The 59078-nt window shown below is 39.9% G+C and overlaps 2 protein-coding genes across 10 annotated transcripts in view; both read left to right on the forward strand.

Annotated features, from left to right (window-relative positions):
• Nucleotides 1-19333: 19333 nt before the first annotated feature.
• On the forward strand, nt 19334-40889 carry LOC134211917 (zinc finger protein 813-like). Of its 3 annotated transcripts, none has more exons than XM_062689302.1 (4): nt 19334-19625; nt 19689-20837; nt 35891-36714; nt 39867-40089. In XM_062689302.1, the coding sequence occupies exons 1-4, from the start codon at nt 19497-19499 to the stop codon at nt 40072-40074; spliced, it is 2310 nt and encodes a 769-aa protein (XP_062545286.1). In that variant the 5' UTR covers nt 19334-19496; the 3' UTR covers nt 40075-40089. The 3 variants fall into 3 exon arrangements, with proteins under 3 accessions (XP_062545286.1, XP_062545288.1, XP_062545289.1); XM_062689304.1 differs by lacking the exon at nt 39867-40089 and adding an exon at nt 40195-40889 and having other exon boundaries at nt 19336-19625; XM_062689305.1 differs by lacking the exon at nt 39867-40089 and having other exon boundaries at nt 19337-19625; nt 35891-36718.
• A 6305-nt stretch (nt 40890-47194) lies between these two features.
• Nucleotides 47195-59078, forward strand: part of LOC134211923 (choline/ethanolamine kinase) — a 73445-nt gene continuing 61561 nt past the window's right edge. For 3 of the 7 annotated variants that reach the window (XR_009979151.1, XM_062689325.1, XM_062689326.1), the window contains exon 1: nt 47195-47765. Coding sequence is in view for 6 of the 7 variants with exons in the window: in XM_062689325.1 (XP_062545309.1) it covers nt 47745-47765 (21 nt within the window). In the remaining variant the exon portion in view is untranslated. The remainder of the gene's footprint in view (nt 47766-59078) is intronic. The other 4 variants (XM_062689320.1, XM_062689322.1, XM_062689319.1 and 1 more) reach the window with 3 other exon arrangements.

A 59078-nucleotide genomic window follows, 5' to 3' on the forward strand; every position in this document is an offset into this window, starting at 1 on the left:
AAGTGCCGAGAGATTTAATGCACTTGAGGGTTAACTTGAAGCCTATGCTTGAGTGTGTGGTGGATGCCGAGGTGATTCTGTCGGGCAGTTTTTCACAATTGGTGGATATTGAGGGTTAATGCATTTTTCATATGTTCATGAAGAACAAAAACGAGGTAGGTAGGCCGCAATTTTAAAGTGCCGAGAGATTTAATGCACTTGAGAGTTAACTTGAAGCCTATGCTTGAGTGTGTGGTGGATGCCGAGGTGATTCTGTCTGGCAGTTTTTCACAATTGGTGGATATTGGAGGTTAATGCATTTTTCATATGTTCATGAAGAACAAAAACGAGGTAGGTAGGCCGCAATTTTAAAGTGCCGAGAGATTTAATGCACTTGAGGGTTAACTTGAAGCCTATGCTCGAGTGTGTGGTGGATGCGGAGGTGATTCTGTCGGGCAGTTTTTCACAATTGGTGGATATTGGAGGGTTAATGCATTTTTTCATATGTACATGATGATCAAAAACGAGGTAGGTAGGCCACAATTTTAAAGTGCTGAGAGATTTAATGCACTTGAGGGTTAACTTGAAGCCTATGCTCGAGTGTGTGGTGGATGCGGAGGTGATTCTGTCGGGCAGTTTTTCACAATTGGTAGATATTGGAGGGTTAATGCATTTTTTCATATGTACATGATGACCAAAAACGAGGTAGGTAGGCCGCAATTTTAAAGGGCCGAGAGATGTAATGCACTTGAGGGTTAACTTGAAGCCTATGCTTGAGTGTGTGGTGGATGCCGAGGTGATTCTGTCGGGCAGTTTTTCACAATTGGTGGATATTGAGGGTTAATGCATTTTTCCATATGTTCATGAAGAACAAAACGAGGTAGGTATGCCGCAATTTTAAAGTGCCGAGAGATTTAATGCACTTGAGGGTTAACTTGAAGCCTATGCTTGAGTGTGTGGTGGATGCCGAGGTGATTCTGTCGGGCAGTTTTTCACAATTGGTGGATATTGGAGGGCTGATGAACGTTTCCATGGGTACATGAAGAACAAAAACGAGGTAGGTAGGCCGCAATTTTAAAGTGCCGAGAGATTTAATGCACTTGAGGGTTAACTTGAAGCCTATGCTTGAGTGTGTGGTGGATGCCGAGGTGATTCTGTCGGGCAGTTTTTCACAATTGGTGGATATTGGAGGGTTAATGAAATTTTCCATATATACATGAAGAACAAAACAAGGTAGGTAGGCCGCAATTTTAAAGTGCCGAGAGATTTAATGCACTTGAGGGTTAACTTGAAGCCTATGCTTGAGTGTGTGGTGGATGCCGAGGTGATTCTGTCGGGCAGTTTTTCACAATTGGTGGATATTGGAGGGTTAATGAAATTTTCCATATATACATGAAGAACAAAAACGAGGTAGGTAGGCAGCAATTTTAAAGTGCCGAGAGATTTAATGCACTTGAGGGTTAACTTGAAGCCTATGCTTGAGTGTGTGGTGGATGCCGAGGTGATTCTGTCGGGCAGTTTTTCACAATTGGTGGATATTGGAGGGTTAATGCATTTTTTCATATGTTCATGAAGAACAAAAACGAGGTAGGTAGGCCGCAATTTTAAAGTGCCGAGAGATTTAATGCACTTGAGGGTTAACTTGAAGTCTATGCTTGAGTGTGTGGTGGATGCCGAGGTGATTCTGTCGGGCAGTTTTTCACAATTGGTGGATATTGGAGGGTTAATGCATTTTTTCATATGTTCATGAAGAACAAAAACGAGGTAGGTAGGCCGCAATTTTAAAGTGCCGAGAGATTTAATGCACTTGAGGGTTAACTTGAAGCCTATGCTTGAGTGTGTGGTGGATGCCGAGGTGATTCTGTCGGGCAGTTTTTCACAATTGGTGGATATTGGAGGGTTAATGCATTTTTTCATATGTTCATGAAGAACAAAAACGAGGTAGGTAGGCCGCAATTTTAAAGTGCCGAGAGATTTAATGCACTTGAGGGTTAACTTGAAGCCTATGCTTGAGTGTGTGGTGGATGCCGAGGTGATTCTGTCGGGCAGGTTTTCGCAATTGGTGGATATTGGAGGTTAATGCATTTTTCCATATGTTCATGAAGAACAAAAACGAGGTAGGTAGGCCGCAATTTTAAAGTGCCGAGAGATTTAATGCACTTGAGGGTTAACTTGAAGCCTATGCTTGAGTGTGTGGTGGATGCCGAGGTGATTCTGTCGGGCAGTTTTTCACAATTGGTGGATATTGGAGGATTAATGAAATTTTCCATATATACATGAAGAACAAAAACGAGGTAGGTAGGCCGCATTTTCAACGTGCCGAGAGATTTAATGCACTTGAGGGTTAACTTGAAGCCTATGCTTGAGTGTGTGGTGGATGCCGAGGTGATTCTGTCGGGCAGTTTTTCACAATTGGTGGATATTGGAGGGTTAATGCATTTTTTTATATGTTCATGATGAACAAAAACGAGGTAGGTAGGCCGCAATTTTAAAGTGCCGAGAGATTTAATGCACTTGAGGGTTAACTTGAAGCCTATGCTTGAGTGTGTGGTGGATGCCGAGGTGATTCTGTCGGGCAGTTTTTCACAATTGGTGGATATTGGAGGGTTAATGCATTTTTCATATGTTCATGAAGAACAAAACGAGGTAGGTAGGCCGCAATTTTAAAGTGCCGAGAGATTTAATGCACTTGAGGGTTTACTTGAAGCCTTTGCGTGAGGGTGTGCGGGGTGCCGGGGTGGTTCGGTCGGGCAGTTTGTCGCCGTTGGTGGATATTGAGGGTTAATGCATTTTTTCATATGTTCATGATGAACAAAAACGAGGTAGGTAGGCCGCAATTTTAAAGTGCCGAGAGATTTAATGCACTTGAGGGTTAACTTGAAGCCTATGCTTGAGTGTGTGGTGGATGCCGAGGTGATTCTGTCGGGCAGTTTTTCACAATTGGTGGATATTGGAGGGTTAATGAAATTTTCCATATATACATGAAGAACAAAACGAGGTAGGTTGGCCGCTCTTTTAAAGTGCCGAGAGATTTAATGCACTTGAGGGTTAACTTGAAGCCTATGCTTGAGTGTGTGGTGGATGCCGAGGTGATTCTGTTGGGCAGTTTTTCACAATTGGTGGATATTGGAGGGTTAATGCATTTTTTCATATGATCATGAAGAACAAAACGAGGTATGTAGGCCGCAATTTTAAAGTGCTGAGAGATTTAATGCAGTTGAGGGTTAACTTGAAGCCTATGCTTGAGTGTGTGGTGGATGCCGAGGTGATTCTGACGGGCAGTTTTTCACAATTGGTGGATATTGGAGGGTTAATGAAATATTTCATATGTTCATGATGAACAAAAACGAGGTAGGTGGGTCGCAATTTTAAAGTTCCGAGAGATTTAATGCACTTGAGGGTTAACTTGAAGCCTATGCTTGAGTGTGTGGTGGATGCCGAGGTGATTCTGTCGGGCAGTTTTTCACAATTGGTGGATATTGGAGGGTTAATGAAATATTTCATATGTTCATGATGAACAAAAACGAGGTAGGTAGGCCGCAATTTTAAAGTGCCGAGAGATTTAATGCACTTGAGGGTTAACTTGAAGCCTATGCTTGAGTGTGTGGTGGATGCCGAGGTGATTCTGTCGGGCAGTTTTTCACAATTGGTGGATATTGGAGGGATAAAGCATTTTTTCATATGTTCATGATGATCAAAAACGAGGTAGGTGGGCCGCAATTTCAAAGTGCCGAGAGATTTAATGCACTTGAGGGTTAACTTGAAGCCTATGCTTGAGTGTGTGGTGGATGCCGAGGTGATTCTGTCGGGCAGTTTTTCGCAATTGGTGGATATTGGAGGGTTAATGAAATTTTCCTTACATACATGAAGAACAAAAACGAGGTAGGTTGGCCGCAATTTTAAAGTGCCGAGAGATTTAATGCACTTGAGGGTTAACTTGAAGCCTATGCTTGAGTGTGTGGTGGATGCCGAGGTGATTCTGTCGGGCAGTTTTTCACAATTGGTGGATATTGGAGGGTTAATGCATTTGTTCATATGTTCATGATGAAAAAAAAACGAGGTAGGTAGGCCGCAATTTTAAAGTGCCGAGAGATTTAATGCACTTGAGGGTTAACTTGAAGCCTATGCTTGAGTGTGTGGTGGATGCCGAGGTGATTCTGTCGGGCAGTTTTTCACAATTGGTGGATATTGGAGGGTTAATGAAATTTTCCATATATACATGAAGAACAAAAACGAGGTAGGTTGGCCGCAATTTTAAAGTGCCGAGAGATTTAATGCACTTGAGGGTTAACTTGAAGCCTATGCTTGAGTGTGTGGTGGATGCCGAGGTGATTCTGTCGGGCAGTTTTTCACAATTGGTGGATATTGGAGGGTTAATGAAATATTTCATATGTTCATGATGAACAAAAACGAGGTAGGTAGGCCGCAATTTTAAAGTGCCGAGAGATTTAATGCACTTGAGGGTTAACTTGAAGCCTATGCTTGAGTGTGTGGTGGATGCCGAGGTGATTCTGTCGGGCAGTTTTTCACAATTGGTGGATATTGGAGGGTTAATGAAATTTTCCATATATACATGAAGAACAAAAACGAGGTAGGTATGCCGCAATTTTAAAGTGCCGAGAGATTTAATGCACTTGAGGGTTAACTTGAAGCCTATGCTTGAGTGTGTGGTGGATGCCGAGGTGATTCTGTCGGGCAGTTTTTCACAATTGGTGGATATTGGATGGTTAATGCATTTTTTCATATATTCATGATGAACAAAAACGAGGTAGGTAGGCCGCAATTCTAAAGTGCCGAGAGATTTAATGCACTTGAGGGTTAACTTGAAGCCTATGCTTGAGTGTGTGGTGGATGCCGAGGTGATTCTGTCGGGCAGTTTTCACAAGTGTTGGATATTGGAGGGTTAATGCATTTTTTCATATGTTCATGATGATCAAAAACGAGGTAGGTATGCCGCAATTTTAAAGTGCCGAGAGATTTAATGCACTTGAGGGTTAACTTGAAGCCTATGCTTGAGTGTGTGGTGGATGCCGAGGTGATTCTGTCGGGCAGTTTTTCACAATTGGTGGATATTGGATGGTTAATGCATTTTTTCATATATTCATGATGAACAAAAACGAGGTAGGTAGGCCGCAATTCTAAAGTGCCGAGAGATTTAATGCACTTGAGGGTTAACTTGAAGCCTATGCTTGAGTGTGTGGTGGATGCCGAGGTGATTCTGTCGGGCAGTTTTTCACAATTGGTGGATATTGGAGGGTTAATGCATTTTTCATATGTTCATGATGAACAAAAACGAGGCAGGCAGGCCCCAATTTTAAAGTGCCGAGAGATTTAATGCACTTGAGGGTTAACTTGAAGCCTATGCTTGAGTGTGTGGTGGATGCCGAGGTGATTCTGTCGGGCAGTTTTTCACAATTGGTGGATATTGGAGGGTTAATGAAATTTTCCTTATACACATGAAGAACAAAAACGAGGTAGGTAGGCCGCAATTTTAAAGTGCCGAGAGATTTAATGCACTTGAGGGTTAACTTGAAGTCTATGCTTGAGTGTGTGGTGGATGCCGAGGTGATTCTGTCGGGCAGTTTTTCACAATTGGTGGATATTGGAGGGTTAATGCATTTGTTCATATGTTCATGATGAACAAAAACGAGGTAGGTAGGCCGCAATTTTAAAGTGCCGAGAGATTTAATGCACTTGAGGGTTAACTTGAAGCCTATGCTTGAGTGTGTGGTGGATGCCGAGGTGATTCTGTCGGGCAGTTTTTCACAATTGGTGGATATTGGAGGGTTAATGCATTTTTTCATATGTTCATGATGAACAAAAACGAGGTAGGTAGGCCGCAATTTTAAAGTGCCGAGAGATTTAATGCACTTGAGGGTTAACTTGAAGCCTATGCTTGAGTGTGTGGTGGATGCCGAGGTGATTCTGTCGGGCAGTTTTTCACAATTGGTGGATATTGGATGGTTAATGCATTTTTTCATATGTTCATGATGATCAAAAACGAGGTAGGTTGGCCGCAATTTTAAAGTGCCGAGAAATTTAATGCACTTGAGGGTTAACTTGAAGCCTATGCTTGAGTGTGTGGTGGATGCCGAGGTGATTCTGTCGGGCAGTTTTTCACAATTGGTGGATATTGGAGGGTTAATGAAATTTTCCATATATACATGAAGAACAAAAACGAGGTAGGTTGGCCGCAATTTTAAAGTGCCGAGAGATTTAATGCACTTGAGGGTTAACTTGAAGTCTATGCTTGAGTGTGTGGTGGATGCCGAGGTGATTCTGTCGGGCAGTTTTTCACAATTGGTGGATATTGGAGGGTTAATGAAATTTTTCATATGTTCATGATGAACAAAAACGAGGTAGGTAGGCCGCAATTTTAAAGTGCCGAGAGATTTAATGCACTTGAGGGTTAACTTGAAGCCTATGCTTGAGTGTGTGGTGGATGCCGAGGTGATTCTGTCGGGCAGTTTTTCACAATTGGTGGATATTGGAGGGTTAATGCATTTTTTCATATGTTCATGATGAACGAGGTAGGTAGGCCGCAATTTTAAAGTGCCGAGAGATTTAATGCACTTGAGGGTTAACTTGAAGCCTATGCTTGAGTGTGTGGTGGATGCCGAGGTGATTCTGTCGGGCAGTTTTTCACAATTGGTGGATATTGAAGGGTTAATGAAATTTTCCATATATACATGAAGAACAAAAACGAGGTAGGTTGGCCGCAATTTTAAAGTGCCGAGAGATTTAATGCACTTGAGGGTTAACTTGAAGCCTATGCTTGAGTGTGTGGTGGATGCCGAGGTGATTCTGTCGGGCAGTTTTTCACAATTGGTGGATATTGGAGGGTTAATGCATTTTTTCATATATTCATGATGAACAAAAACGAGGTAGGTTGGCCGCAATTTTAAAGTGCCGAGAGATTTAATGCACTTGAGGGTTAACTTGAAGTCTATGCTTGAGTGTGTGGTGGATGCCGAGGTGATTCTGTCGGGCAGTTTTTCACAATTGGTGGATATTGGAGGGTTAATGCATTTTTTCATATATACATGAAGAACAAAAACGAGGTAGGTATGCCGCAATTTTAAAGTGCCGAGAGATTTAATGCACTTGAGGGTTAACTTGAAGCCTATGCTTGAGTGTGTGGTGGATGCCGAGGTGATTCTGTCGGGCAGTTTTTCACAATTGGTGGATATTGGAGGGTTAATGAAATTTTCCATATATACATGAAGAACAAAAACGAGGTAGGTAGGCCGCAATTTTAAAGTGCCGAGAGATTTAATGCACTTGAGGGTTAACTTGAAGCCTATGCTTGAGTGTGTGGTGGATGCCGAGGTGATTCTGTCGGGCAGTTTTTCACAATTGGTGGATATTGGAGGGTTAATGAAATTTTCCATATATACATGATGAACAAAAACGAGGTAGGTTGGCCGCAATTTTAAAGTGCCGAGAGATTTAATGCACTTGAGGATTAACTTGAAGCCTGCGCTTGAGTGTGTGGTAGATGCCGAGGTGATTCTGTCGGGCAGTTTTTCACAATTGGTGGATATTGGAGGGTTAATGAAATTTTCCATATATACATGAAGAACAAAAACGAGGTAGGTTGGCCGCAATTTTAAAGTGCCGAGAGATTTAATGCACTTGAGGGTTAACTTGAAGCCTATGCTTGAGTGTGTGGTGGATGCCGAGGTGATTCTGTCGGGCAGTTTTTCACAATTGGTGGATATTGGAGGGTTAATGAAATTTTCCATATATACATGAAGAACAAAAACGAGGTAGGTTGGCCGCAATTTTAAAGTGCCGAGAGATTTAATGCACTTGAGGGTTAACTTGAAGCCTATGCTTGAGTGTGTGGTGGATGCCGAGGTGATTCTGTCGGGCAGTTTTCACAATTGGTGGATATTGGAGGGTTAATGATTTCATATATTCATGATGAACAAAAACGAGGTAGGTAGGCCGCAATTTTAAAGTGCCGAGAGATTTAATGCACTTGAGGGTTAACTTGAAGCCTATGCTTGAGTGTGTGGTGGATGCCGAGGTGATTCTGTCGGGCAGTTTTTCACAATTGGTGGATATTGGAGGGTTAATGAAATTTTCCATATATACATGAAGAACAAAAACGAGGTAGGTTGGCCGCAATTTTAAAGTGCCGAGAGATTTAATGCACTTGAGGGTTAACTTGAAGCCTATGCTTGAGTGTGTGGTGGATGCCGAGGTGATTCTGTCGGGCAGTTTTTCACAATTGGTGGATATTGGAGGGTTAATGAAATTTTCCATATATACATGAAGAACAAAAACGAGGTAGGTTGGCCGCAATTTTAAAGTGCCGAGAGATTTAATGCACTTGAGGGTTAACTTGAAGCCTATGCTTGAGTGTGTGGTGGATGCCGAGGTGATTCTGTCGGGCAGTTTTTCACAATTGGTGGATATTGGAGGGTTAATGAAATTTTCCATATATACATGAAGAACAAAAACGAGGTAGGTATGCCGCAATTTTAAAGTGCCGAGAGATTTAATGCACTTGAGGGTTAACTTGAAGCCTATGCTTGAGTGTGTGGTGGATGCCGAGGTGATTCTGTCGGGCAGTTTTTCACAATTGGTGGATATTGGAGGGTTAATGAAATTTTCCATATATACATGATGAACAAAAACGAGGTAGGTTGGCCGCAATTTTAAAGTGCCGAGAGATTTAATGCACTTGAGGGTTAACTTGAAGTCTATGCTTGAGTGTGTGGTGGATGCCGAGGTGATTCTGTCGGGCAGTTTTTCACAATTGGTGGATATTGGAGGGTTAATGCATTTTTTCATATGTTCATGATGATCAAAAACGAGGTAGGTATGCCGCAATTTTAAAGTGCCGAGAGATTTAATGCACTTGAGGGTTAACTTGAAGCCTATGCTTGAGTGTGTGGTGGATGCCGAGGTGATTCTGTCGGGCAGTTTTTCACAATTGGTGGATATTGGAGGGTTAATGCATTTTTTCATATGTTCATGATGATCAAAAACGAGGTAGGTATGCCGCAATTTTAAAGTGCCGAGAGATTTAATGCACTTGAGGGTTAACTTGAAGCCTATGCTTGAGTGTGTGGTGGATGCCGAGGTGATTCTGTCGGGCAGTTTTTCACAATTGGTGGATATTGGAGGGTTAATGAAATTTTCCATATATACATGATGAACAAAAACGAGGTAGGTTGGCCGCAATTTTAAAGTGCCGAGAGATTTAATGCACTTGAGGGTTAACTTGAAGTCTATGCTTGAGTGTGTGGTGGATGCCGAGGTGATTCTGTCGGGCAGTTTTTCACAATTGGTGGATATTGGAGGGTTAATGCATTTTTTCATATGTTCATGATGATCAAAAACGAGGTAGGTGGGCCGCAATTTTAAAGTGCCGAGAGATTTAATGCACTTGAGGGTTAACTTGAAGCCTATGCTTGAGTGTGTGGTGGATGCCGAGGTGATTCTGTCGGGCAGTTTTTCACAATTGGTGGATATTGGAGGGTTAATGCATTTTTTCATATGTTCATGATGATCAAAAACGAGGTAGGTGGGCCGCAATTTTAAAGTGCCGAGAGATTTAATGCACTTGAGGGTTAACTTGAAGCCTATGCTTGAGTGTGTGGTGGATGCCGAGGTGATTCTGTCGGGCAGTTTTTCACAATTGGTGGATATTGGAGGGTTAATGCATTTTTTCATATGTTCATGATGATCAAAAACGAGGTAGGTGGGCCGCAATTTTAAAGTGCCGAGAGATTTAATGCACTTGAGGGTTAACTTGAAGCCTATGCTTGAGTGTGTGGTGGATGCCGAGGTGATTCTGTCGGGCAGTTTTTCACAATTGGTGGATATTGGAGGGTTAATGAAATTTTCCATATATACATAAAGAACAAAAACGAGGTAGGTAGGCCGCAATTTTAAAGTGCCGAGAGATTTAATGCACTTGAGGGTTAACTTGAAGCCTATGCTTGGGTGTGTGGTGGATGCCGAGGTGATTCTGTCGGGCAGTTTTTCACAATTGGTGGATATTGGAGGGTTAATGAAATTTTCCATATATACATGAAGAACAAAAACGAGGTAGGTAGGCCGCAATTTTAAAGTGCCGAGAGATTTAATGCACTTGAGGGTTAACTTGAAGTCTATGCTTGAGTGTGTGGTGGATGCCGAGGTGATTCTGTCGGGCAGTTTTTCACAATTGGTGGATATTGGAGGGTTAATGCATTTTTTCATATGTTCATGAAGAACAAAAACGAGGTAGGTTGGCCGCAATTTTAAAGTGCCGAGAAATTTAATGCACTTGAGGGTTAACTTGAAGTCTATGCTTGAGTGTGTGGTGGATGCCGAGGTGATTCTGTCGGGCAGTTTTTCACAATTGGTGGATATTGGAGGGTTAATGCATTTTTTCATATGTTCATGAAGAACAAAAACGAGGTAGGTATGCCGCAATTTTAAAGTGCCGAGAGATTTAATGCACTTGAGGGTTAACTTGAAGCCTATGCTTGAGTGTGTGGTGGATGCCGAGGTGATTCTGTCGGGCAGTTTTTCACAATTGGTGGATATTGGAGGGTTAATGCATTTTTTCATATGTTCATGATGATCAAAAACGAGGTAGGTAGGCCGCAATTTTAAAGTGCCGAGAGATTTAATGCACTTGAGGGTTAACTTGAAGCCTATGCTTGAGTGTGTGGTGGATGCCGAGGTGATTCTGTCGGGCAGTTTTTCACAATTGGTGGATATTGGAGGGTTAATGCATTTGTTCATATGTTCATGATGAACAAAAACGAGGTAGGTAGGCCGCAATTTTAAAGTGCCGAGAGATTTAATGCACTTGAGGGTTAACTTGAAGCCTATGCTTGAGTGTGTGGTGGATGCCAAGGTGATTCTGTCGGGCAGTTTCTCACAATTGGTGGATATTGAGGGTTAATGCATTTTTCATATATTCATGATGAACAAAAACGAGGTAGGTAGGCCGCAATTTTAAAGTGCCGAGAGATTTAATGCACTTGAGGGTTAACTTGAAGCCTATGCTTGAGTGTGTGGTGGATGCCGAGGTGATTCTGTCGGGCAGTTTTTCACAATTGGTGGATATTGGAGGGTTAATGCACTTTTTCATATGTTCATGATGAACAAAAACGAGGTAGGTAGGCCGCAATTTTAAAGTGCCGAGAGATTTAATGCACTTGAGGGTTAACTTGAAGCCTATGCTTGAGTGTGTGGTGGATGCCGAGGTGATTCTGTCGGGCAGTTTTTCACAATTGGTGGATATTGGAGGGTTAATGCATTTTTCATATGTTCATGATGAACAAAAACGAGGTAGGTAGGCCGCAATTTTAAAGTGCCGAGAGATTTAATGCACTTGAGGGTTAACTTGAAGCCTATGCTTGAGTGTGTGGTGGATGCCGAGGTGATTCTGTCGGGCAGTTTTTCACAATTGGTGGATATTGAGGGTTAATGCATTTTTCATATGTTCATGATGAACAAAAACGAGGTAGGTAGGCCGCAATTTTAAAGTGCCGAGAGATTTAATGCACTTGAGGGTTAACTTGAAGCCTATGCTTGAGTGTGTGGTGGATGCCGAGGTGATTCTGTCGGGCAGTTTTTCACAATTGGTGGATATTGGAGGGTTAATGCATTTTTTCATATGTTCATGATGAACAAAAACGAGGTAGGTTGGCCGCAATTTTAAAGTGCCGAGAGATTTAATGCACTTGAGGGTTAACTTGAAGCCTATGCTTGAGTGTGTGGTGGATGCCGAGGTGATTCTGTTGGGCAGTTTTTCACAATTGGTGGATATTGGAGGGTTAATGAAAATTTCCATATATACATGAAGAACAAAAACGAGGTAGGTGGGCCGCAATTTTAAAGTGCCGAGAGATTCAATGCACTTGAGGGTTAACTTGAAGCCTATGCTTGAGTGTGTGGTGGATGCCGAGGTGATTCTGTCGGGCAGTTTTTCACAATTGGTGGATATTGGAGGGTTAATGCATTTTTTCATATGTTCATGATGATCAAAAACGAGGTAGGTAGGCCGCAATTTTAAAGTGCCGAGAGATTTAATGCACTTGAGGGTTAACTTGAAGCCTATGCTTGAGTGTGTGGTGGATGCCGAGGTGATTCTGTCGGGCAGTTTTTCACAATTGGTGGATATAGGATGGTTAATGCATTTTTTCATATGTTCATGATGAACAAAAACGAGGTAGGTAGGCCGCAATTTTAAAGTGCTGAGAGATTTAATGCACTTGTGGGTTAACTTGAAGCCTATGCTTGAGTGTGTGGTGGATGCCGAGGTGATTCTGTCGGGCAGTTTTTCACAATTGGTGGATATTGGGGGGTAATGAAATATTTCATATGTTCATGATGAACAAAAACGAGGTAGGTAGGCCGCAATTTTAAAGTGCTGAGAGATTTAATGCACTTGTGGGTTAACTTGAAGCCTATGCTTGAGTGTGTGGTGGATGCCGAGGTGATTCTGTCGGGCAGTTTTTCACAATTGGTGGATATTGGAGGGTTAATGAAATTTTCCATATATACATGAAGAACAAAAACGAGGTAGGTTGGCCGCAATTTTAAAGTGCCGAGAGATTTAATGCACTTGAGGGTTAACTTGAAGCCTATGCTTGAGTGTGTGGTGGATGCCGAGGTGATTCTGTCAGGCAATTTTTCACAATTGGTGGATATTGGAGGGTTAATGCATTTTTTCATATGTTCATGATGAACAAAAACGAGGTAGGTAGGCCGCAATTTTAAAGTGCCGAGAGATTTAATGCACTTGAGGGTTAACTTGAAGCCTATGCTTGAGTGTGTGGTGGATGCCGAGGTGATTCTGTCGGGCAGTTTTTCACAATTGGTGGATATTGGAGGGTTAATGAAATTTTCCATATATACATGAAGAACAAAAACGAGGTAGGTTGGCCGCAATTTTAAAGTGCCGAGAGATTTAATGCACTTGAGGGTTAACTTGAAGCCTATGCTTGAGTGTGTGATGGATGCCGAGGTGATTCTTTCGGGCAGTTTTTCACAATTGGTGGATATTGGAGGGTTAATGAAATATTTCATATGTTCATGATGAACAAAAACGAGGTAGGTAGGCCGCAATTTTAAAGTGCTGAGAGATTTAATGCACTTGTGGGTTAACTTGAAGCCTATGCTTAAGTGTGTGGTGGATGCCGAGGTGATTCTGTCGGGCAGTTTTTCACAATTGGTGGATATTGGAGGGTTAATGAAATTTTCCATATATACATGAAGAACAAAAACGAGGTAGGTTGGCCGCAATTTTAAAGTGCCGAGAGATTTAATGCACTTGAGGGTTAACTTGAAGCCTATGCTTGAGTGTGTGGTGGATGCCGAGGTGATTCTGTCGGGCAGTTTTTCACAATTGGTGGATATTGGAGGGTTAATGCATTTTTTCATATGTTCATTATGAACAAAAACGAGGTAGGTAGGCCGCAATTTTAAAGTGCCGAGAGATCCAATGCACTTGAGGGTTATCTTGAAGCCTATGCTTGAGTGTGTGGTGGATGCCGAGGTGATTCTGTCGGGCAGTTTTTCACAATTGATGGATATTGGAGGGTTAATGCATTTTTTCATATGTTCATGATGAACAAAAACGAGGTAGGTAGGCCGCAATTTTAAAGTGCCGAGAGATTTAATGCACTTGAGGGTTAACTTGAAGCCTATGCTTGAGTGTGTGGTGGATGCCGAGGTGATTCTGTCGGGCAGTTTCTCACAATTCGTGGATATTGCATTTTTTCATATGTTCATGATGAACAAAGACGAGGTAGGTAAGCCGCAATTTTAAAGTGCCGAGAGATCCAATGCACTTGAGGGTTATCTTGAAGCCTATGCTTGAGTGTGTGGTGGATGCCGAGGTGATTCTGTCGGGCAGTTTTTCACAATTGGTGGATATTGGAGGGTTAATGAAATTTTCCATATATACATGAAGAACAAAAACGAGGTAGGTTGGCCGCAATTTTAAAGTGCCGAGAGATTTAATGCACTTGAGGGTTAACTTGAAGTCTATGCTTGAGTGTGTGGTGGATGCCGAGGTGATTCTGTCGGGCAGTTTTTCACAATTGGTGGATATTGGAGGGTTAATGAAATTTTCCATATATACATGAAGAACAAAAACGAGGTAGGTAGGCCGCAATTTTAAAGTGCCGAGAGATTTAATGCACTTGAGGGTTAACTTGAAGCCTATGCTTGAGTGTGTGGTGGATGCCGAGGTGATTCTGTCGGGCAGTTTTTCACAATTGGTGGATATTGGATGGTTAATGCATTTTTTCATATGTTCATGAAGAACAAAAACGAGGTAGGTAGGCCGCAATTTCAAAGTGCCGAGAGATTTAATGCACTTGAGGGTTAACTTGAAGCCTATGCTTGAGTGTGTGGTGGATGCCGAGGTGATTCTGTCGGGCAGATTTTCACAATTGGTGGATATTGGAGGGTTAATGAAATTTTCCATATATACATGAAGAACAAAAACGAGGTAGGTTGGCCGCAATTTTAAAGTGCCGAGAGATTTAATGCACTTGAGGGTTAACTTGAAGCCTATGCTTGAGTGTGTGGTGGATGCCGAGGTGATTCTGTCGGGCAGTTTTTCACAATTGGTGGATATTGGAGGGTTAATGCATTTTTTCATATGTTCATGATGAACAAAAACGAGGTAGGTAGGCCGCAATTTTAAAGTGCCGAGAGATTTAATGCACTTGAGGGTTAACTTGAAGCCTATGCTTGAGTGTGTGGTGGATGCCGAGGTGATTCTGTCGGGCAGTTTTTCACAATTGGTGGATATTGGAGGGTTAATGCATTTTTTCATATGTTCATGATGATCAAAAACGAGGTAGGTGGGCCGCAATTTTAAAGTGCCGAGAGATTTAATGCACTTGAGGGTTAACTTGAAGCCTATGCTTGAGTGTGTGGTAAATGCCGAGGTGATTCTGTCGGGCAATTTTTCACAATTGGTGGATATTGGAGGGTTAATGAAATATTTCATATGTTCATGATGAACAAAAACGAGGTAGGTAGGCCGCAATTTTAAAGTGCCGAGAGATTCAATGCACTTGAGGGTTAACTTGAAGCCTATGCTTGAGTGTGTGGTGGATGCCGAGGTGATTCTGTCGGGCAGTTTTTCACAATTGGTGGATATTGGAGGGTTAATGCATTTTTTCATATGTTCATGATGATCAAAAACGAGGTAGGTGGGCCGCAATTTTAAAGTGCCGAGAGATTTAATGCACTTGAGGGTTAACTTGAAGCCTATGCTTGAGTGTGTGGTGGATGCCGAGGTGATTCTGTCGGGCAGTTTTTCACAATTGGTGGATATTGGAGGGTTAATGCATTTTTTCATATGTTCATGATGATCAAAAACGAGGTAGGTGGGCCGCAATTTTAAAGTGCCGAGAGATTTAATGCACTTGAGGGTTAACTTGAAGCCTATGCTTGAGTGTGTGGTGGATGCCGAGATGATTCTGTCGGGCAGTTTTTCACAATTGGTGGATATTGGAGGGTTAATGCATTTTTTCATATGTTCATGATGAACAAAAACGAGGTAGGTAGGCCGTAATTTTAAAGTGCTGAGAGATTTAATGCACTTGAGGGTTAACTTGAAGCCTATGCTTGAGTGTGTGGTGGATGCCGAGGCGATTCTGTCGGGCAGTTTTTCACAATTCGTGGATATTGCATTTTTTCATATGTTCATGATGAACAAAAACGAGGTAGGTAGGCCGCAATTTTAAAGTGCCGAGAGATTTAATGCACTTGAGGGTTAACTTGAAGCCTATGCTTGAGTGTGTGGTGGATGCCGAGACATTTTACATGACATGACTCATTTTCTTCAATTTTCATGTCAAGCACCATTTTTCATGGCACGCAAAATTTTTAGTCATGCAACGTTTTACATGCGGTGCAACATTTTTAAGCTGTGTAACGTTTTTAATTTTTCATGTTAAGCAACATTTCTCAAGTCGTGCAGCAATTTACATGCACGGATACAAATTTCATCCATTTGCTTCAAAAATATACATGTTTACTTCCAAAATGGTAAAATGTTTGAATCAAACATATTTATTTTTAAAACCAAATTAAATCCCTGTTTGTTTTATACGTACACTAGTGGGCAGCCCCTCGCTCGCTCTTGCAAAAGTAAACAAAAACTCGAGTTCGGATCAGATCCGAGATCGGAGGTCAACGGAGGAGCAGGAGCAAGCGTGGAATAATGTTTTCTTGCTTCCGAATTGATGATAAGGATGTTTTTCAGGTACAGAAAGGTAAGTAAATGAAATATGAACGATTGGAATTGTGAAATCTGGTAGTCAAATGCTACCAGAATATGAAAATTGGTAGAGTTGATAAGAAAATATTATGAATGGCCGAACCAAAACAATAATATCCATGTTTGCTTCAAACATTTAGCTGGTTGAAACAACTTGAAACGCACATTTGATTCAAAAGAAAGTTTTCGTTCGCTTCAAATGCAACAATATGTTTGATCCAAACATATTTATTTTTGATGCCAGAACAAACTGAATTATTGTTTGGATTTACCTAGAATATGTTTGTTTTTAACGTAGTTTGTCTGCGTGTGTCATGCAACATTTCTCATGTCATGCAACATTTTAATTGTCACGCAAGAATTTTCATGTCGCGATATTTTTTAGGTCACGTAGCATTTTTCATGTCAAGCATCATTTTTCTTGCAGTGCAACATTTCAATGCCATGCATCAATTTTCATGTCATGCAACATTTTTTATGTCACGCAACAATGTTTACGCGCGACAATTGATTTGTCACGTAACATTTCACATAACATGCGACATTTTTATGTCACGCATCAATTTTCCTGTCATGCAACTTTTTTCATGTCATGCAGCATTTTTTATGACATGCAACATTTTTCATGTCAATTAGCTATTTTCATGTCATTTATTATGTCACGCATAATTTTTCATGACGTGCAACATTGTTCATGTCATGCAGCAATTTCATGTCATGCAACTTTTTTAGTGTCATGCAAAATTGTTCATGCCATGGAACATTTTTCATTTCATTCAAACATTTTTCATGTCAAGCAGCAATTTTCATGTCATTCAAAATTTTTCACATTTTTCATGTCATGTAACATTTTTCATATCATACACCATTTTTCATTTCATACAACATTTTTCATGCCATGCAACATTTTCATATTATGCAACATTTTTCATTACAAGCAGCAGTTTTTCATGTCATGCAACATTTTCCATGACATGGAACATTTTTAATGTCGCGCGAATTTTTTTATGTCATGCCACATTTTTCATGTCATGCTACATTGTTCAGGTCAAGCAGCAATTTTCATGTCATGCAACATTTTCCATGTCACGCAACATGTTCTATGTCACGCAACATTTTACAAGACATGAGACATTTTCTATGTCAGGCTTCATTTTTCATGCCGTGCAACATTTTTCATGTCATGCAGCAATTTTCATGTCATGCAACATTTTTCATGTCATGCAATATTTTTCATGTCAAGCAGCAATTTTCATGTCATGCAACATTTTCCATGTCACGCAACATTTTTCATGTCACGCGACATTTTTTATGTCACGCAACATTTTACAAGACATGAGACATTTTTTATGTCACGCATAATTTTTCATGCCATGCAACATTTTTCATGTCATGCAGCAATTTTCATGCCATGCAACATTTTTCATGTCATTCAACATTTTTCATGTCAAGCAGCAATTTTCATGTCATGCAACATTTTTTTATGTCACGCAACATTTTACAAGACATGAGACATTTTACAAGACATGAGACATTTTTTATGTCACGCAACATTTTTCATGTCATGCAGCAATTTTCATGTCATGCAACATTTTTCATGTCATGCAACATTTTTCATGTCAAGCAGCAATTTTCATGTCATGCAACATTTTCCATGTCACGCAACATTTTTCATGTCACGCGACATTTTTTATGTCACGCAACATTTTACAAGATATGAGACATTTTTTATGTCACGCATGATTTTTCATGCCATGCAACATTTTTCATGTTATGCAGCAATTTTCATGCCATGCAACATTTTACAAGACATGAGACACTTTTTATGTCACGCATCATTTTTCATGCCATGCAACATTTTTCATGTCATGTAGCAATTTTCATACCATGCAACATTTTTCATGTCATGCAACATTTTTCATGTCACGCATCATTTTTCATGTCATGCAGCAATTTTCATGTCATGCAACATTTTTCATGTCAAGCAGTAATTTTCATGTCATGCAACATTTTCCATGTCACGCAACATTTTTCATGTCGCGCGACATTTTTTATGTCACGCAACATTTTACAAGACATGCAACATTTTTTATGTCACGCATCATTTCTCATGCCATGCAACATTTTTCATGTCATGCAGCAATTTTCATTCCATGCAACATTTTTCATGTCATGCAACATTTTTCATGTCAAGCAGCGATTTTCATGTCATGCTACATTTTCCATGTCACGCAACATTTTTCATGTCAAGCAGCAATTTTCATGTCATGCAACATTTTCCATGTCACGCAACATTTTCCATGTCGCGCGACATTTGTTATGTCACGCAACATTTTACAAGACATGACACATTTTTTATGTCACACATCATTTTTCATGCAATGTAACATTTTTCATGTCATGCAGCAATTTTTATACCATGCAACATTTTTCATGTCATGCAACATTTTTCATGTCAAGCAGCAATTTTCATTCATGTCAATTTTCACTACTCCATGTCACACAACATTTTTCATGTTGCGCGTCAATTTTCATGTTGCGCGACATTTTTTATGTCACGCAACATTTTACAAGACATTAGACATTTTTATGTCACGCAACATCCTTCATGCAGTGCAACATTTCCCATGTCATGCATCGTTTTTCACGCAACATTCTCCATGGTATGCAACACTCTTCATGTCACACAACTTAGCAAACTTTACGTTACGCAGTCTTGCTACATTTGGCATTGCATGCAACATTTTTTATGTCACGCAACATTTCTCAAGGTATTAAACATTTTTCATGCATTGCAACATTTTTCATGTCAATCATCTTTTTCCATGTCACGCAACATTCATTATGTCATGCAACATTTTTCATGTCGTGCAACATTTTTCATGCCATGCGACAATTTTTCATGACATGCTTTTCAGTAAAATAATTTGAAGGTACAAAGTCACTCCATTTTTAAATGTGGGTAAAAAATCTGGACGTTGGATTCCATCCACCTCGGAAAACACGGAAAACAAAATAAGGACGTTGAAACGCAGGCGTTGCTTTCACGCTAGTCGTCTGAACAGGTTATTATTTACACAAATAAAAGAAATGAAAATAAATAAATATAGTAAACAAAACCAAATTAACGACGTAAACACGAAACAATGTTATGCCGAAAATAAGTACCTAACTAAAAACTTATTTCACGCAATATATCATAACATTTTATCAGTTTAGAGTTTAATTGTTAAATAAATAATATACATGACTTTACAAAATGAATACCACTGATATCTGCCGCGTTTGCATGGAGGATGATTGTGATACTTTCAAATCGCTGTTCAATTCAATTCCAAATTTTTCGGTAGTTCCTTCTGTGATTATCGTCGAATGCACTGGAATATCGGTGAGTATGCATGAATCTTATATGACTTTTGCCCTGGATTTTATGCATGGATCTTATTTATAGGTCAGCAAAGATGATGGTTTGCCGGAAGTTGTATGTACGGAGTGTTTAGATGCCCTGCAGGGTGCGTACAAGATTCGCGAAAAGTGTCGAAAAACTGACCGGAAATTGCGCAAAATTTTGAACCTAGCCAATAAATGCCAGACCAGTTCGACTGCGGTCAGTAATACTGGTTATAAGGGGGATTGTGAAGCTGTCGTCAATCAAATCGACGTCCAGCAAGAGCCCTTGCCAATAGAAACAATTGCTTTAGAAATTCCGATGCTAGTTATCAAGTCGGAGGTAATCCCAGTAACTCCCGAAAGTGCGTCAGAGAAGGATGAAGCTTCTTCGAATTTGGATCTGAATACAGAATCTATTACTCCGTCTGATTCAGTTAATGAATATAAGACCAGCATTCCGGAACCCTTGCCAAAATCTCAGAACGATTCGAATAATGTTGAATTGAACGAGATTCTATTGAAGCAGGAAGAAACTCAAGATGTGCCCAATTACGAAACGGAATATCTGGTTGAAGATGTAAAAGTGTCCACTGACCTTCCAGAAAACAGTAACATTTTTATAACACCTTCAGTAGTGGACGAGCAAGGAGATGTTAATCCTGATGAAGAACCCCAACTTACACATATAGATGATTGCGAACCGCATGAAGAATGTGGATCAGAGAATATGGAAGTGGAAGCTCTTGAAGAGCTAGAATACGAAGAGTTCGAAGCAATTGATGAGGAGTTTGAAACAGAAGAAACCTTAGAAGCTCCTGATGCTGCCATATGCTGTGGTTGCCCAATGGAATTTTCCTCTAAAACTGAGCTCGAAGAGCACTCCAAGCTCGTCCACTTACCCGAAAGAGCAAAGCACTCTGATACTTTGCAGGCTTGGCACATGTGCGACGTTTGCCACAAACCGCATAGTTCTGCCAAAGCCCTCAACTATCACAAAAGGGCTCGAGTCAGCCGAAGGATGCGTACTTGTGCCGGATGCCAACTTGTGCTGAACAGCGTCCGTAGGAAAAAGTACCACGAGCAGCTGCATCGATTGTTGCCGGAGAATTTCACAGTGCATTGTTGTGGGTGTGATCAAGTGGTTCTATTCAAACAGTTGGGAGCACATGCGGAGCAAATACATCATAATGAGGCGCTGAATGTTTTGAAGGCAAGTGTGCAGGAATACTATTTTTGCTTGATTTTTTTTACAAATGTAGGACAGAATTTTCATGAACCTCTCTCGCAACTTTCTGATTCAAGCATTTTTACTAAATATTCATACTTATTCGTTATACCTAGTAATATTAAGTTTATTAGAGTTTTGTTTCTATTCGCCCCATTGTTTTTTTACGCCTCATTTTACGGTACTCAGAATGCTATCCGATCAGCATCCTTTAACGTCCATATTTCATGTTCGTGATTCATACGGTATGAAGCCACCAGAAGAATCAGAGTAGTAGATTCTAGCAGTGGCTCACAACCTTTTCGGGATCGCGACCCCCTTTACAATTAGCCAAGTGGCCCACGGTTCCCTTAATATGTCATATATTCTTAAGTCATTTTATAACGTCAATATCCTTTATTATTCGAATATTATATTCTGAGGCTTGCAAATTGTCTACCTATGAATTGAATCAGATTGGTTTGCTTGCTTTAACTGCCGTGAATCGCATATCTGTCCCATCTTTGCTGGGTTTCCTATTCATATGGGACAAATATGCGATTCACGGCAGTTAAGTTCAGCGAGCTCAGTTCGTCAGAAATGTCTCCCATCCTTCTTCATTGATGTTGGCAAGCAAATTATTCTTACCCTAACTCAGAAAAAAAATCATCCCTCAATTCAAAATGCGGTTAAGGGGGAACACAGATTGACATCAAACCATTACATAAATCCGCATTTTTTGAATGGGTGTTTGTGGTATTTCTCGTTGTTGCACTACCACAACCACAATTTTTCGAAGGACGGAAAGAGACAGGCGATATACCGCCCGTGGTAAATCATTCAGAAAGCTCTTTACATCGCCCAACGTTTCTTGAGTCTTAAGAACATTGCCCTTTGATAGCCAACGTTTGCAGAGTTCTTGGAACAGACATCCAGATTTGATGTAGTTCACGATTCTCACAAGTATGTCTCTTTTATTCTTTTCTGACATCTTGATTTGGAATCAGTACAAAAGACCGATAGCGTGGTCTCCTTGCGCCCTTGGCGAAACCTTTACTGGGCGCCCTTTATTTTCTTGCAGATGTTCAAAACAAACACCGCAATACAAGCAGGGAGATTTAAAACCAATTATTTTCGTGGTATACCTAATTATTTGTTTATGAATTCCTTAAGCCTCTATAACCATCATATGTTCCATTATAGAGGTAGGAAGTAAAGATTACTAAAAATCATAAAATTCCTAGAGAACCATGGAAATTTTCCTGAATTTTTTAATTCAATGAACCTGATATCTTTTTGCCATCATTATTGGAATCTCTGGATGCAGATTATTGTATTCTGTATGCTGTAAGATGAGTGACGTCTTTTTAATACTCTTCCTCATAAGAAAATTATTTTGAGCTTTTAGTGCAATGTCTTTACTTGCCATAAGACAAGTTCGTACAATTCCAATTAATTCTACCAGTTGATCAAGTGGTAGAAATATTATTGAAATTGCACAAACTAGTCTTATGGCAAGTGGGGATGGGGATTTCTCCCCAGAAGCCAGTTGCGCCTCTTTGCCAGATTCATTTCCTCTTCTCTCTTTCTTCTTTACTTCCAAATCCTTCAAAAAAAATTATGTAAAAGCTCACTTGTCATAAAACGAGTTTGTACAATCCCATGTAATTCCACCACTTAATTGTACCTTGACAGATACGTATTTCGACCTCAACAGTAAGGTCGTCTTCAGTGTCTCGTACTTGACTCGTACTGTAAAAGATAGTTAAGGCGTGGCACAAATCTCGTAAATTGAGGGAAACGTACCCCTGAGCCGACACACAGTGGCGGACCCTCATACAAATCACGGACAAAACCTGAGATTGCGTTCAAAACTTAACCACAGAGAAATTTTGAAACGTTGAATTTATTTTGAGGTTGAAATGATTATCCGACTTACTTTATGTTACCCAAGGGCTTCCGCAAGCCCAAGCCCTAGGATCTAGAACAAAAACAGCGTCCTCATTCTAACATTACACCAGTCAATTTCCCGCTTTGGCGCAGCTATGCGCAATTCACCACTCTAACCACCGGAAATTAGACAAAAAATAGATTTTAATAGGGGAACTGTTCCATTTCCATCCCACTGAACAGATATTCATCTCATCGCAAAACAGAGAAATACAGCACCAATCTTGTCGCTTGTTTTTGCTAACATGCGTGCTCACTGCTGAAAAAATCACAAAAATAAAAATCAAATCAATTTCCTTTTCATTGCTCTGTTTTTGATGGGAGGGAAATAGGAACTATGAGATGAAGTGCCAAACCATTCTCTTACATAATACCAGATCTTTTCGAATCTTTTCCAAAAAAGTTTAGCCAAATTTCATTTTCCCATACATATTTGTTCGGGAGACACTTTACGAAATCAACTTCAACAAGACACCAAAAATTAAATTTACAAGCTACAATCAAAAAATTTTGGAACTAGCTCATTCAATATATAGAGTAGAGTGGGGCAAGAATACGCACTTAGTTTTCAATCGAACATGGGGACCTTATGAAACAAGCTTCTGCTTATCAAATCAATGTCGACGATTCGTATACTCTTTCTTTATGTTACCCAGTGGAAAAAATAATGGATATAATTAAATTCGTTTTGGAAGAACCGTTATTGCACGACAACTAAAAACTCAAAGGTGCAGCCCAATCGGGTTGTACGCAAAGGTAACGTAGAACAAGAACTACGTGGCAGTACTGGTAGTTTTCGTGATTGTCTGCTGAGATTGAGTGAGCATTACGAACCCTGGTGATGTATACAATTTTTAGACCCAAATTTGAAAAGGATGATAAAAATAAAACTTTCAAATAATCGAGGATGAACAATACTCTCAAGCGATCACAAATCCAAATTATCAATTGATAAAAACTCGCTAAGGAGTAAAAGTCGTTCGATAATTGTATCTCGATTCGAAGCATTGCATTGGTAAATGCTACTTTTGAACTTATTTTCCTAATGCTAATAGATCACTAAGTTGAAAAGCAGGCCAAGTGATATGGAAGAAGAAGCTTGCGATGCACTTACGAGATTGACTGATTCACCAAAACCGATTGCTAAACTGTTAGCAAGTGTTCAGTAGTAAATAATCATACATAAATATTGTAACACACTGGAGTCAGCTTTTACGCGGAGGATATGGGCCGCGTAAACTAAAACAATGTAAAAAACCGCATAAACTCCAAAATATGTCTAAATGAACCACGTTAATCCCGAAATTCTAGTGAAAAAAATGCGTAAAAAGCGAGTCCTGTAAAAATAAACAAATCTAATAAATAAAAATAAACATGTAAAAGACAAATTCAGTGTACATCGGAAATAAAGCGTTGACTCTTCCTTGATCGAATGGTCCAAGAAAATTGAAAATCCGTCGAGAAACGGCTGAGATATTAACAATCAAAGTCTATCATATTTTCGTGACGTTTTTCGATTTTTTGCAATCGTAAAGTGCCCGAGCAGGTGAAATTGGCTAAATAATACCTAATTCTGTTATTGATACCATACTCTGTTATGAACTAGTCCTGCAAAAGAGGTAAAATACCAAAGCAATTAATACCTAAAACTAATATGCACAATACTTGAGCCATAACATACTCAGTTATTAAATTGAATTTCAATACCAAATGCATAACCAATTATTATTTGTTTGGTATTGAAATACCTAAGCATGTTATGCATCAAGTATTCTGCATATAAGTTTTTGGTATTATTTTTTGGTATTTTACCTCTTATGCAAGGCTAAATCATACCAATTTCTGTTATCGAGGTCGTCGCTCCTGCTTGGGTGTACCCCAATATAGAAAAGACAGATGTAGTTCTACGTCAAAAACGCACTCTTACCCCACCGGTGGGTAAGACTATGTTTAGATATAAAACTGTACCTAATACAATTTCATGATTTCGCTTCAGCGCTTTGTTCACCAAATCGTTTTTAACACGAAATGACTCCAGCTTATGTTTAGAAGGAGAACTTAATTAATAATTTTCAATTTCTATCCCTTTTTTCATTGATGTGAATCTTTACGCTTCGGAAGTAGTCTTAATTCGGCCGAAGATACGGGTTTGACATCAGAACATGAAGATTCATATGCGTACTCTTGCCCCACACATTCCTGCGTACTTTTACCCCACAGTCCTAAAATTTATACAGTTAATGGTTTTGACCTCTTGGAAAACCAACCCAATTGATGTTCTGCACCATAAAGCACTCTATACAATAGGTTATCGAAATGACCAAAAAATTATCTTACTTCATATCTCCCTTGTTGTTTATTCAAATCGTTTACAATTATACATGACAATAGTTGGTCAGAATACCTGTCAAACTGATGCAGTGCTGTTGGTTTATCTTTTTTTTATAACTTCAAAAAATCGAAAACGTACTCTTACCCCTTGCGCACTCTTGCCCCACTCTACTCTATGTTAAATTTAAAAAAAATATGGGCTTCACGAAAACCACGAAAAAAAAAATTGAGTTTTGTCCGGCTTTCTGCCACTGTGCGACGTTCTGATGTATGTTTCAGTTATCAATGGAAAAGGGCTCTCCGGATACTAGTCAAAAAGTTGATTGACGAATTTCGCGCCAACTCTTCTATGGGGCTGGCAGCACCATCTCATAATCGAATGAAACTTGGTGGGCATAAAGATATGGTATTTATAAGCCACTCTGCAAACTTAGTTTTTCAAAAATTGTCAAGAGTAACATTCGATGAGGGCCTAATTTTTTTTCATTGATTTTTTTAAAATCGATATAACTCTAAAATGACAAGACTTACAAAAAAGTGTTGTATGGCGGACTGTCGTGTAATTCCCAGAAGTTTTTTGGAAAAATATCCAAAAAATTGTAAACCGATTTCTACACTAAAAAAAAATAGTTTTAGAAATTAAAATCAATATTACAAAAAAAACTCATCTTTGAAATCGATGAAATTTCTTCTGCAGATAGGTATTTCAATTATCTAACTTTTCTGGGAATAATGTTCCTGTGACATATTTAAGGAAAAAAAGTTTTTCTAACAAAAACTTTTTCCATGTCCATATTGAGAGAAAATTTATTAGCGTGTTTTATGCCTACAGCGCCAAATATAGGTTTAGCAGCCTATCATCAACCAACGACACATTTTGGAAGTATAAAAATTTGTTTAGGAAGCAATTGAGCATAATCTAACATTAATGTGGACCAACATTTGAAAAGGGTTTGTATTTTCTTTGACTTTGTGTATCGAAGTAACTTAAAAAAACAATTGGGTTCACAAAAAAAAACAAATAATTGCATTGATAAAAAAGAGTACTTTAGGTCAATGTGAAATACTTGTACTGTTGTATTTCTCTGAAAATTATTCATTCATTATCCAAAATGCTGCTCATCATTGGAATAATTTCCAGGCAACAGTACATCCTTTTGAAGTTTACTTTAAAAAAACAGTAAATTAGAAAACGAAAACGAAAGCTTTATTATAATATCAGAAGTAACGACCCATGACACAAAAGCTGTTCACTTATTCATTCCAAAATTAATTGACTTTTTAAAACTGTCGATCGATTTCTCAAAAATTACTTTTGTATCTGGTGGAGCTGCAGCACATTATACAAATAAAAAGAACTTTGCAAGTCTGTGCAGTTTCAGTTTAAAACATGACTTAGAAGCAGAATGGCACTTTTTTGCAACATTGCACGGAAAAGGCCCTTGCGATGCTATTGGTGGCACTCTCAAACGAATGGCAAAACGAGCAAGTCTTGCCAAAGATTACGGAAATACTATTAAGACTCTTCGGGAGTTGTACGAATGGGCTGTCACACAAACAGACAAAAATATCACTAAATTACATTTCTGTTATATTCTGCAATACTCAACAATGGCAGAAGAGTTTGATTAACTTTTCAAAAAGGCCAAAACCATAACTGGCACACAAAAGTTTCATTCTTTTATACAAATCGCTCATAATAAAATCCTGGCTAAAAATATTCCAACGCTGATGAAGACCCAAAAGTTTTCAAATTGTTATTGTTAACAAATTAATGAGCATTCAAATAGAAATAAGAATTAAATGTAGTAACAAATAAAATTGAAGAATTAAAAAAAATGAGAAAATATTATTAATATGAAAAAATGCGATAAAGCTATACCAATTTTAATCTTTACATTTATTGATTTATTTTCTTGGTGAACGAAACGCTCTTTTATGTTTCAGATTTTACAGTTTAACAAATTTATAATAGTCCATCAAACATCACAATTTTGTAGATCTGGTCATTTGTGTGTAACATTGATATAGAAATTTAGGAAAATATACGCCCTTTTCAAACGTTGGTCCACATTAATGCTAGATTATGCTGAATTGCTTCCTAAACAAATTTGTATACGTCCAAAATGTGTCGTTGGTTAATGATAGGCTGCTAAACCTATATTTGGCGCTGTAGGCATAAAACACGCTAATAAATTTTCTCTCAATATGGACATGGAAAAAAAAATTGTTGGAAAAACTTTTTTTCCTCAAATATGTCACAGGAACATTATTCCCAGAAAAGTTAGATAATTAAAATACCTATCTGCAGAAGAAATTTCATCGATTTCAAAGATGAGGTTTTTTTGTAATATCGATTTTAATTTCTAAAACTAATTTTTTTCAGTGCAGAAATCGGTTTTTAATTTTTTGGATATTTTTCCAAAAAACTTCTGGGAATTTCACGACAGTCCGCCATACAACACTTTTTTGTAAGTCTTGTCATTTTAGAGTTATATCGATTTTAAAAAAATCAATGAAAAAAAATTAGGCCCTCATCAAATGTTACTCTTGACAATTTTTGAAAAACTAAGTATGCAGAGTGGCTTAGAAATACCATATCTTTATGCCCACCAAGTTTCATTCGATTCTGAGATGGTGCTGCCAACTGCTGGTCGAGTTGGCGCGAAATTCGTCGATTACAGAATCGTCTGATTCACTTTGAACCACACGTAAAAAAAAATAATGTTATTTATTATTAAGATTTCTAATACTTTTTTGCCAAAGCAGGCGCTTAATGATATGTTTAAGAAAAAACTTATACATCGTATAAGTAACATACATTCCGAAACTTATACTTTTCATTAGCTTATGAATGTTATTAGCTTTTTGATATGGGATCATTCATTAGGTGGCATAATCAGAGGCGTCGCGTCCGCATGTGCAACCTGTGCACTGCACAGGTAGCAATTTTGTCCCTAATATTTAAACTCTCGATAGATTTCTTGTCATTCCTATACAAATATATACTTGAATTATGTGCATTTGTCATATGTTTAGTATAAATTAAACATTAGATATAAATACATAATCGTAAGCGTAAGCGACATGCGATGTGAGGCAACCGAAATGCTGCGATGGGGGCGCGTTATATTTTACTCCACTATACCGAAACGACGCACCGCCACATGTTGTCCAACACGTGCATTTTCAGCCGAGAACGGTTTGCCGTGCATCATACACGCATTATTTTGCATGTGTAGGTCATCCGCTTTAACCGCAATCGGCGATGTATAGGTAGCCAGAGCGTTCATCGTTTGCAATGCACGGTTTGGTGCCTACCGAGTAGGTACCTATATTGTAGATCCAGTTGAAAACCGAACTGAGCTCTTGCGACAATCGCATTTTCTCCCATTTCCGAATGTCGCAACTGCATCGCGAGTAGTGCGCATCTATGCCATAGCCGTGCGCCACTTCAAACAGCGCATGCGCGTTCGGTTGAAGGGCGCGCAATCGGAACAAAATAGTGTTATGATACAATTTAAGGTTTTAGTTGTAATATAGCTAATAAGACACTTTCAATTCGCTTTAATAAAAAATACCTTTAGTTCACGTTTTTGTCTCCGCACAGAGTACGGCTGAAGATCGACTGATCATATCTTTTTATTAATCATGAGAGAGAGAGAGTACAAATGTGGTGAGTACGTAGTACACTGAGTTCAATTGATGATAAATATATATATATATATATATATATATATATATATATATATATATATATATATATATGATTCGAAGTTCCATTTTAGATCTTATCGTTTAGGCCAACATTACAAATAGAAAAAGAAAAGAGGTGGTGATTAAATAAATTTTCTGCTTTATCAAAGCGTTCCATGGCGAAAGTCCGGTTTTGAATAAGCACATCGGATCAAAAGAGTTTCAATATTTCATATTGATTGGGATTTTTGCTTATGATAAATTTTTCGTCAAATCCAATATCCAGTCTATTCGTACACCATGTGGACAACTTAGGGGGTAGAGGGACAGGAAGGTCCTAACAAAAATAATGAAAAATTGCATGATCAGATGTGTACGCTGATGGAGGGAAGTCCCATCTAAAACTGTCTGTCCACGTGGTATGAAAACAGCCCTTCGGAAAAAAGATTCATCAAAGGAATAAACTAAAATAGAATAATTAATAATTGAGGAACGATTAGATTATAAACTTCATTATACAGACCCAATTTTTCTGATATGTATGACATGCTAATAACAAATGTGTATTACCCTTCTAATCATTCTTAATGAATTTCATTGATTAGATGTCTTTGTCATATTGAAAAATATTATGATTCCCAAGATTAGTTTGTTTTTCAATTAGACGCACTGTCACTTTAAGTTTAGTTTGAGTTTAATTCGTTAAATGGGATGTAGGATAGAAGCAGATAGACGAAAATATGGGAAACACTGTTGAAGATGGATCGATTATATTGGATGTGTCAGGTTCCTTTTTCAGGTCAGATTTTTCGCAAAATATTTAACTTTGATACGGAAAGCACGAGCAATCATCAACTCGTCATAATTTTTATCATTGAATGCTTAACTTTTTTTCTACAACAAATATAATTTTGAAAAATGTCACCAAATGTCAAACATCTTTTTTTTTTTTTTTTTTTTTTTTTAACGAAGGTAATGGAAATCTGCAAACAGACACCTGGGGAGGCGAACCCAGGTAGTGTGGGGATGGGATCACCACTCCCGACCCACTAAAACCAACTCCTTCCTCTCCAGTCATTCCCCCGGCCCGCAATTAAGCAATACTTCGGGGGATGACTATTGGGCATTGCGCCCCCTCCATGACGTACACAAGTGCACGTATGCGCCTCAACTCTTCGACACTCCCCATGCAACACATTTGCACAAGACACACTGGCACCACATGTGCCCCAACACTCACCTTCCTATGTTGCTTGAATGACTGCAAGGGTACAACGGGTACCTTGCAGGGGTACCCCATGCCGCCATCTCACAACATAGGCAGTCCTCACTCAGTGTGGTGTTCACCCCATCCTGCTACAGGGTGACACCACTTGTCTACCAAGCCGGAGGCGACCCTAGGTTGGTGGCTCCTATGCCGCTCCTACCTCAGCTACGAGGCAGACCCTTTCATGTCTCCTATTTCTGAGGTGCCGCAGAGGCATCAACCCCCGACACTCCTGCCAGTCATAGCGAGACTTTCGTGTCCCCTACTTCTGAGGTGCCGCAGAGGTATCTGCCCCCTGACACTCCTGCCAGTCCTAGCGAGACTTCACTCATTCCGTCCCTGACAGCCGGATCACACTACTGCCTAAGCAGCCACCTGACCATACGTACCATGCGAGTCTAACTTGTGTGCTCGCTCATACATTCAGTCCCAATCGCTTGCACCACTTGTGCACCACTCTCTTTGACATTCAGTCACTCACTCAGTGGGGGTTGTAATACCCCATCTCCCATTTTTATCCACTCTGTGCACCTCCTGTGCATCGTTTGGGCGTGGAACACCCGGCACGTCAAGCGTGCCTAACACTCACCTACCCGGGCTTTGATACTGTCAATAGGACTCCATAAGGTACTATGCCGGTAGCACCCACCCATTGACGTTTCGAGGCCCAGGTAGTCCTCAGCCAATGTGGTGGTCTCCCCATCCTGGGACGGGGTCACACCACTACCTTACATGTCTCCGATTTCTGAGGTGCCGCAGGAGCATCAACCCCCCGACACTCCTGCCAGACGCAGCGAGACTTTCGTGTCCCCTACTTCTGAGGTGCCGCAGAGGTATCTGCCCCCCGACACTCCTGCCAGGCCTCACCAGACTTCAGTCATTCTAACACTACCGACCATGCGTACCATGCGAGACTTACTTGTGTGCTCACCCATACACTCGGTCCCTCATTCTGTGGGGGTATTACGAGTAATACCCCCAAAATGTCAAACATCTGAAAACCGAAATACGCCGCTCGGTGCACAGGTTGAAGAATTGACTACGCGACGCCTCTGGGCATAATGAAGAGTATAAGGATTTTCGAATGTTTTTTTGCCAAAACATATAAGGTTAATTTTTTACGTGCAGTCAGTGAATTTGAGAATAATTTGTCAAAAATTATTTTCCATAGCGACATTCTTGACATCAGAATACCCACCTTCCTTTTGCCAGTGGAGATATATCAGCTTCCACACTGATATTCTTCCCTCCCCCTTCATACGGGAGCTTGGCAGAAGGAAGGTCGTGTGATATGTGCCATCACAAATATTGCCCTCCGCTCGCTTTCAAATCGACTTCTGTAAAAACATTCTTCATGCCTGCCGTATCCTAACGGAACTATCAATTCTATACTTTCGCCTCTAATTCTATCATGAACATGTACGTCCAAGTTTGGAAGATGATATTAGCATTTCCATATCATTGAGATTAATATGTTTTTTTTTCTTCCTTTGCAGATGTAAGTAAACTAATCATCATCCATCAGTAGTATTAGGAAAAGTCAAATTCTTAAATCTGATGCAAGAGCCCGGCATGGCTCAAATAATCGATTCACCGATTTGCATTGTACGAGTGGTGCGCTTGGCTGTGCGCACTACTCACGATCTAATTGCTACATCAAAAGATAAAAAAATCGACTTTTCCAATTATTATGTTTTTACCTAAAAGCTGTATAGCTCACAGTAACGCGAAGTTCCCAAGTGTGTTTCATTTTCTCCAAATTTAAGAGATACTGACTTTTGGCAACAAATCACAAAATAATCCGAATATTCTAAATTATATTAGGTATTTTAGTAAAAAAAAAGACCGCTTTTTGTGGTTTCGACCTTTGGGCATTCCGCCTTTTTTGCTTTCGGCCTTTCGTAGTAGATCCCCTGATTTAAACTCAAGCATTTTTGGTGTACCATCGGTCCAGACTCACCCAACTTTTTTTCTACTACCAGCCACCAGATGCAAAAAATGTATTTATTTTAGCCATAATGTCGCTTTTGGTTTTCAAATCAATAAAGGAAAGAAACTCTTTCAAATCTCACGTTTCTGAGTAAAACTAATAAATTGATTTCCATACACAAAAAAAATATATAAAAAAATGCTTATTCATGATAGTCAAACCATAAAAAGGGTAAATTCTTTGCAAAGGTTTCACGGTCCCCTTGGTATGGTCCCGCAGCCCCCAGGGGGTCGCGGACCACCGGTTGGGAAACACTGTTCTAGATAGCATCACCCTGTTTCAATCCATCTAAGGTTACAAATTATGTCGAATTTCATCCGTAACCCTTACACTTGATTTCGATTCGTTCAATGTTACAAGAATCAACCGTAACAGTTTCACCGAAAAACTATGTTCTAGCATAATTTGCCATAATGCATTTTGTTTTACTTAATCGTACGCTGCTTTGAAATCAATGAACAGATGATGTGTCTGCAAGTTGTTCTTCTGGAATTTATCAAGGATTTGTCTCAGAGTAAACATTTGATCCGTCGTTGATCTACCCACACGAAAACTTGTCTGGTATTCGACGACGAAGGACTCTTCAAGCGGTTTCGATTTGTTGAGCAGAATACGGGACACAATTTTGTACGCCGAATTAAGGAGGGTTGTTCTTCGGTAATTGGCGCACTCCAGTCTGTTCCCTTTCTGAAAGAGTGGGAAAATGAGACCATCAAACCAGCTAGCATGCAGTTCGTCTTCTTTGACATAGTATGGTGCAGAACTTCATGTGCTGAGAAAGCACATTGAGAAGTTCATTCGGGAGCTGGTACTTCCCCGCAGCGCTATTGTTTTTTAGTTCTTTAATGGGTTTCTTAATCTCATGTGTAGTCGGCTTATCTATAATGTTTATTCTGTTCACCGTCACTACCCACCACCATTCACCAAAGTTTCGAAGCAATGCTTCCAACTGGCACCCACTGCAGTTTTATCTGTCAGCAAATTCCCTTCTTGGTCGTTGCACATGACGAGAGATTGCGCTGTCTTCCTTCGCACGCTATTAACATTATCATAAAACCTCCGCATTTCGATCTGTTCCATTCTTTCATGCGCCTCAGTAATCACTTATCTTGTACACTCGGATTTTACGCGGAGAATACTTACCGCGTAAAAAACGACTTCATAAAAAAAATAGTTTTTCGTGGTTTTCTCGAGTTTTTCGACCATTTTGAAAAACATCTTCAAAAACGACTTTTTCAAGAAATCCGCGTAAAAAACGAACCGGCTAAAAAGCGATCCCAGTGTATACTTTACACTGTTTTTCCTTCATGAGGTGGGTTTGACTGCACTTGCTTCCTTGTACCGATCTCTATTCAACCTGGTACACGACACCAGCATTCGGGTTCTGATGGCAACGTTCTTCTCGTCTGTCACTCTCTGACACTCGACATCGAACCAGTCCGTCCTGGGTCGCCTCTGTGCAGTGATTATCACTTCATGCTGATGTGCTCGCCGCTCCATAGACCGATTCCCATAGATTGTTGATGTTGTCACTAATGTTGATTGGTGCTCAGCCGATACTTCTTCCACCGAAAATCGCTGGATATTGTAACGCATCGTTCGCTGTGATCTTTCAGCCGATACAGTTGACAGTTGACACACAGATCCGTTTGCTAATCCATACTCCATACTCTGCTTTATCGCCGCATCTGTAATAGATGTTATATTTGAATGCATTGTTGGTGTTGAGATCCAAGGCTCTGAATTGACGTTCTTCGGATCTAGGCTATCGGACTTCTTGGATAGCGGTCACGTTCACTGCAACCTTCTGTAGTTCACGAGCCAGAAGGCTCACTTTTAAGCACCGAGTTTTCAATTATAGCGTTCTCTTTTTCTTCTTTCTCCATTTTTCGTATGGTAATTGAAAGGTTTCCGTAAGCTACCTTACCGGGGTCGCGTTACCTAGTACCTGCATCGCGCTGCCAGCTTAAGTATAGCTGGCACGATACAGCATTTCGTTAAGCAGCTGGATACCAGGCAGATGCTATTTAAGCCACACTTTCTGGACGCTCGAGACGCACTTTCTCAATCTAGCTGATGCCAGGTGGACAATGGTGCCCAAGCTGCACTACCACCTGAGTATACGCAACAACTTAGCTAGTGGTCTTTGTCATCGGTCGACCCGTGGAAGCGGGAGATAGGAACTTGTGGGGACCAGAGGTACATTGGACGCTCCTTATTGATGTCTACCAACCAGTTAGACTTCCGTTAGCGGTCTTTGCTTTATTCCGATTCTCTTTGGGAGCATTTTTCTCAAGACACCTAGAGAGAACGTCGATTGTTTCAACATGTTCATTGTGGTACCTGGGTGCGGGCCTGAGTATATGAGAAGGATGATTCAAATCGGGGAGATCAGAGGATGTCATGAGGGTGAAAAAAACTATGTGAAATGGAAGTTTGAAATAAAGAATCTTGTTGAAAGCAGTTTAATTAATCTCGATTAATAAATCTAAAACTGGAAGTATCACATTCATTATAGTGCTAATCGTCCATTTTTCTATATTTGCTAAGCATAGATGTCCCATGCATTTTTACGATGCCAATCTAACTAGGTATTTAACGAATTCAAATTAGCGAAATATAAAAAGATTGCAACATTGGCGCCCAACAAAGAACATTTTACATTTGTTAATAATGAAGCAGCGATCAAACGGAACTATACTTCTTCAAAATATGTGGTTTTTGTTGGAATATCAGGTAGTGTGCGACGCTTCGCTGTAGATCGAAAATAGATAGGAGGTAGGCGCCAGTTGGTTGTAGTTGCTCTTGGGTAGATTAAGTAATATTGTTATGAATGTATTGTAGATACCTATTGTTGAATAAAGAGAACTGCAGCTACTGGCAGAAGTATCAGTCAGTAGCCTGCCGTGGTGTAGAGAGGGAACTCTATTTGTTTGTTCTTTGTGAGGGGGTTCCCTTCCTATGGCCAACAGGTTATGGGCCCAGGAACGATTCCCGTTCTCCATCTTAGTGGGATGTTATGGCCGTCGACGTTATCGCAGTGGGATCATGGATCGGCCGCATAAGTCGCGTGGCGCAGTGGGATCATGGATCAGCCACGTAAGTCTTGGGTAGCGCCGGACGGAATTCATCAGGAGGTTGGAACGTTCGGTAGGATGCTGGCTGGTCAGCAGCAGTCCAAGAGGAGCGTCGGAACATTCAGGAGATGTTCAACAGGGTGCTGTGCAAACGTCGGATAGAGGCTATTTGTACGGGCAACGGATTGGACCAGGAGGAATTGTTCGGCGATGAGGAGCTCTGGACCAAAGGCTCGGTGTTAGGAGGAGACAGGACAGTAGCGACGCTTGCACACTAAGGAGGAGTGTTGGAATATCAGGTAGTGTGCGACGCTTCGCTGTAGATCGAAGATAGATAGGAGGTAGGCGCCAGTTGGTTGTAGTTGCTCTTGGGTAGATTAAGGAATATTGTTATGAATGTATTGTAGATACCTATTGTTGAATAAAGAGAACTGCAGCTACTGGCAGAAGTATCAGTCAGTAGCCTGCCGTGGTGTAGAGAGGGAACTCTATTTGTTTGTTCTTTGTGAGGGGGTTCCCTTCCTATGGCCAACAGTTTTCAAAAGAATTATGTCAATGGTCTGTTGATTAAAAAAATACTCCGGGCTTTCTTTTTTGACGGTCCATAATTTTGTAAGATTTCAGATACATAACCTCTTAAAAATTTTACAAAGCTATTGTGAATCCTATTGTTTTTTTTATAAATCTACTTTATCTGACATGTCAAAAAAATATATTTTTTTGTTCTGTTTCACTTCTCTCCACACAGTCACCAACAGCATCAAAATTCGTCTGTGAAGTCTGTTTTCTAGATTGCGGTTTCAAGCAACGCCTCGACAACCACCAAGCGAAACAGGAGATACCAGAAATTGTCCTTCAAAAGCCAACCCCACTGGAAGATGATTTTTCTGCACCCGTTGTTGATTTTGATGGTAAACAGCGCTTCGTTTGCGATATTTGTGAGAAAAATTTCTCCACCAAAGGCAATCTGAAAGCTCATCGCTCCCTCCACATCACTTCTAAAAAACCATTCAAATGTGATCTGTGTAACAAGGCATTTTCGAAAAAATGCAACTACAAGGTGCACATGCTTCGGATACACTCGACGGAGAATCAGTTCCCCTGTCCCGAATGCGACAAAGAATTCAAATGTGCGTCAAATCTGAAGACACATATGCGCGTCCACACCAAGGAAAAGCCTTACCTGTGTGACTTCTGTCCGAAGGCATTCGGATATTTGTCCGACAAACGGCGGCATGAAGTTGGTCACTCGGGAAACTATCCATTCAAATGTGATCTTTGTGGGAAACCTTATTCGCGAAAAACGTTGCTTAATAAGCACAAGAACAATTGTATGATCCGGATGAGCAGAAAGTCGCAGATAACTGGAACTAAAGACGAAATTATGCCAGAAGTCAGCGACCTACCGAATGAAAGTGCTGCTGCCAGGGACTTGGAACCCAACGGACCAGCACATGAATGTGATCTATGTGAAGACTGGTTTTCGACGATGGAAGAATTGGCGGATCACCACGCGAGTGTGCATATTCAGACGCTGGACGAGGGTAGTTACGATGCCGAAGTGGAAATAGAGTAAGTGTACATACTTGTGTTTAAAATTTAAAAGTCTGATCTTATTGTGTCCGAACCGTATCCTGGGGCATTGAACTCGAAGTTTGTATTTTTTTAAAGTTGTTTTTTCATTGCTAATATCGTTTTGTGAAGCTGTCGACTTTCTGCTAACACCCTTATGTTCACCAATTCTGAATTTTCAACATTTCATTGGGAAACTAAAATATTCTTCTCTATTATGTTTGTGGTTTTTTTTTCTGGGGAATGATTTTCTGGAGATTGGAGCATTCTAAGGAATGTCTTCCTGTGAAATATCTTTCTGAGATTTTTTTTAACTTTGTGTATTAGGTATATGTGATGTTTTTCTACTAATTTAAAGTTCAACGCAATAATAGGAAATGATTCTTTCTTCGAGCATTCTCATTCTCATACTCCAGCTTGTCGCCTTTGCTTACTTGATACTTGATGGGCTACTGCTCTTCGATGAACCTACGCCGAATGAAGTATCCTTCTCCACTAGACTCGATCCTGGGCGAATCACTTCCAGTCGCCCTGAACATTGAGCGCCCTCAGGTCCTCTTCAACTGCAAAAAGCCATCGTGTACGCGGTCTTCCACGAAGCCTGCGGCCTCTCCCGGGTTCTCTACTATATATTATCTTCGCTTGACGTTCTTCCGGAATACGAACAAAGTGTCCAGCTCACCGTAGTCTGCCGTGTTGTATAAGCTTAATAATATCCAGCCCTTAATACGCATGGTACAACTCGTGATTCATGCAAAGCCGCCAGATGCCGTTCTCCTGTTTACCGCTCCTATTGTCCTATTTACGATGGCGGGTGGCAGCATGGAGTGTGACTGGGTCGGGTGTTTCGGGGGCTTCCTCAGTATCTGTGGTGAGTGGCCCCGGAACCGACGAGTAAGCAGCAGCTGAGCTGACAGGTACACATCGACGGCTAGAAGGTGAGGATTGGTCAGGTACCGGAAGTTCAGAAATACAACTATACTTGCCTGGAGTTGCAGGCTGGAAGCCTCCGTTGCCATCACCAACTGCAGGACCGGGACGACGACGAACTCGGATGTTAGTGGAGAGCGCGACAGAGTTGGGAGGCGGGAGGCTTTCTCAATACCTGTTGCATGGTGTCCCGGGTCCGAGAATGTAGAAGAGGGTAGAGCTGTGCAGTATAGTTCGTTAGTTTTTGCCAGATCAACGAATTCTCGAAATTGTATTCCGGAGGGCCATAAAGCTGCATCAAGTGCCAATTTTTTCATATCAGGATCAATACCGATCTTTAATTAAACAAACGTCATGTTGGATGTGTCTTTTCTCTTTGGAACCAAACGTATGACGTCGATAAAATCTGGAGAGCGCAAACATCGCGATACAATATTCTTCACATCATCATCAGTAATTAGCGGGTTTAATCGCGACAGGTACAACCAAAACTTTTTCGGTGGCATTGTTGGACATATGAAGGCAACTAACAGATCACTTAAATCGATTGATTTTGTGCCATGTACAACAGGCGCATCAATATTCGGTCGTTCTTCTCGACGGCGCTCCACACTCAGTCTGGGCCAAGAGGGAGTCAAATCTACAGATTGGTTGTATTGAGGCTTAGCAGTCAAAGCATCCACTTTTCTGCTCAGTCCAGTCACATTGTCATGCAGTTGCTGAACTTGAGAGGGTAAGAAACCCAGCGGAGGCAATTGCATCGTTTGATGTTGATCAGCGACATAGCGACGGTCGTTCAGCTCATCTCTGCAGGAGAACGCTTCTTTCATGTTGCGAATATTTAGATGTGGAAAAAAGTCTCACAGAAACCACAGCGCATCGGCTCGAGATCATTTATATCGTGCCGGCATTCTCCACACTGTTGCTTATCCATTCTGCTTTGTGCTCCACAGCGAGATGATGAAGACGATGCGAGCTTACACACAATGGTAATAATGTTATGCCGCACCGAGTGGCTGTTCAATTACCAGCTAAAACAATCGCGACAATCGCAAAAAAAAATATGATGAACTACACTTATTTATTATAAACGAAAAACTAGCTACTGAACTAATCTAACACAAAAATGACGTTTTTTTTAAGGATTGAAAGATGGGCATTAAGGTTGCAGTCTTTAAGTTTTAAGATGGTCCATGTATCTGGCAAAGCTAACATAGCCGATCCGTTGTCAAAGCTACCTCAATTTCAAGAATGCTCAACGTACGATCAGTATGGCGAGGTGATGCTGCTGAGTATCGTCGAGTCTGCCAAACCCAGTGCAATTACTCTGGGGGAAATCTTAGAGAAAACCCTGAATGATTCCGAATGGTCAAACTAAAGGAAGCTATCAACAGGAGAAGACGAAACTTTATTATCCGTTTAGAGAGGAAATGATAATCGTGAATGATGTCATCTTGAGGAGTAATCGTATAGTTATACCGGTCACCCGGGAATCCAGAAAACTAAACAACGTCTTAGAGGTAAGGTCTGGTGGTCGAAGATTGATGTCGATGCCATCACAACCATAGCACACATTATCAATGGATATGTTAGGTCCCATGCCTTCTAGCGAATCGATCCTGGTTATAATTCACCTATATAGTCGGTTTCGACTAACGGAAGTAATGCAAACCACGACATCCGGAGACATAATCAAGCGGTTGAGACGTGCGTTCTTTAGAATGGGAATACCAGCATTACTGGTTTCGGATAATGCAAAAAACTTTTCGAGTAGTCAGATGGAAGAATTTTGCATGGATTTGGGCATCAAGCTTCAGCACACTACCCCATACTAGCTATACAGGCAAATTGGGAAGTGGAGCGTCAGAATCGCTCCATTCTGAAAATTCTGAGAATTACCCAAGCGAACGGTAGTGACTGGAAGGCTGATTTGGAAGAAGCGAATTATGTCTATTCGTTGATTCAACATCCTGCTACAGGACGGTCGCCTTCCGAAATACTTTTCGGACGAAATTTTGTAACCGTTGGTCCCAATGTGTAGCTTGGTGGCTCCTCCACAAGCATCCTTCTCAATAATTCGCGTCGCTGGTGAGCCTCGAATTTCTTTACCCCACCCTAATAAAAAAATAAATATTCTACGTTACAACCTTACTGGCGACGTACATCCAGTTGTAACGAACCATGCATGAGCCGCAATACTTCTTCAATACTACCCGTTACAGAAACCCAAATGCGCGATCTCTTTGCAGCGGTTTGAGCGGGCACTCATTCAATTCCCTTGAGGTAAATTTATATACCGGTGCAGAATGGTTGCCAACATTAACGAACTGTTGTAGAAGTTTGACAACTTCTGGTTTTCAAAATTTAATACCCAAAGGTAAAATACAAAACCTTCCAAAGAAAAGAGTTTCCAGGACAGTTGGAACGTGACTACCAAAGTAAGAAGACGATTGCATGCAGTAAATTTTTGTAATAATCACGTGGTGAAGTTAAAGTTTCTAAAAGTGTAGTTCGGGCTATGTTAATCAAGCTAATCAAGATTTTCTAAAGCATCGACCACGTTCACCGGCAAGTCCATCAGCCGTACCATCTGGCAGCACGCCGCCCTAATCGGCCTGCCGAGCATTGACCACGTTCTCCGGCAAGTCCATCAGCCGCACCATCCGGCAGCACGCCGCCCTAATCGGCCTGCCGACCATCGACCCAGCTCCCTGGCAAGTCCATCAGTCGCACCATCCAGCAGGACGCCGCTCTAATCGGCCTGCCGACCCTCGACCAAGATCCCCGGCAAGTCCATCAGCCGCATCCGGCAGCACGACGTCCTAATCGGCCTGCTGACCATTTTCCCCGATCCCCGGCAAGCTCATCAGCCGCACCATTCGGCAGCACGCCGTCCTAAGCGGCCTGCCAACCAGCGACCACCTTAGCCGGCACACCACCGTACGAAATCGGCCCTACAACGATCCCCGGCAAGTCCATCAGGCGAACCATCCGGCAGCCCGTCGTCCTAATACGCCTGCCTACCTTCGACCACCCTCGCCGGTTCACCGCCGTTGGAATCGGCCCCAGCGCGATCTCCGGCAAGTTCATTCACCGAACCATCCGGCACTCCGCCATCTAAATCAGCTGGCCAAGATCAGCGATCACCATCTCCGGCACCTTGCCGAAGGAACCGTCTACAGAAAAGGCCTCATCGACCCTCGCCGCGAATCAGCAATGCTAGCCAACGAGACAGCAAGTCACAAAACAAAAGCGTATGTACACCATTAAAAATCGTCTCTCTCAAAGTCCTTGTATGGATTAATTAATAAATTAAGAATGTAAAATGAGTCGCTAGTTGAGATTATTTAAATCGACGCACTCCTTAGGGTTTTTAAGTTCACCTATCTTTGTTTTATACTGCAACTTCTACTTTGTCGTGTCCACTGAGAGATTGCATCTTTACTTTGGATAAACAAAATACCTAGAAGGTAGAAATTAGTTGACACCTATTCCCCCACCGGTAAGTGTTCGAATGTTCAGTTCTTAACTCCCACTGGAGTGAGTGCATGTTGGAGTGCAAGAGTATTATTGAATAAGTCGACCCAGTGCTCAGCATAAACTCCTATACCCTTTTATCCCGTCGGAGCAGCGAGAGGCTACAATTTCCGTGACTGGGTCCCTGAAATGCATAATTCAGTCAGCAGAGACGATGAAGAAGTGAGAGACCACGACTGGAGCTACCGACAGAAAGCGAAACTTCGTTACGACAATGTACATAAATCAACCGAGTCTAGTTTGCGTCCACTTGATAGAGTTCTTATGCGGAATCTGGTACCCCAAAACAAGCTATCTACACCATATCTCGCAGAACTAGCTGCTGTTCTGTAGAAAAACGGAAACAGCTTATTAGTTGAGACATCTGATGGGAGGCGATACCGGAGAAAATCATCACACCTGAAGCGGCTTCCAGATGTGGAAGAACAAAACCATGTAACGTTGAAAAGTCAGGAAGAATTGCAAAGCTCAAGTTGGGAAATGCCGTCGCAAGCAACAATTACTAGTTCCTGTGGTCCGGAATTCGCATTCGATAGGAAGACCAAAAAGGGAAACGAAACACCCTCTGTATAATCTTGAAGATTATAATATGCAAGCCTAAATATAATATCTCAAATATTTAGTTGCTAAGCGACTAACCCGCAGAAATGAGAGATTGTTCTTCTTCTTCTTCTTATTGGCATTACATCCCCACACTGGGACAGAGCCGCCTCGTAGGGGAACCCGGGGCAAAAAGGACACCGGGCAAGAAGGACACCTTTGATTTCCCTGTAAAATGTAATAATATAAGCATAATCGATGACTTCTTAACCTTCTTAATAGTCTTATAATGTAATATTCATCAAATTTCGTATTGAAAGTCTTGAATAAAGCTAAAAATAGCTGAAAAAACAAAATGCTACTTGGATCTGGTCAAAAATTATAATAATGACATCACATAAAATAAGAATTTTCAAAGGGCATTTTATATTAATTTAGGGTTATTCGAATTAGGAAACCAGTTTACAGTATTCAGGGTGGCCACTCACCCGGGAATCCGGGAAAACCGGGAAAACCCCGGGAATTTGATGAAGTCACCGGGATTTTTTTTTTTCAAATCTATATAAATTTTTTTAATCCAAATGTATATGTTAATTTTATAATAAAGCAGATTTGATTATAACTTTAAAACACTTGAATTCGAAGCTGTTTATGTGAAATGAATTATGAAAATTACTCGATAAACAGCATCTTCAAACCAACATCGTTGGTTGTAAACAAACATTGGAAGGCAAACAGTGTTGTCCTACATTTTGTGCAAAAAGTTCTGCTCTTTGATTAATGACGATTATATATTCTTAATTCATTAAGTGCAACTAATAGAGCGATATTTGAATATTAAAAATGTCATATCAATCTGTCTAAAAAAATGCACGCCAGGCCAGAGCCGCAGGAGCGTGCGCACTGAAAATACATTGGAGAATTTTTATTCTGCAGCGAGCATTTTCTGAGAAAATAACGATTTGTATCCTACAGATTAAGCTTTCCTCTATCAGAAAAGGGAATTAGTTCCAAGGGAAAGGTTTGCAATTTGCATTCTATTGAATCGAATCGCAAATCAGTCCCCAAACAATGCTTAAGTAAATATTGATTTGATTAAATTGTTAGTAGTATAATTTCATCAGAATTCCTTTAATTATTGTGGATTTACTTGAGCAATGATGACCAATTCCCTTTTGCAACAAAATTTGCTGAACTCAATAAATGTTTGGTAGATTGCCTTGTTTTTTGTTCCTTGTCTGTCAAAACATCGAAAAAAAAGAGAAGTTCGAGGAAAACAGCAAAAAGCACGTGGGCAAACTTGTAAGTTTTGACAGAAAACGGATGTGAAGGTGAAAACGGCGATTTGAACGACTGCGAATATTTCGAACGGTCGGGTCCAATAGGGAAATCCACGTACAATACCTACTGTCTCATAAGTTTTCAACAACATTTAGCCTATGATTTTTGATAATGACTTATAGTAATGCTAGGTCTTCAACCGATATTTAATAAAGTTTTATCGCCTGTTTTTCAAATTCCTGCTTATTTTCAAGCTTTAAATAATTTTCTTAAATTTTATTAGTAATCCTTACTACTTTTACAATAAATATTTTGATTAAATTGCTAAGAATCCATATTCCATTGCTTTCATATGTTCAGGAACTTTTATAAAGTCTATTCAAATTTTTGGAATTCCTTGGTAGCTTCCTGCAATTTACGCAGATTTCCAGGTACCAGTTTATGGTCGCTTGTCGTTCAATACTGCTATCTGATGCATTTTTGACACACTAAACTGTTCAAACTTCCTACCTTTAGTTCATAATCTTTTTAAAATTAAATAATGGACAGTTCAGTTAAAAAGGTGCGCCTACTAAAGAAAGGTACTGCAAAAATATAAGATCTACCGAATACAAAACAGTAGAGGACCCTTTTCAGAAGATAGGTTTACTGAAAATAAAGTCTTAGCTTACCTTTTACAGCAAAAGACTGTTCTATTCTTAGTTTTAATGCGTGAAATTAGAGAAAACTATAGACATATGAAATTCTTTAGGTATTTTGTTTTAATGGCTCATCAATGAATCATTTTGTAATTTTTTAAATATTGTTTCCCTATATCAACGGTTTTGTGCAATACAGGCACAATTCGAAATCTGAATGTGTTGATACATCGGGATTACTTTTATGTGTTTTTATAAAAATAAACTTGAAAAAATCAATTAATTCGAGGTATACAATTTTTTCGAAAAATCATCAAATTTTAAAATAAGCATAATAATGCATTAATTATGCATTAGTCTTTATCAAGTGTTACTTTATACTGTTTATACTGTGCTTTGCAATCAAAATGTCAAAAGTGAAGTATTTTGAGTTGTGCCACTATTGCACGAAACCATCGATATGTGCGCTTTTCATTATTTTCCTGCCACATAGTTTCTAGAGTGCAATCAATATCTCAAAAGCTTTGCGAACAAAATAGCAGTTAGAACTTGAAGTCTTTTACAACGAGTCATGAGTCAGTGAGAATGTTAGAATTTATTGCTTATTACCAAATAAATGAATTGATAAATAAACATAATGTTGTACATTTTATATAGGTACAATGAAACTGTTCTCTTTGTTCAAATAAAATTTATTGTTTTACATAATCAAAACCCTCTCAGGCACTTTTAAAAATTTCCGGGAAAATTTTGAAAATCCTACCGGGAAAAACCCGGGAATTTATTTTGTCGACTAGAGTGCTCACCCTGAGTATTGACAAGTATTTCTAACTCAACACTACTGGCTGTGGTATCTTTTTTTGAGAATATATGCATTTAAATGAACTATTGACCATCCGGGGCAAAAAGGACACCTCAACCGAGGGCAAAAGCGTCACTCTATCGCGCAAACATAACCTTAAACACAAGTGTCAAACTGTTGTTGTGATTTCGTATAGTGACCGGTCCTGGATAATGCGTACGTGGTACGAATTTCGACGTGGAACAATTACCATCCGCCAGCATGACCGCAGCAATAGAAGCGGTGACCGAGTCCGGCATGTCTGTGAAGCGAGCAGCCACTTAGCACCGTGTTCGTCGTCGAATGCAGAAGAAAAATTTTAAGCACTTGGATCGGAAGATTAACGCTTCGGTCGCTCCGCACCAGAGAATAATCCGCAGCAGGAGGATGCACTCGTTCAGCACATACTCAACATGGAACAACGACTTGTTGCACTGCCAATTCCCGAATTCAGGAGCTTAGCATTCCGGCAGGCGAAGAGGAACAAAATTAAACATCCGTTCAACACCGCGTTCCAACTGGCTGGTAAAGATTGGTTTCACGGTTTCGGTCAACGCCACCTTGAACTGTGCCTACGTGTTCCTGAGCCATCGTCCGCTGATTCAATTATGTGGCTAGGTGATTAGTTTCATTATTACACCTTTATTTCAATATGTGTCCTTTTTGCCCCTGTAGGGTGACAATCAAAAGAAATGTTAATATTTAGTCCACTTTTATGATATGATTCATATCAATGTCAATGTAGTTTCATTGACAGCAATCTACATTACATTTTACACATTACATAAACGTTTGATTTAGTGGTGTTACAACTATATATGTAATAGTTCAAAATGCTTAAGGTGACCTTCTTGCCCCGGGTTCCCCTAGCTTAGTGTTCATTAAGCACTTCCACAGTTATCAACTGCAAGTTTTCTAAGCCAGCTTACCATTTTTGCATTCGTATATCATGAGGCTAGCACGCTGATACTTTTATGCCCAGGGAAGTCGAGACAATTTCCAATCCGAAAATTGTCTAGCGGGAATCGAACCCAGCCGCCCTCAGCATGGTCTTGCTTTGTAGCCGCGCGTCTTACCGCACGGCTAAGGAGGGCCCCTGAGAGATTGTTAGATTGTTTAAAGTTAAATAAAAACTGGACACACTGATGAAAAAAGGAAGAGAACTGGCAGTTAATAAATGTGGGTCAAATAACAAGGACGCGTGTGTTGCCTTGATTAAATTCAATTCCTAAGTTCGTCGTATACGATGTAACAAACCTCATATAAAAAATAATATTTGTTCACTTTCTCTGCAACTGAAAGTCACTATTTGATCACTTTTTTTGTCAACGTTAATATTTTGTCAATATTTTGAACGGTATTACTGATGAGTAATTAAAAATTTAGTGCGCGTTCGATTTTGTTCTCTCAAGCACGCAGAACGGTCGCGTTATCGTCGAAATATTGTGTTCCACCTCAACCAAAATACATGGTACACCCGGCATACCGTTTAGCAAAACGAACCCTGCTACACTACCTCCACATCCCAATGATTTCTCGTGGAAGTGCAGATGACTCGTCGGCCTTAATTTTGGGTCACCAGTTCTTACACATTGATGATGATGTTAGTCCTAAACATCATCTGTTGGTTCTCTGTGTAACTACAGCTAACCTAGCAATAACGGTGTAGCAACCGTGGGCGGTCAGTCATGCTCATGCAAAAGCTTCCGTCTTATTCTTGTTCAGAACCGGAAAGCCACGGTAACGACTATATTATGCTGGTTATGCTTGAATCCATACCAGCTTTGCTTTTGTTAATATCAAATTGTGCAGATCGAGATAAGGTGTGGCAAGCCTCTAAGTAGTTCTTCCATCCGCTCCAGACGGGCCACCGATATTGCTCTTAGTGGTGTCACTTTCGCAGCGTAATGTACGTTGATCACACTGAGAAAGTATGCTACACAGTATATGCTACCCCACTCCCATCTGTAAAGACGTGCTCTACCGAACTAATCTCAGGTTCAGGTATTAAGGTAAATGGCGGAATAAATCGAATAAATAGACACAATTTTAGAATTTGTTCTTCCTCTTTTCCATTCAACTAGTCTCTGTACCGGAAGCAACCGTGGAATATCTAAGTAACCATGAAGTTGAGACAACATGGAACGCATGTTTAGGACATATTTATAATCTTCGTTAATTTCAAATCCATTGGCATTGGTTTTGAATCTGCTTGAAATGTGCATTTCACGCTTCATATGTCTCATATTTACTCGGGTATGAATTTATACAGGAAACTTTTTAAATAAAAGACGAAATAAGATATCTTATTTAGATCTTGGCTTCAGAGATGTATCTACATAATACTTGTTTAAGATACTATCATCCTAGTACCCAAATAGCCAAAAAGAAAATATTTTAAATCGAAGGTTTTTGCATACAAGATAAATACATGCATCTGGATATTGTCAGCACTGAATACAGCTGCAGTTAACTACCCGGAGGTCTGTTCGACTACCTCAGATTCAACACCAATACAACGCTACCCGTAGCGGAAAATCTGTTTTTCTTTGTGATTCATACATATAACCTCGTGCGCGGCGGCTTGCATTACATTCTGGGGATCTTTATGACGTCCTCTATGACGAGCTTGACTGCTGTTCATTTCAATTGCGATCCATGTGCGGCTAGAATGGTACGACGCAGCAACTAAGTCGGTAGTGGTGGTGTGGTAAACAGTATCGCGTGAGAGGTTGTTCGACAACTCAGTCTACTTCAGAGAGCCGTTATTAGCACTTCGCTATTCTTTTGGACCAATGTTACAACCCGGGTCGGGGGCTTCAACAGAGTTTTCGCACATTTTTTGCACGTTTTGCAAACGTATCGAATAGGAAGGAAGTTTATATGCTCATATCGTATCAAGGCTTATCGCTTTGTGGCCAAGCTCTATAAAGTTGTATGATTGTGTGCAATTGCTGAAACGCATTTGGAGCTGTGATATTAGCGAATATCAGAAGATTTGTTTTAAAAATATATTCATGCCATACAGCGCGGAATAAGTGAGGTAATAGTGAGATTTTTATAAATAACCATCATCTGGCATTGACATAAATTCGTCGAGTGAAAAGTGCAATAAGCAAATTAACGAGAAAGCAAAGGATCATCACCCGTTAGAGGCGACAATCATTCAATTTTTCTAATCCGTTCGTTGCTTCCTGAGCATCGATATTCTATAGTACATTGCTGATAACACGTACTCCTATATTTTGTGAAAGGAATCAATCATGCATTCAATGATGATAAAGGTAAGTCAATACTGAGATGTCTTGTTTTTGTCTACGCACAAGTAATAACGCAGGTCTGTTAGCATATACTTTCTTATCAAAAATTTGAGTTTTGTAAATAATTGTTCGATTATGATTACGTGCTTATACCTCTTCCATACAACCATCACTACCGGGTCAAAGATTACATTTCAACTTGCACTTTGAATTTGTAGTATAATACTGGTCTCGCAAACGTTTCCAAAGCTCAATAACCCTTGGTTTACATCTACATGTGTTTTTAAGCGTGATAATTAGAACATATGGTATAATTTATCATTGGTTCAAATATAATCGAAACCGTTTATCTGGTAACCAAAAGGGGTAGGTCAGCTCGAACATGACAAAATGGAAACATTTGAACACGTGATGAGATCTGCTTCATACTGGGTAATTAAGTTATTACCTGAAGATGTCCTATTACCTAATGCTCTGAACCAATTTCATATTGCTTCTACATAGCTTATTTCGATCCTACCAACAGAATTTCCGTTTAGAGAGATATGACGAAGCGTAATAACCTGCCGGGAAAATCGTTTCACATTTGAATTCAAATTGGAAATAATTTAAACCATATTCTACTCAATTTCACAGAAAAATCAACAACAAAATTGTTCTGCTTGCACAAGGGTCTTAAAAATGCCTAAATTTGTGATCATTCGAGAGCTTTTGGCGACTATATGAAGGATGCGAGCTGAACTTCTAACATTGATGGACCCCTCGTTAGTTGTGTACGACCATGGACCTCTCGATTTTTGATTCGCTAAAACTGCCATAACTCAGAAATTTCTTAACCGATTTTACAAATCAGCATACCGTTGGAAAAACCAGAGTAAAGCCTCAATTTGCCATATAAACATCGGTCCCCATCTTGGATTCAATGTTCAAAACTATATTTTCGCTAGCAACCCTTCAATCAGAGACCGCTGGAGTGGAAAACTGTCGAAATGGCAACGTATGAAAATGATTGAAATCATGAAAATAACACTGGCTGCATTTGAACTTTTTGCTTTCTTCTTATGGGTGAAAAAAGTAAACAACTCGAATTGGTACCGCTTTTGACGGTTCGATTGGAAACAAGATGGCGTTTTCGCCGATCTCTTATTCTAGTACATATTTCCAATTTTCATATGGTTTGCAACCACCGCTTCCGAAAGCTAATACAGGGGATGGACAAAATAATTAGGATAGGCAAATTTTAGGTAAAATTAGATGTGTTGTAAGTATCTTAGGTTAACCGTACCCTTAGTGGTGGTAGCACCAATAGTGGAGGTAGTGGGGTTTTCATGAGATTTATCATATTTATACACTTTACGATGGTTTCAGTTGATGAGTCGTGCTTTAAATATCCTGTTAAATGCAACTTATCTTAAGTTTTCGCTTGAAAAACTATTGAAAACAATTATTTTCCTTAACAAAATTGACTCTCTTGCACCTATAGTGGTGCAACTGTACCAATAGTGGCGAGTCTCATAAGAAACCAATGGATAGCACCACTATGGGAACTAAAATTAATTTTTACCGCCACTAAAGGAACAGTGTACCCATAGTGGTGCAAGCAATATTTGGTAATTGTTGATGTTAAATGACATCTATCTCATTTTTGTTAGCAAATTTATTAGTTTATTTATTGAATAAGATATTAAAACTTTAAATTTCCCATAATTATCATTTTTTTTTATATTTTCTTTTGTGGATCTACTAATACCTCCACTATTGGTACCGTTACCCTAGTTATCATCCGATTTTGACAATTCAGGCATGCACGAACTAGAAAATTAATGCAGTTTGACGGTATGTCCATGGAACTGATTATGGTCACCGGATTCCGGAGATATTCCGGGTTTTTCGGATGAAGGTTCAAAACCGTAAATTTGATGTGAATATTAGGAGAAGTTGTAGTTAAAAATTGAATAATATTAGTAACCACAAATGAAGTAGGGCTCTTGCTGATTGAAACCATATATTGAGATTTGGAATCGGACCAGAATCAAGTGAGATATGGCCATTTCTTTAAAATCGGTTTCGATCGATACTAATCAAAGGGGTCAGGCCACAACTTCATTTGAATCTCGCTTTTTGATAGATCGTCCACTATGATTTTATTCTAGAAGGCCTCTAATGTGTCCAGAATTAAAAACCAATTGAATAAACGAATCCTGGAGTCCCTGGGATGTCCCGGGGAACCTGTGAATGGGGACATTTAAGTTTTAGCACCAAAATCAGTCATTCGACGGCTCTTTTTTCATGGTTTTCGATCAGGAAGCGAAATATGAATATAAAATGGTCCATTGACGGCTCTGACCGCTTCCAGGATCTACGGATTGGCCCCGGGAAATCTGTGGAAGGGGACATTTTAGCTTTACCAAAAAAAAAAAAAAAACAGTCGTTCGACGGCTCTTTTTTCATGATTTTCGATCAGGAAGCGAAGTATGAATATAAAATGGTCAATTTACGGTTCTGACCGCTTCCAGGGCCTACGGATTGGCCCCGGGGAACCTGTGGAAGGGGACATTTTAGTTTTACCACCAAAACCAGTCATTCGACGGCTCCTTTTTCATGGTTTTCGATCAGGAAGCGAAGTATGAATATAAAATGGTCCATAAAATGGCTCTGACCGCTTCCAGGATCTACGGATTAGCCCCGGGTAACCTGTGGAAGAAGACATTTTAGTTTTAGCACCAAAACCAGTCATTCGAAGGCTCTTTTTTCATGATTTTCGATCAGGAAGCGAAGCATGAATATAAAATAATCCATTGACGGCCCTGGCCGCTTTCAAAACCTACGGATTGGTCCCGGGGAACCTGTGGAAGGGGACATTTTAGTTTTACCACCAAAACCAGTCATTCGACGGCTCTTTCTTCATGGTTTGCGATCAGGAACCGAAGTATGAATATAAAGTGGTCCATTGATGGCTCTGATTGCTTCCAGGACCTACTGATTGCCTCCGTCGGAAGAGGATATTTAATTTTTAGCACCAAAACCAGTCATTCGACGGCTCTTTTTTCATGGTTTTCGATCAGAAAGCAAAGTATGAATATAAAATGGTCCATTGTCGGCTATGACCTCTTCCAGGACCTACGGATTGGACCCCGGGGAACCTGTTGAAGGGGACATTTTAGTTTTAGCATCAAACCCAGTCATTCGAAGGCTCTTTTTTCATGGATTTCGACCAGGAAGCGAAATATGAAATAAAAATGACCATTGACGGCTCTGACCGCTTCCAGGACCTACTGATTGCCTTCGAGGATTCTGTGAATGAGGACATTTTAGTTTTAGCACTAAAACCAGTCATTCGATTTTTGATCAGGAAACGAAGTATGAATATAAAATGGTCCATTGATGGCTCTGACCGCTTCCAAGACCCACGGATTGCTCCTGGAGAATCTGTATAAGGGGACATTTTATTTTAAGCATCATAACAAGTCATTCGACGTCTCTTTTCTAGTGGTTTTGATTAGGAATCGAGAAATGAATATAAAAGCGACCATTGAGGGCTCTGACCGCTTTCTGGACCTACAGATTGGCCCAGGAAACCTGTGGAAGGGGACATTTTAGTTTTAGCACCAAAACTAGTCATACAACGGCTCTGTTTTCATGGCTTTGGATCAGGAAGCGAAGTATGAAGTAGGCAGGTTCCCCGTGAGCTATCCGTAGGTCCAGAAAACGGTCAGAGCCGTCAATGGTCCATTTCTTGTTCATACATTCTGATTGAAATCCATGAAAAAAAGAGCCGTCCAATGATTGGTTTTTGTGCTAAAACTAAAATCTCCTCTTCTCCAGTTCCCCGGGGGCAATCCTTAAGTCCTGGAAGCGGTCAGATCCATTAATGGTCCAATTTATACTCATACTTCGCTTTCTGATCAAAAATCACGAAAAAAAAGTCGTCGAGATATTGGTTTGGTTGCTGCAACTTAAATGTTCCTTTCCACTGGTTTTCCGGGGGGAATCTGTAGGTCCTGAGAGCGGTCAGACTCATCAATGGTCAATTTTATATTAATACTTTGCTTCTATTAAAGAAGAGCTGTCGAATGATTGGTTTTGGTGTAAACATTAAAATGTCCCCCTCCACATGTTCCTCGCGGGCAACCAGTAGGTCCTGGAAGCGGTCAAAGCTGTCAATGGTCCTTTTATATTTATACTTTGCTTCCTGATCGAAAACCTATAAAAAGAGCCGTCGAATAGCTGATTTTGGTGCTAAAACTTATATGTTCCCTTCCACAGGTTCCCCGGAACAATCCTTGGGTCCTGGAAGCGGTCAGAGCCGTCAATGATCCATTTTATTTTCGTACTTCGCTTCCTGATCGATAACCATGAATGAAGAGCTGTCGAATGGCTGGTTTTGGTGCTAAAACTAAAATGTCCCCTTCCACAGGTTCCTCGGGGCCAATCCGTAGATCCTGGAATCGGTCAGAGCCGTCAATGGACCATTTTATATTCATACTTCGCTTCCTGATCGAAAACCATGAAAAAAGAGCCGTCGAACGACCGGTTTTGGTGGTAAAACTAAAATGTCCCCTTCCACAGGTTCCCCGGGGGCAATCCTTGGGTCCTGGAATGAATGAATGAAGAGCTGTCGAATGGCTGGTTTTGGTGCAAAAACTAAAATGTCCCCTTCCACAGGTTCCTCGGGGCCAATCCGTAGATCCTGGAATCGGTCAGAGCCGTAAAATGACCATTTTATATTCATACTTCGCTTCCTGATCGAAAAGCATGAAAAAAGAGCCGTCGAATGACCGGTTTTGGTGGTAAAACTAAAATGTCCCCTTCAACAGGTTCCCCGGGGCCAATCCGTAGATCCCGGTAGCGGTCAGAGCCGTCAATGGACCATTTTATATTCATACTTCGCTTCCTGATCGAAAACCATGAAAAAAGAGCCGTCCAACGACCGGTTTTGGTGGTAAAACTAAAATGTCCCATTCCTCGGGTTCCCCGGGGCCAATCCGTAGATCCTGGAAGCGGTCAGAGCCGACAATGAACCATTTTATATTCATACTTTGCTTCCTGATCGAAAACTATGAAAAAAGAGCCGACGAACGACTGGTTTTGGTGGTAAAACTAAAATGTACCCTTCCACAGGTTCCCCGGGGCCAATCCGTAGGTCCTGGAAGCGGTCAGAACCGTAAATTGACCATTTTATATTCATACTTCGCTTCCTGATCGAAAACCATGAAAAAAGAGCCGTCGAACGACTGGTTTTGGTGGTAAAACTAAAATGTCCCCTTCAACAGGTTCCCCGGGGCCAATCCGTAGATCCTGGAAGCGGTCAGAGCCGTCAATGGACCATTTTATATTCATACTTCGCTTCCTGATCGAAAACCATGAAAAAAGAGCCGTGGAATGACTGATTTTGGTGCTAAAACTTAAATGTCCCCATTCACAGGTTCCCCGGGGACATCCCAGCGACTCCAGGATCCGTTTATTCAATTGGTTTTTCATTATGGACACATTACAGGCCTTCTAGAATAAAATCATAGTGGCCGATCTATCAAAAAGCGAGATTCAAATGAAGTTGTGGCCTGACCCCTTTGATAAGTATCGATCGAAACCGATTTTAAAGAAATGGCCATATCTCACTTGATTCTGGTCCGATTCCAAATCTCAATATATGGTTTCAATCAGCAAGAGCCCTACTTCATTTGTGGTTACTAATATTATTCAATTTTTAACTACAACTTCTCCTAATATTCACATCAAATTTACGGTTTTGAACCTTCTTCCAAAAAACCCGGAATATCTCCGGAATCCGGTGACCATAGTCGGTTCCATGGACATACCGTCAAACTGCATTAATTTTCTAGTTCGGGCATGCCTGAATTGTCAAAATCGGATGATAACTTAGATAGTTACAACACATCTAATTTTACCCAAAATTTGCCTATCCTAATTATTTTGTCCATCCCCTGTACATCGTTAGAAACCTTAGCCGATATTGTGCATTGTGTCCAAAAATCTCAGGTGTATGTTTTTCCTATGTTCTAGCTATGTACGATTTACTAAAACATTATTTTTAGTGCCCATATGTCCTAGGGGCTGTTCGCAAACCACGTAGACCAAATTTTCACATTTTCCGACCCCCATCCCTCCTAGTAGTCTTTTGTAGACTTTTCCAAAACACCTCCCACCACCTGAAGTCTGCGTAGACTTTTTCAAATTTTACAAAATATCATATGTGTTGTGCATTTCGAAATAATATGAGGATCAATCACGTGTTAAAGTAATTCAATCATTGAAAACTATTTTAGTATGAAAACTATGCAACAAAAGTCAAATTTTGAACAAAACAAAATCCAATAAAACAAACATCAATTTGAAACTAAATTAATTTTAATCCTCTGTATAAGGCTGCTGAACCCGGATCTTTTCCCTTACAAATTTTGAACAATTCTTGAGGAAAATTCAAAGAATTTCCTACGGACATTCTCAAGAATTTTCGAATAATGTTCCGTAATAATTCTGAGGAATTTTCAGTGAAAATTTCGGTGAATATCTTGTGAATTTTTCAAATACATTTTCAAAATTTTCTAGTATTCTAGTGTAAATAACAAAAAAAAAATCTTCTTGATGGAAATTCCGAAAATATTCCCTTGGAAATTTAGAAGAATTTCTCAGGGACTTTCCGGAAAATGTCCAGCGGAAATTCTGGAGGGTTTCTTTCGGAAATTTCGAAGAACTCTCGTTGCAAATTCCTGAAAGCTACCAAGAATTTAAATATTCCAAATAATTTCCTTTGAAAATCCTAAAAAATATCTTGTGTAACTTCCAAAAAAGTTTCTGTTAAAACTCCAAATATTTTCTTCTTTTTTAAATACTCAGAAGAGCTTTTCTGCTCAACATAGAAGAATTTCCTGTTTGAGGAATATTACGTGTCTTCAAAGTTACAGTCAAGTAGTATAACTGAAAAAAATAGTAGGGGTATTCATGTAGGGTGGTATTTTTAACAAGGCGTATTTGCTAAATGTTTACCACTGCTTTCATGTGAATGCTCCACGCAGTGTACTCTGTATATTGATGTGTAAATGGCAGGGTTTTGCAGAAATCGCTCTCAATAGATAACGAACAACGATAAAAGTGAGGCAAAAACTGTTCCGAATCATAACAAGCCATGATAACAAATTTATCAAACTTGTATACAAGTGCGAAAAAACAGAATCGGATAGGCCCCCACAGAAAAATGGTGATTCTCGCTTTGTTTTCGCTCCTTTCGTGTTGGTTTTTGCACAGCTGCGTAGAGCAAGTTGAAATGCATCATCAGAGCTAGTGCTCCCCGAATTTGGAGCTTTCTAAAAGAAATTTATGATGGGGTATAGCATCCCGAATCAGTACTACTCTAACATGGCAGCGTGCGAAAAAAGTCTCTCGCGGTATTACATATCGTATTTGAGAATGAAAGTTGGAAATTTTTAAAATACTTCTAAATGCAAGGGGCGCACCGATGAATTTTGCGAAACATGCGACATATATTTAGACTATTATTTAGCGCTATCCGTAATTATAAGTTTAGACAAGACACGTGAATTAAGCAAGTCGCTTGAATTAAACGCGAATTGAACGTGTAAGCACCTTTATTCAATTCACTTGAACGAAATGAAAGTTAAATATGTTTAACTTTTGGCAAGTCAATTGAATTCAACTGATTTGTTTAATTCACTTGCCCTGTCAAAACGCAGCATACAGCCAATATTTTTTTACACGGTTGATATTCTTCAAATTACCGGTTAAACTGATTTTTTACAGGTTTTTTTCCACCTGAATTTTCTTTGATTTTTTTGTGAATTCTTTCATATGGCTAACACATAGTTTCATGAACGCTAAAGGTCTTAATCGACCAAAAACCACCCGTGTAAATAAGAACTGGGTATATAAGAATGAGAAAAGGAGCTTCGCTTAAATGTCACGTACAACCCAAACCGGTACTCACATAGGAACTTGCCGAGCCTCGATTATTAAGAGCAAGATTCCATATTTGTTATTTATTTTCTGAAAAATATCATATCAATCCCCTTGAACATGGTATTCTAAATCGGTGTGAACGAATACACATCAAAATCGATGTGTATCGGCATACAGTCGCGTAAGTCTTCCTAAGTTTCCGTAAGTTTTCCTCTGAAAGAAATACCAGCTCGTAAATATTTGGCTAAATATACCACGTATACAAGAAATACACTGAATACCAAGCGCTACGTGAATACCCCTAGTGTCAATTTGTTTGTAACAGATAAAAGGATACCACTAAACAATCTAAATTTTTTTTTTCAAATAATAAAAAAGAAATTGTTTTATAAATATTTGTTTTACATTTTATTTGTCGCTTTTTTACTGCCTTGTAATATAAGAGTACTCATTGAGTCAAAATTATCTAGTTATAAGTTCTAGTTAAGTAAGACAATCAAACAAGCATGCTAACATTTTTTATTGTACTAATAAAGTAGCAAGGCTGAAAAAACCATTTCCATATTTGCCTTTTTAGTCATGATATACCCGGATTTATTTTCATTTTAGAAATTTTTAATCATTGTCTGTTTCATCTCCCAGGAAATAAATATTTTACCTATGTGGCGTCAAATTGTTGATTCAGTGTTATCTGTTTAGATGTTAACTAAATAAATGAATGAACCTATGGAAAAGATTGTATCTTCATTTTTCATACCAAGCCTTCCAAACAAAATTCCTGTATGAAAGCATGAAACTGACTTCGTAGCCTGTGATCCTTAAAAATAATGTTTGTTGGGCATATGGGCACTAAAATTGTTTTGGTAAATCGTTATACATAACTTTTGATAGGAAAAACAATAGAGGTAATAATCTAGAGAAGAAGATTGTCCGTGTTGTCACTGGTGAAACATCTTTTTTTTGGCGGGGATAGGGCGCTAAATGTCATTGAAGAAAAAATCAGTACGGTTTAACACTTGTGTACCAACATGTTTGGAAACAAGAACAATAGGAACCGCTGTGACTCTATGGTTTATTACCTTTATTTAAAAAAAACATACACCTGAGTTCAATCAAAGGTAATAGCCTGACCAATCGGATCGGAAGTAGGCAATTACCTTTAATTGAATTGAACATGAGTGGCGATCTCTCCTTTCGCTAATGTGGTCGGGTTTGGATCTAACGACCAACTGGTACAACCTCTACTTGAACGAGCGTATTGACCGATGAAGCATGTATTTGGATGCCAGACAATATTAATCCTTTCCTTCCCATGGTAGCTGTAGAGCTCCATCAAATTTTGCACCTTCCAACATTCATCGAATTATTTCAACAACAAAAGGCAGTATTTGGCACAACTTTATGGTTTCATTAGACTGCAAATATAATCAATTTTGTGTAAAAATAGTACAAAAACAATCAAGTAACTATTGATTTACAATCAAACACTTTTTTTTTCGTTTTCCACTAATTCTATCTATGCCAAATCACTTTTGTTCTAGCATTTTTTTCATAGGGGATTCCTTCCTATTGGAATCTATGAAAAAAGTCGTGGGAAAGAGAGGGTTAAGGCCAAAGAAAAATTGGGCGATGAAAAGAGCTTTCTGAATGATTTATCGCCGGCGGTGTGTTGACTCTCTCTTTCTGTCCTTCGGAAAATTGTGCAACACTGTGAAGTAATACAAACACTTATTCAAAAAATACGGATTTATGTAGTAGTTTGTTGCCAATTTGTACTCCCCCGTAAATTCTCATCTCCTCGGTTTGCGTAAAATACTAAAAAATATGAGTGGGGTTTTTAGCGTGTTTTGCTAATCCAGCTTTCCACGCTCGGTAATGGCGGCTTGTCGGTGTGTAAAAATCAATCGGTCGCTGTACTGTTTGACACTAGCTGGAGGAAAACTCACTGTCGAAAAGGCCTTTTTTCCCTTCCCCTCACCCAGGAACGCCAGTGGGCTTTCCTCCAGCTAGTGTCAAACAGTACAGTGACCAATTGATTTTTACACACCGATAAGCCGCCATTACCGAGCGTGGAAAGCTGGATAATAAAATAGTATTTTGGCCTTAACATTTGATCCCATAGTCCAATCTGGCCAATTTTCAGTAGCAAACGATGGGACAATATTTCCCATCCAATTGAATTTGTTGCGAGTAATTCGGTCAAGGCTAAGTTCCAAAAAGTGTGTCTACGAAATTTTGTTCACATACACACATATATACACACACACACACATAACAGACATCATCTCAATTCATCGAGTTGAGTCGATTGATATATAACACTATGGGTCTCCGAGCCTCCTATCAAAAATTTGTTTTTGGAGTGATTATATATCCTTTCGGTACAGCTTTGTTGGAAATTTAGCCTTACCAGTACCCGTTAAGCTGTGGAGGACGACGGAGGTCCTTCGTAGCTTAGTAGCACCTGTCTAGCATACTGGGGTCAAACCCCACCGAAGGAAGTGGTTATCCTCCAATTTATTTTTCTAACTAAATCTTTCACTACGAAATGGTGAGTTGACATCCGGGAAGGAGCGCCTAAAATAGCTCACAAGTTCCAATACTCACGCTTCCACTGGTCTTCCGATGACAATTGACCGCCAGCTAAGGGTTGCGTACTTAGCTGGTAGTGTAGCCTGGGCATTGTTGTCCTTCTGACATCAGCTAGAGTGAGAGGGTGCGTCCTGTGGGATCTGCCTAGGATGTGGTGGGGTTCGACAGTGGGCTCTGTTGAACTTCTATAAAAAGCTGCATGTGTCCACAAGCAGGCCCTATGCCTATCAAAACGAACGTGCCGCTCAAAGCACTGCCTAGCTATCCTGGTGTTGGGTGGGGCTCTAAACAAATTTGACCCGACTGATCGAGCGTTTGTTTACCAAGGAGGGCAGCTCCCGCGCCTCGCATCCAGCGCTGAGTATGAAATGCTATTCCCGGAAGCTACTAACATGGCCCCATCGGTTGGGATTTTGGAACAACATACTGTTACCGAAACTTCAATTTGTTCGAGAATCATAAAGTAAAGTAAAATCTGTCAATGTTGTGCAATTAGATAAATCAGTTTTCAAACATAGTAATACACGAAATAATGCACAATATCGGCTAGGCTTTCTAACGATGTATTAGCTTTCAGAATTTATCGTCGAAAAAAACACTTACTCATATTACAAAAAAAAATGCATGGGAAAGGCACCAACATCGCTAGGTGGATTAACCAGAGCTTTTTTCTCTGTGATTGACAATTTCTTGTTTTTTGGGAGTTTTAATTTAAGGTTTTTTTTTTATTTTAGTCATTCAGTTTTAGTCTGGCAACCGAAATTTTTAGAGTAAGGAGTAGGTTCCTTGGAAGTTGATAGGTAACTTCTA

Source organism: Armigeres subalbatus, chromosome 2 (assembly GCF_024139115.2).
Source record: "Armigeres subalbatus isolate Guangzhou_Male chromosome 2, GZ_Asu_2, whole genome shotgun sequence".
In the NCBI taxonomy this organism is placed as follows: domain Eukaryota; kingdom Metazoa; phylum Arthropoda; class Insecta; order Diptera; family Culicidae; genus Armigeres; species Armigeres subalbatus.

What these genes read in the sequence shown, in the direction of transcription:
- LOC134211917 (XM_062689302.1), top strand. Translation starts at nt 19,497, where the DNA reads ATGAATACCACTGATATCTGCCGCGTTTGCATGGAGGATGATTGTGAT. An exon ending in TCGAATGCACTGGAATATCG is followed by an intron (nt 19,626 to 19,688) that starts GTGAGTATGCAT and finishes TCTTATTTATAG; the next exon opens with GTCAGCAAAGATGATGGTTT. An exon ending in GATGCCGAAGTGGAAATAGA is followed by an intron (nt 36,715 to 39,866) that starts GTAAGTGTACAT and finishes TACCCGTTACAG; the next exon opens with AAACCCAAATGCGCGATCTC.